Source organism: Barbus barbus, assembly GCF_936440315.1.
Source record: "Barbus barbus genome assembly, chromosome: 13".
NCBI lineage: Eukaryota > Metazoa > Chordata > Actinopteri > Cypriniformes > Cyprinidae > Barbus > Barbus barbus.
In genome coordinates this window covers 22353112-22425200 of record NC_136741.1, presented here as the reverse complement: position 1 = coordinate 22425200, position 72089 = coordinate 22353112, and the positions used below count along the sequence as shown (strand labels likewise).

Sequence of the window (72089 nt, the reverse complement as noted above, 5' to 3'; positions counted from 1 at the left end):
ATATGTAAGGTGGGAGGAGTTGGATCTAGATCCAACCACGCCCCCTGGATCTTGTGTTCTGCAGTGAGGACCATCTCAAATATTCTGAACATTTTCGGTACAACCTCACTGCAAAATTCATTTATCCCTTAGCCTTTTTCAGTATTTATCAAACATTATATTTAATGTGGAAAGTCGTTGGGAAGAAGTTTAACTTATAAATTAAATTTATTTGGCTTCCAGTTGCTGAGGTGAGTAGCTGGCATTGCTATCTGGAATTTCAGTGCTGGTCTGTGGAAACTCATTGGGCTGTACCTCTGCCGTGGTTTTGTATATACAAATATATACCAGAATCGCTAACCCAAAAGCAATTGTGAGAACACCTGCAACAATTGGCACTGGATCTGGAGGATTGTATACTGCAAAAGACAAACACAAATGAACATAAGTTAAGTAAAAAAAAAAAAAAAGGGGGAAAAATTAGGGGCACAGTCTAAGTTCAGTTTTCAACCAGTTTTAAGGACCTTGATCTTTGCAATATGGCGGACATGAGTATTGTATCAATGAGAAAACACTGCTAATGCGGCTTCAACATCTCTTGGTTTACCAAGACAAAGCAAATCGTTTTTCAGCTTGTCCTTTAGTCTTATCATGTCAGTTCTTAAGAGGTGACCTGCTCCATTTAAAATAAACACATTTAATTTGGTAATATGATAGTGGTCTGTTTTTATTTAGGGGTAATTTTTTAATGATGTAAAAATTAAGTCATTAAAAGTGCAAAATGCACTAACGTGTGTCTTAAATACAAAGTAGTAGCTCAGCAATGCCCCCTGGCGTTTTTTCTTGAAAATTCTGCATCAAACATATTAGATAAGAGGCAAAGAGTACTGTATGACTAAATGCAAAAATGTGCTGTAACAGAGTCATTTGTCTTAGCTATAACATATCAAAAATTTAGTTGTTTATAGGCACTCACTGTAAATGAAGACTGAATTGCTGGGCTGAGACTTTGGTTTCATTTTTGAAGACGTAAGTTGGAATACACATTCATACTCTCCTTGAGGAACTGGGGCATACTGTGTGATAGATTCGGTGTTGCCTGGTGTGCTGTAACTTTGACTCAAATAAGCACCGTCCCTTCTAAACTCTAAGTACCCCTAAACAGGAAAAAAAAAAAAAATGTGTTCTAAAAGACACATTTTGTGTTACAAAACAATTCAGTTTAAAAGCAAAAGTGTGAATATGGTAATTTACATAGTCTTTTGATTTTAAATAAGCCGAGTCGATGGAGCAGGAGATTTACACATTTTCTTTGTCCCTGATGTGCAGTTTGGTGGCAGGACCATACATATCCACAGACAGTTTAGGACGGGGCAATGCATCTGTCAAAGAGGAGAGTGAAAGGAAGATATTTATTAGAATGATAAAAAGCATGAGGGAATTAGTCAGGTCCCATGAATTAGAGTTTCCTTTGTGGCTCTAAGGAGTAAAACAGACACATTTAAAAACTGGACAAAATGTTGAGGATTTATTTTGCACTACACTGATTTTTGTCATTTGTCCCCGCCTAATAGTACCTGAAGCTGACTACCAAGTAAACAAACAAATAATGGATAGTTCAAATGCATTAGGTCATTTCATGGGGCCTTTAAAAAATTTTCTGGTAAAATGTCATTGCAATAATTTTGTACAAACCTGAGCAAACTATATAGAGCATGCCTCTCTATTTGCAATCTTCAATTTTCTCCACTGGACAATCTTTGATCTTTTTTTCTTTCCCAATGCATCTGATACCCTCAACTGTCTGTGTGAACAGCCGTCTGTCATCCAAAAGCCTTTCCCACTTCAGCACATGCCCACATCCCAGTTCCCTGCACACTTCAGCTGTGGCAGCAGCAGCAGAAGAATCAGCTTCAGTATCGACTTCCCTCTGACAAACAGGTTCCCACTTGCCTTTGAGAGTGACATCCAGAAATCCTAGACAGCTCTCTCCACGTTCCTGCTCCCAGAGCCGAACCAGAAGCTCTTCTAATGGAGGACAAGGGAAGAATATATACATACACACTTGACTTGTATCACAAATCAGATCCCAACTGTTTCTTCTAGACATCAATGAAATTAAAATTCTCAGATTTTGTACATATACTGTATATAATTTCATTTAATTAATGAAACCATGCACATAAACACTCCTATTTCCACATAAAAGGGAATGCATTGCTCTTCTGTACCTGGGGTGGCTTGCTCACTTTTGACAGAGATGAATGTAAGACTTTTCCATTGTACAACATCTCCATACTGCAGGCAAACTCTATTGGGACAACGACATTCGTCTGTCTTAAAACGATACTAGTGTAATTTGTGAGAAACAGAGAACCAGCGAAGGTCCAGTTGGTGCCAGGGGTGACAGGGAGGGTGCGGTAAAACAGACTCAATGTGAAGTTTGTGGCTAGGTTATAGGCTGATTAACACTGAACAGTGTAATTTTCATCCTTACGAAAAGGATTGGGGTCCACAGTCACTTTGGGATGAGAGAGGGCAGCTGGGAAACAGAGAGAAAGAAACAGAGTGACATTTCAGTAGAAAATGTCTCATACATAATACATTAGGATATAATGATATGCATAATAAAACTTACATACGACTAAGGTAATAGGGCTGCTTAATTCAGAATATGGATTCTTTGAGTCAGTTCGAGTGGATTTGTACCAGCATACAATTTTTCCTTCATACTTGGCCGTCGCAGGGATTCTGAAAACCTCAGATGTCACCCAATCAGATGTTACCCACCCAACCCAACCTTCTGTGGTTTCTGGGGTCGGCGAGGGGCTTTCCAACTTGCCCACAGACACAGTTATGGGATACGGAGCACTCCAAGTGGTGCCACAAGCAACCTCTACTATAGAGTTTAGCTCAATATTACTTTCATTTATTCTGAATCGATAGCTGAATGTAGGGGCTGGAGCATATGCTGGAGGTGAGAGACAGAATAAGATGGAACAGAAAAAGAAAAGGGAGGACAACACTTATTATTAACAGCAATGTTGGATCAGCATTTCTGATGCAGCTTTTCATTTACTATGTGCTTGTTGTAACAGCACGGCCAGGCTACCCCATCACTCAACTCCCAAGATCTGCCTCACCTGACTTCTAATCATGCACACCTGCACCTCGTCATCAACCTCATCACGGACACTTCATAAGCACTCACCCCAGTCACCACAGTTGTCCAATCTCGTTGCTACCTACCGGACTCTACTCGGAAGCTCTCCAGTTGATGAGTGTAATCTCTGATTACTTACCTTGTGTACTAACCTCCTGTTCTCCGTCCCGTCCTCTTCTCTGTCTTCAGACCCGTCTGTGTGTGATCAACAGTCTGAGATCTGACTCCTCTCCGGCCACGTTCCATCCGCCTGCAAAGCAAGAAGACACTATTAGCACTGTCATCTGACACCCGCAAGATTCACTACAAAGAAACTACTCACCTTGTCTCACGATCACCAGCACCCAAGTCCTGTAAATAAAGACACTATTGTTGCACCTACCTTTGAGTCCGTCTGCATCTGTGACACTTGTTCATTTCAAATCGATTATTATAGACAGCAAATCTTATAAGAAACACTAAATAAAAACAATTCATAACAGGCTATTTGCAGTCACACTGTTTCAAACATGAAATCTTGAGTAAACGTTTTTGGCTTAAAACACACAACTTTTCTCAAGTTTGTGCAAGGAAGATTGTTTTTAAATAAATGTATATTTTTAATAAGAAAGGATACATTAAATTGGTACAAAATTGTTCTACAAACAACATGATAGATAAATGTAATATGGCCTGACTGAAGGAAAACAAACTGTGAAGGATTCTTACCCTGAGATGCTGTGTTTCTTACACACATTATCCAGCACACCACAGCTAGTGCTATGAAGAAAGAGTGATTGCGATATTGTGAAAAACAGGATTTTCCCAAATTAAAGTACATGAAATATGCATGTTGCACCTTGCAACATGTAAGACATTAAACTCAAATATATAATTAAAATATGCTTATATTTTACAGAGTTAGTTTTTAGGCTTACTGTTTGCAAATACATTTGAACTTTACAAACATGTATTATTGAGAATCTATGGAAAGCCGTTTCCGAAACTGAATAAAAAATAATAAAAAAGGTTATTGTGATTTTTTTATCTCACAATTCTGACTTTTTTTCACAGAATCGTGAGATATAAACTCGCAATTCTGACTTTTTTTTCCTCAGAATTAAATTGCAACTAACAGTATAAATTAGAAGGTGTGAATCAGGGTACCCAGTTCTTTACAGTGAGAGAGAAAAAAAGTATATCACTATTATTGCTTCGAAACATAGAGTAAGCAGGACTGACGCATATATATTTTTTCTAATATTCACCTATTTTTCTAATTGACCTTCATTTATTTTGACACCTCTGTCCATACATTACAAATCTTATAGAAATATCTTTTAAATTTATATGGTGTGAATTCCTTAATTCTAAAATGTTATGTTGTCTCTATATGGCAACTCAGTTAATTTCAGATCTAGTCTTTATGTTTTGTAATATTGGAAGCACAGACTTTATCTCTCCTTGCTGATATGGATCTTATCACTACAAAAGTGATTCCAGAGCATGTCCTTTAGAAGCCATGGCTCATGATCCCAGACTTAGCCAGAGACTTCTGCTTGACCTGAGTGACCTGGCTAGATCTCTAATCCTGCATGGCTTTACTGCTGCTCTCTACATGGTTGTGTTGCATAACTGTGAGAGAGCAGATTACTGACTGTTCAGCCTCACGTCTGTCCCTGCAGTGCTGTCAGAGATGATACACAGGTGGGAGAGAGGGTAAGAGAAAGCCAATAAGACCATCTTTGTGTACTATGGCATATATAGTTTATTAAATCATATTTACAGTATATTACAATGGATCATACATATTTACAAACATAATACATTATCAAGTCAGTCGTGATAACATTTGTTAGCTTTCACCCTGCACAAAATGCTACAATACAATCAGAAAAAAAGACACAAAACTGTCACTGGAGCAGTACCTTTTCAAAAATAATATGTACATTATAGTTATTAATATGCACTACAAATTACTTTTAAGTGGTTCTCAATTCTAGTCCTGGAGTTCTGTATGTCTTCCTTCTTTAACACCTGATCATCATCTCATTAGGAAAGAATCCATCAACTTAACTGAGTGTGTTAGACAAGAGAGACATACAAAGGATCTCCTCAGGACCAGAGTTGAGAACCACTGACTTTAAAAGTTACTAATATGTAGAGGTAAAGAAGGTACAAGAATGTACCTTATAGCTTTTGTACTCACCCCAGTGAAAGCATTGTACTTTTTCTGAGCAGTTTCTGCAGTTGCTGCCAAAAATGGTTAATTTTATTAGCAGGTGAACAGGGTATATGTTGTCACCTGACCAAACCGCAAAACAGGTCTCATCACATCCGCTTGCCAAGAAAGAATTAATAGCAGTATGAATGGATAGTGATATATGAACTTTAAAGCTAACCAAGTTATGTGTTTTTATTGCTGGTATTTATTCAGTTTTAATATGCAAATGTTAGTGAGAAGAAGAAAAATATACATTTTTAGATAGCAATCTGTGTTTGTTATTGACATTGGTTATGGTTATCTTTGGTATCTGCTTTGAAGGCATCTTGAGTAAAAATGATCCATATTTAATGAAGAACATACAAAAACTCTGACCTGGAAATGATGCAGCCTGATTTACAGAATACAGTTGTTTTTTTGCACATAACCATAATTGCTGTGAGATACAGTCGTTTTGCACGTAAACTGTGGTTAATGTAATAGTTTTGCAAATAAACTTTTCAGTGATAGACTATAAGTAATCAATTAGTTAAATGTAAACTGTAATATTTGTAAGCTTTTTTTAAGGTTAAGCACAATTCACTTCTGATGATGTCTGTGATTATTTAAATGCTTATTCTACATGTAAGTCATCCAATCAGAGACCTTAAAGCATATAAGACTGACTGAAATGTTCATAGATAAATTCCCCCAATAGGAAGTTGGACGTGATTTTCGTGAGACAGTAATACACCACTGAGGTTTCAAAATGCTCTTCCTCTTTTCAAGTCCCATGCGTTCTTCACTGCATTGCTTCACCGATTCTGTCATCAAGCATTTCCCCACACGCAATTACACTGAAGGCATCTACAACCTCATTGAGGGTTCAGAAAGCCCATCCTTCGGATGAGACGTTAAACCGAGGTCCTGACTCTCTGTGGTCGTTAAAAATCCCAGGATGTCCTTCGAAAAAGAGTAGGGGTGTAACCCCGGCATCCTGGCCAAATCCCTGGCCTCTGACCATCATGGCCTCCTAATCATCCCCCTACACTAATTGGCTTCATCTCTGTCTCCTCTCCACCAGTAAGCTGGTGTGTGGTGGGCGTTCTGGCGCAATATGGCTGCCGTCGCATCATCCAGGTGGATGCTGCACACTGGTGGTGGTTGAGGAGATTCCCCCCCTTCTATGTAAAGCGCTTTGAGTACCCAGAAAAGCGCTATATAAATGTAACTAATTAATTATTATTAATTATCATTATTATTTTTATTATCTTAGTCATCATGCTTTTTCCTTTTTCCTTTATCCTTGTCTTTGCTTTTCTTCTCCTTTTCCTTCTCTTCCTTTTCCTTCAACGCTTTCTTCTCTTTCTTCTTCTCATCCTTAGCCTCCTTATACTTCCACTTTGGAGGCTCAAGGTAACCTTTCTGCTTTTTATTCTTCTTCTCTTTTTTTGGGGTGGGCTCAGAGGATTTGGTAACTTTAATCTGTGGGATACAGCCAGAGGGGAAGATGTTATTGCGCCTTGACGCCATGAATGTGCGCATTCCAGAGTGAGAAATGGACAGCACACTGCCTCTTCTCTCTGTATCGGCACAGCAGGACAAAGAGACAGACTCAGCCGAGTGGACAGAAGGTGAAATGGAGGAGACGGAGCTGTTTCGATGGCACAGTGAACTCTCCTCCAGCTGCTTCTGTGAGTGCCTCTGCATCAGCTCAGCCACAGCAAGTCGACTTTTACCCATCTGCGGAGGGCTGCTTGGGCACAGCGGCCGTGTGGCTGTGGCTATTAACGGGCTGCGCAGACTGGTGGTCATTCGCACCATGTGATCCATGACACCATTGTCCTGCAGGTCACGTGGGAAATTGAAACCAAAAGTACTCTTGAGATGATGAGTCAGCTTCTGGCTGGCACTCTTATTGGCTGTTGCTTTGCTGACCAGCACCTTAAGGTTGGGCCACTCTGGGACGTAGGTGTCACAGAACTGTTCAGCTGTGGGATGAAGCGCAAGGTGGCGCAGACGATTCAGCGTGTCAAAGCGACCTGTTTTCAGTGCCCAGTCACGTACACATTTACCACGGTTGGAGTCTACAGCATTTACATCAGCACCTAAAACAGAACAATACAGAGAATTTAATACATTGTATATAAGAAGGATGCTGGAGGAATATACTTCTGAAAATAAAGAATGCTGTGTGCCTTCCACTGATTTTTTGCTTGGCTGCCTAATTACTTGATTAATCTCATGGATGCTACTGAGGCAAACTGATTCAATACCAGCTATGCCATTCTTAATTGGCTATGTGGGTCATTTGGTGACCCTAGTGATGTGATGAATACAAGCAATGCCAAAATAGTGAAGGACCATTTTCAGCATATCAGCATGTGTGTGTTCAACTACTAACCGTGCATTATAAGAGCTGCCACTACATCATTCCTGCCCTGTATGGCAGCTTTAATGAGGGCAGTGAATCCTCTGTTGTCTCTGATCTCTGTCTCTGCTCCAGGGAAGTAATTCATGATGTAGTTACATATGGAGACATGACCTGTGTACAGAAAGATTTAAAGCTTTTTTTACTTTTATTTTTGAACATATACAAAATAAAAAGTACCCAAAATGAGTAAATTCATTAAACTCAAATAGTATTTAACATGAAGTCATTGTCATTCCTTAATTCTATATAAATTAGAGTTATTGCATCATATTCACAAAAATCAACACTATTTTCCTGGAACACTATTATTGCCAGCAGAGTCCAGGCAGCAGTTTATCTAATTTCCATCAAGACAGTGAATTGACATCACACATGCAACAACTAACCAGCTTGAGCTGCGATCATTAGAGCAGTGTTGCCGTCATTGTCTTGGTGGTTAATATCCAGATGTGGACAGCCGTGCAGCTCGTACACAATTGGAAGAAAGCCTTTATATGCAGCCACCATCAGTCCATTCTACAAGAAAGAATCATGGTGTGTTACAAGACCTCTATCAATATAATTGTTAAACAGGTGAAAAGGTAAAGAGATATAGAAAATATATTTTGTAGTACATACTTTACATCATATTTCATAATCAACCAAACCATAATAACCCTGCAGCACTAATAAAATGATCTAAAACTGTTTTGACAGGCGTTTTTTTCGAGGCATTGGTTTCCTCAGGAATTTCCAGTGATGAGTTATGAGTACAATATCTGTTAACATTAGTTAAATTGAATTTCTCATGCTGCTAAGTTACAAGTGCATGTAGTCATGCCTCAAATATGAAAGTTTGAAAGTGTTAACAAGTTGCTACATAAAGACTAGGTAAACACACACCCATATTGCAGTTGTAGTTCACATGGGGGGGGGGGGGGGGGGGGGGGGGGGGGTACAGCACACTGTAACCTCAGACATAATTCTACTTATACATTGAAAAGTATTTAAATTTTTCAAAGGAAACCAAAATAGCAATCCAGGTTGACCTACAAATTTACATAAAACCAAAATTTAAAATGTACTTATTTTTATTGCATTACTGATCTTTCTGCTCTTTGATTAGTCAGTCTGTCTTATGCTATCTAATACTAATCTGTCTTACCCTGCCATTAATGTCAACTTCCATGATATCATCATAGGTCACACCTCGTTCCAACACTCTCTTCAGTGCCTCTGGGTCATTTTGGACGCAAGCCTCATATAGTGTGTTGGCAGTTCCCTTTTTCTTTTCCTCTTGTTCATAATCAGGAAGAACAGAATCATCAGACAGCATACTTCCAGAGTCTGACTCTTCCAACAATGAGATTTCATCCTCGTCCGGGCCTGACCCCAGATTTGGGTCCTCAAATGCAGAGCTTTGGACTGCTGCCATGCCTCCAGAGTTCAATCTTGCCTACATCATCTTTGCTGGCATTTGAGGAAAGTGTTCCAACATGGTTGTAGTGGGTCAGCAACCTGAGATGAAGGAATGCACTCCAAGTGTTTATGGCCCCTGTCTTTAGGTAAACAGACCAGATAAACCACAAGGCTCTCTAACCAAGAGAAAGAACCTTCAAATAGATCAATAAACAAACAAATAAAGCACTGTCAGTGATGGCAAACATTACCATTCAATTGACTGAAAAGCTTCTGATGCAAGAAAGTTAGGAGTTTTCATAGCTCCGGATTTAGGGAGAGCTGTGCTTTAATTGTCAGTGCTAAATCTGGCCTGCTCAGGCTTAAAATACACAGATACCTGTAAACAGGCTTATATACAGTGCACTCTAAAAACACACATTACCTCAATTGACTGTATTATTCGTACATGTATATGTTTATACAACAATTTTAAGTTGTGAAACATTTAGTTTAGTTACAAGACTTGTATTTATATTCATTAATTAAGCATTTCTCTGGTTGTACGTGTTATATAAAATATAGCAAAACACAAAACCAAATGTTACAACAATAAAGCAAAAACATTCTCTTTAGTGCTCTAATGAACAATGAGAAAAGAGCCAGACGCTCTTAAATGCTTACTGGTAGTCTGGCACATACATTTTAAACTTGATTTAAAATAGACATTTCAAAAATATGGAGTATAACTCACCAGTGTTCACACTTTAGAAGAAAAGCGGTGTCTTCAGTGAATGCAGCCAATCCCTTAAAAAACTTTCACAAGTCATAATCAGAAACCTTAGCTTGCAGAAAATACAACCATCAGCTTGACGTCTTCATAGTGTGTGTACAGTAGTATGTGATGTGATCACAGAGAGGTGTATACATGCTCCGTAACACCTCAGATCATTAGACTGGCTGCCTTTCAGGATCAGAAAAGACCCAAGGCTTTCAGAGCATAATCACCTTTCACACACACGTACTCAAAATGGTCTCTGTTTCTTCATCTCCATCTCATACTGACAAACAAACCCAATCATACTCTCACTTGTTCATTAGAGTATAAGTATTAAAAGGATCAGTAATGCTCATGAAGTTTAACATACAGTGGGTGTGTTTCAGGGCTTTGGTTTTTTGTCACAGGGACCCTGATTTTAGCTCAGAGGATTATATGGAATGTGAGGAGAAGTAAAGTACAGTCTTTGATAAGATTTCAAGACAGAATGACGTACTTTCACGACAAAAATGTCCTTACATGACAAGTTGCAATGTTTAATTAATTAGTAAAAAACACTTTTTTCTGCCTCTTCAGACAGTCAAAATAGGACAATCCATCTCCGTAAAGCAGTCCCACAGAAATTTGACTGATTACTGTGTCACAAATAAATACCAATAATCATTATGTAATTAACACCAATGTCAGTAGTACAACAACCTAAAAATATTTTGTGCTTAATAACTAAATAAATAAATAAATAACCTACAATAAAATTGCAAGCAAATTTGCATTTATTCTTGCCATTCTGAAGGAGCTGATAAAAATATTAAATAGAAGCTCCTTTATCGTCAGGTCTTCACAAAACAAGTAACTAATTTAAGTTTATATTAAGTTAATCCTCCTGTATCCCAGCAGCATTTAAGGAGGTGAGTGATTCTTGTTGAATGAACATATGTGACCCAGGACCACAAAACCAAGGGTAAATTTATTGAAATTGAGAGTTATACATCATTTAAAAGCTGAAGCTTTCCATTGATGTATGGTTTGTTAGGATGGGACAACATTTCTCTGAGATACAACTATTTGAAAATCTGGAATCTGAGGATGCAAAAAAAAAAAATCTAAATATTGAGAAAATCGCATGTAAAGTTGTACAAATGAAGTTCTAAGCAACGAATATTACTTAATTATTATTACTTAATAGTAATGAATAGTTACTTAATTATCAAAAATTAAGTTTTGATATATTTACGGTAGGAAATGGAACATGATCTTTAATATCCTAATGTTTTCCGGCATAAAAAGTTTTATATATAATTTTGACCCATACAATGTATTGTTGGCTATTTCTACAAATATACCCGTGCTTATGACTGGTTTTGTGGTCCAGGGTCACATATACAAAATATGTTGTTGTTTTTTGATTTAGAAGTACATTAGACTAACTCTAAGAAAACAACCTGTACATGTCAAATAAGCCTTTATTTAATCCCTTTATTTATGGCTGAGATTGGAGGTTTATAGGATAACATTCTCAAACTTTCTAATTTTTTCTCTCGTTGCACTCTCTCTCTCTGGCCCAGGGAGGTCAAGATGGAGCAAGAGGGAGGGAATGGGTGGTGGACAGCAGAGGGAGAGAAGATAAGAATGTGTGTCTGTGAGTCAAGAAGAGCTGAGTGGGGATTAAGCGGGACAGCACTGAGAAGACACAACAAAACATACAACCAAAAATTTCCTTCATCAATCTGGAGACAGAGAAAGAGAAGATGAAGAGTTTGGCCAAACTTCAGGGAAACACAAAGCAACTGCTGATGTCTTTATCAAACACTCTCCCATCCTTGGCCCTGAGTAATCAGCACTGGGTGAGCAAACACACACATACATGTCAACTTTTAAACTGTTCTATTGATTTTTAATAAAATTCTCATTTTAATTACAACAACAACTAATTGTTGTTGTAATTAAACCACTAACCATGACCATACATTTTTGCAAATTTAAAATGTACAGAGACATATAATAGATTACTATCTATATCGGTAAAAGTTGAAAGTTGAAATGTTTTCGATGTGAGTTCTTGTGATAATGACGTCTTTTATATCAATGTTTATTAAACTCCCTCACAGACACATTTCTATGTAAATTCTGTCTGTATATTACATTTCCCTATATAGATCTCAAAAATATGCATTAGCAAAATGTAATGTTTTAGCTGGAGTACACAGCAGCATATCACACCCCAGGACATGTCAACTACCTTTTTGCTGACTGTTTTAATTAGTACACTACACTATATTATTATTAGCTTTTTACCTTTCTTAATGTATAGTATTTTCTCTGTTGTGTTGGTGTAAATAACTTGGATGCTTTAGCAATACCGTAATAATGTTACAATCATGCCAACAACACTTTGTTAACTCAGACCCACACAGTCTGTGTCTCTTTTCTTATACCTATGCATGTTCTCTGTATACCAGCAACACAATCAGCAAAAATTACATGGACCGCATGAAAATCTGTCTCAAGTATTTGTAGTGAGTCTGTTTAGTTGCTGTCTTTTTGAAAGACTGTTTGGGCTTCTTTGAACTTCTCTAAACAGAAAATGATTACTTCATAGACTTAAAGCCTTCAGTAGAAGTTTGCCAAACTTGTCACAACAAGTTATGAGCTCAATAACTGAGATTGCTCCAACTAGGCCAACCTGCCAAATGTTTACTGCAAACGAAGGAAGAAAGCACAAGAGATAAGGCCTCCAGCACACTGTAATTTGGATGTATTCCTACAATAAATACAGTAGGCATGATACACTTGTTCATTCTAGATTAACATGCATTGTCTGGATTGTCTGTTAATGAAAAGACATGTAAGTACTGTACATCCCATCAAAAAGAAATGCCTTAGGCAATTGCATGATTTTAAACAATTTGGATTGTCAATATATCCATACTTATGTTCTAATAAAAGGCAAATCTCAAGACACCAGGGTCATATTTCTTTTTTTTTTTTTTTTTTTTTTACACATCAGAGAAACTGCAGCAACAACCAACATCTGTATGAATCACAATAAATTCACATAAATGTTAAATGTTATTGAGCAGCACACATAACTAATATTACAAAATAAGTTTTGAAGCAACAGCAGATTAAGACAATGTGAGTCTGTGAGCACCTGTTTTTACACCAATGTAAATACTTGAGTGTACACCTGTGTGTGTGTGAGCACGCTTGTGTTCATAAGGTTCCTCCATGTAAATGTTTAATAGTGGGTCATATTTCTCCCAAAATCCAAAATGTTTTCTTGAGACTTACAGTGTCATGTTGGTCTAGTTTGAGGAGATATGCGGTTTTTAAGGGTCATATGAATTGCTCAGGTATGGACATGTACTGTATTTCATAGCTGTTGTGAAAATAGCTGGTTACAACTCTGCCCTTTCAGAGCTTGGATATAACACTAAATTTATGACCTGTTTCAGATGCAAGAACACACCGAAGGGAGTCTTTTACTGCAAGACAGGCAGGGTTGTTCAAAGAAGAGTACAGAATGGGAAAATGGAGAACAAAGCTGGAGCTCAAGACCCAAACACATACCTGAGGGCAAAGGTGAGGGGTCGAACATACCCTTTCATAATGATCAGGAGAGGTCTTTTTTTCCCACTGAACACGAATTCTTTACACATACACTCAAAACATGTAAACACACTCTTTCTCAGTCTCTAACAAATTACATGGAGATGTCCAAAAACAAGAACCCTTGGTTTATCTTCAGGTGAATATTTCACTCTGTACAGATACACATTATTCCAAAAAGTCAAAATAAGTGTTTTAGTAGCCTATCATGAACGAGAAAGAGTAACTCTTTATAGAACGTGTTTCCTGATGTTTCACCATAAGATGGCAATATTGGGTCGTTTTTAAACTATGGCGTGAGAAGAGAGATATAAAGCCTGTGGTGTGGTAGCTATTTATTCGTTTCGCACGGACGCGTTCAACTCACATGCAATACAACTTATAGTGCCTCACCTGACCTGCAGATGACAACACGAAGTCTCTTTAAACTTTTTTCAAATCGATTTGTACAAACACGGATTCTTCCTGAGCATCTCGCAGTACCACTTTTGTTGCTTTCACCGTCATCTTCTGTTGCTTTTATTAGCGTTTTCCTCTTGGACAGGTTTCAGGCAGTGCAGAGGGGAGTGCGGTGGGTGCTTGAAAGTGACCTTTTGTCAAAGCAATTTTTTTTTTTTTTTGGAATTAAACGCCCTTTTGTGAAGGCCTGCCTAATCTAACTATTAGTAAAATTAATTAATAATAGTTTAGCCGTAAATTAAATTATCCACATGACGACCTTTGTGAAGTGACATTCAGCCAACTATGGTGACCCATACTCGAATTCGTGCTCTGCATTTAACCCATCCAACGTGCACACACACAGCAGTAAACACACACACACCGTGAACATACACCCGGAGCAGTGGGCAGCCATTGCTGTTTCATTGGGAAAAGTTTAAAGCGCGTCGAGGTGTCTATGTCTTTTAATAAAAAATTATCACAACACTGGTAAAACAGGCTTATACTGAGTTTCTCCTCCTCCGAATTCTACTTATCAATCCTGTTTTTATAAACATTATCATTCAAAAAATGAATAAATTCAAAACAGGATTAGAAAAGAATTCTATTTTAAATAAGACAGGAATATTTTTTTCTACATCAGCAACAGTAGTGTTTACAACAGCAAAACCACCAAACCCTGTAAACTCAATAACAACAACAACAATAATAATAATAATATTAATATCATTCCAGAGTAATTAAGAGGTGCAAAAAATGTCTTTAACATTTAAACTTAAAATGATCTTTTCTGTTCTGTTTCTTTTTCAAACCTGCGTCATGGCATTTGCTGCTGTATCAATACAGAAGCCCTATTAAAAGCAGTGTTCCATGTGCCCCTTTTATACTTTGAGCACCTGCCCCTCCAAAGGTATCTGCACGTCCCTGACTGGTTTGTATTGAGCAGGGATGCTGTTAGTGAGAAGCGCATGCGCAGTCGACGAGATCAGATGCTTGCATGCGATCGAGATTGGCAAAATTACCGGGAAATGTAAACACTAAGGATTTATGGCACATTTTAAAATGTTTTTATGGCCGGTAAAGAGTGTTGAAAGTCACCATGAAATCAAAATCGGCAACTCTTATTCTTATGTATTAATGCATTGTTTATTATAGGCTAAATGATTAACTGTACACATCATTTATTGTTTTCTTTTCTTTGTCTCATCTTTACTTAAAAACATTAACTTTCAACCTGTCACATTTGAGCAATTAGCAAATGACAATGATGGAAAAATCTCAAGTCACTTTCAAGTCCCTTCCCTATCTCCTTATTTCACTCTGACCCTCGTCATTGCCTCCTGAAGGTGAAGAGGCAGACTACAGAAAGAACATCTTTTGAACCCAGGCATGATGTGATGTGGGTCTATGTGGATAAGAGCAGAGGGATTATACAGATGTTGTGTGTAAATTCAGAGCTCAGGATTACCTCTGAACTGAGAGTAGGAGAGTAGGAGTTAACATCGTCACAGTGCCATGCTGCAGGGTGGAACAGCAGTGTTTACTCGGCTGGAATGAAGGGGCGTCATGGCCCAGGGGTGTGTGGCTGTGCTCGCTTCTGTCAGAAAGTTTTGGTCAGGTGTGAGTGCTGCTTCAGACAGCAAGGTAAGAGATCCATTAGTTGCTTTGTCACTTTTGACATTTGTACCTTCAATGTACTTGCATATTGGTAGGTTTACTGTTTTTACAGGATTAACATTCTGTTCCCAGAAAACTTGATTAGACCAAAAAGATTAATTAACAATAAGATCTTAATTTATATGCTACACATTTTAGAGCTTGAAAAAGATTGCTTGCATATAAACTGAGTGTAATTATTACCATTGTTCTGTTGCTTCATAATAATACCTGCATTCGACCTGGAGTTTGTAGAAATCTCTTCCATGTGCTGCCAGTTATATTTATAGTCCACCTTTCATGACTATGTGGAAAATTCAGCAAAAATAACTTCAAGATGAATATTAGTGATGGAGCTGGAAATTCCCTTGCGATATATCAACCTTATAACTCTCTGTCTTTCCTCATTCTCTCCTTATTAAATCACTGCACAACATACATGCCCATTTCACCTAACACACACTACCACTGTATTAGTCGATTGATTGACTGAAAGAAATTAATACTTTTATTCAGCAAGGATATGCGTTAAATTGATCAAAAGAAGTGACAGTAAAGACTTTTACATTGTTGCAAAAATATTATATTTCAAATAAATGCTGTTCTTTTGTAACTTTCTGTTCATCATGATTGACAAAAATATTAAGCAGCACAACCATTTTTAAATATGAAAATATGATTTTAACAAGAAATGCACAAAAACAATTTTTTTTCTGTAAAGTACTTCAAACTATTTTTTAATTTATAATTTATGATGAAAATATTTTATAGTAAAATATTTTTAAACCATAATATTTTGATATGTTAATAGACAAAAGATTAACTTTAATGGTAAAATATTGTTAAAATTATTAATAAATAAAGAATAATAAATAAAAAACATGAAAAAAATTATTTATCACTTATTTAAGGCTGGCCAGAGTTAATGGAAAGTAAAGGTAATTTCTAATGAACTTAAAGACTTTTATTCCCTGTTTTATTGTGGTGGTTTTCTGTACATAATAAGGAAAGGAAAGGACATGTGGCCAAGTATGGTGTCCCATACTTGGAATTTGTGCTCTACATTTAACCCACACACAGTGAGAAGTGAACAAACATATCACACACACACGCACGCACCCAATGGCAGTGGGCAGCCAATGCTGCGGCGCCTGGGGAGCAGTTGGGGGTTCGGTGCCTTGCTCAAGGGTCTGTCTCACCTCAGTCGTGGTATCGAGGGTGGAGAGAGTGCTGGACATTCACTTCCCCCACCTACAATTCCTGCCGGCCTGAGACTTGAACCCGCAACCTTCGGGTTACAAGTCCTCACTCTCTAACCATTAGTCCATGACTGCCCCCCATATCAGTGCATATTCACAGTATATAATTTAATTCTGCATATAGATATAGTCTGTAATGTTTGTAGTCAACTGAAAATGCCATCCATTAATTTGTCAAATGTTGCAACAATATATTTTAAGCAGAGTTCTAATAATCACATCTGCCATTTTTTTTCTTCAGTGTAAATATGAATGCTGTTTTTTCTTTTGTTTTTTTGGAAATGTTGTTTTAAAGATATTCTACTACACCCCCCGCCCCATATCTCTCTCTGTCTATTGTAGAGTTATACACATTGACAGGGCTCAGCGATGTCTCCTTGCCTCCTGATACACCTTCAACCTCCATCTCCATTGATGACCTTTCTCCAATCTCACCCAGCAACCATCAGCCTCTTTCCACTAGACAACCATCTACCACACCCCAATGCTCAATCAAAGCCCTCAAGAGATGGTTGAGCAGCCCAGTTCGAAGGTTTAGTCTGGGCGGAGGTGGCAAAAGTCAGAGCTCAAAGGCCATTCAGAGCCCAGAAGGGTCATCCTATGTGTTTCTCCCTCTCTCACCTGCTCAAAGCCGATTGAGTCCAACGGAGAAGTCCAACAAACTGCCCCATTCCTACAGATCTCTGGTATGGACATCATTTACACTATACTGTTCAAACGTTTGTGGTCAGTATGATTTTTTTTTTTAAGTAATACTTTTCTTCAGCAAGTATGCTTTAAATTAAACAAAAATGACAGTACAGACTTTTACTTTGTTACAAATTCATCAAAGGATCCTGAAAAATGATCACCATTTCCACACAAAAAATTAAACAGCGCAACTGTTTTCAAAATCTGCATATTATAGTTATTTCTTAAAGGTCATGTGAACATTTTAAAATATTTTAGAATATTTTTAAAATATGGTAGAAAACAGTTATTTTAAATTGTAATAATATATCACAATATTACTCTTTTTAACAAACAAATACAGCCTTGTTGTTTTTCTTTCAAAAACATAAAAAAATCTTACCAACCCCAAACTTTTGAATGGTACTGTTTATTACAGAGACACGGGGAATTTTCTGTTATTTTGATATATTGTACTAAAACTGTACTCACTTTGTCTGTGGCATACAGGACTGTGCTGAACTTTCAAGGCCAACATCTCCTGACAGTCCCTATTACCCAAGATACCTAAATGATCTCTTGCAGGTACACAACACTTAGTCCTGGACCATAATGAGTATGTTTATACATGATTGCTGATTTGTGCTTGTGATGGCTAATGAATCCAATTTCAGAGGCATCAGTCTTGCGATGTGCATTCTGGGGAGAGATATCTCGACTTGACTGACGAGACACAGGTACAATCGCAAAGTCTAGAGGATGATGAGCAGGAGAGAAAAACTGCCTTAGAGAAAAGCATGTAGGTATTTGATTGATGGTGACCCAAACCCATGGTTTCTGGAATAATATATTGTTAATAATCCTTCTCCGAATCTGGCATACCTTATGTCTCACTCATAGATATGTGCTGACAGAGCTGGTAGAGACAGAGAAGCTGTATGTGGAGGATCTGGGGCTTGTGGTGGAGGTAACATATAAATGCATTCAGTCAGTAGATCTTACTCATTCTTTTTTTTTTTTTGTACTCTAATTTCCTCCCTTTTCCAGGGTTATATGGCTACAATGAATAATTTCCTCCCTTTTCCAGGGTTATATGGCTACAATGAATAGTGTTGGGGTGCCTGAGTATTTGGCGGGAAAGGATAAAATTGTGTTTGGGAACATTCATCAGATCTATGACTGGCACAAAGAGTAAGTCACCTATTGATAGGATCTGTGCCTATTGAGGCGTCTAAACCTGACCTTCTTACAGCTGCTACCCTTATTTTTCTTTTGTCTCAGCTATTTTCTTGGAGAGTTGGAGAAATGTGTTTGTGAACCTGACCTGCTGGCACAACTGTTTATCAAACATGTACGTCTATATTTTATTTCCAGTTAAACTGCTGGTGATATAGTCAACATTATATGCTGTTATCCATCTTGAATAAATGGAAACAGATGTTAAGAAATTAATATCTCTGTGTGTTTTCCAGGAGAGGCGGCTCAACATGTATGTGGTTTATTGTCAGAACAAGCCAAAGTCAGAGCACATTGTCTCAGAGTACATTGAAACCTATTTTGAGGTAAAATCTGTATATAATTATAAGGCAATGTTTGCTTGGTGGTCAAGGTCTATGACTGTCCTGTGCTCTCCATGTAGGAACTGAGGCAACAGCTGGGTCACAGACTGCAGTTAAATGACCTGCTCATCAAACCTGTTCAGAGAATCATGAAATATCAGCTGCTGCTGAAGGTGTGTTTGTGTAAGCTTAGCTGCTGCTGAAGGTGTGTTTGTGTAAGCTTGTGCAAAAGTACATGCTCTTTATTTTTTTTTCAAATGATTTAAAAACAAATTATGTATTAAAATTAGTTTCTTTTCATTCTCTATTTCCCTCCTCTGTCAGCCTAACTTTTAGACTCCAAAGGGGGAGCTTCTGGGTGTTTTTACCCAAATATTCTTTTACTTATTCAAATGTTACAGAAAAATGTTTTTAAAAAAATTAGCAGCTTTGGGGTCGGTAATATTTTTCGTGTTGTTTTGACAATTTATTTTTAAGGTTTTCTGACCCTGAGACGCGACTATTTTCTGCAATTCTCCAGCTGTGGTCCTTGGAGAATCTTTAGCCACTCAAACTTTCCTCCTCACAGTGCATTAGGATGATATAGACACACGTCCTATTCCAGGCAGTTTCGTAACATTTTATGTTGATTGGAAATTCTTAATTATTGCCCTGATGGTGGAAATGGGAATTTTCACTGCTCTAGCTCTTTTCTTAAAGCCACTTCACTAATTTGTGAAGCTCAATTATCTTTTGCTGCACATATGAAATACATTCTTTGGTTTTTATCATTGTGATGGATGATTAAGGGAATTTGGACTTTGTTTTCCCTCTATTTATATTTCTGTGAAACAGGAAGCCATGGCTGGATAATTTAATGTTCATAATCACCCTGGAGTGCTCAAAATTGTAAATATTAATGAGAATATACTTCAGAGATATTTTACTTATAAGAATTTCTAGGGGTACCAATAATTGTGTCCAACGTGTATTTGAGAAAAACATTTATTTCATAATGATATTTTCCCCCATTCAATGAAAGTTTAGATTCTTGTGATTTTTTTAAATAAAAGATCAAAAGGATTAATAATGCAGGTTTATTTTCAAAGCCTTCTTTGATCCTATTTACCAAGGGTACCAACAATTCTGACCACGTGTGTATGAGGTTCTTCAGTATTATCAGCAGTTTTCGCATTGCTCAATTGCTACTTACCCTTCTCCATCCCCTCCTCTGTCAGTCAGGATTCAGCCTTCTGAGTCTCCTTTGAATCAGGCTAATTCTAAAATATGTACATATATTACTGAACGTTAACAATATCTGCAATATCGTTGTTGGTTCTGTTCTGTTTACCCTGGGGGTTATCGCTGCTCTCCGAACCCCCAATTGCTCCCCGGGCGCCGCAGCATGGCTGCCCACTGCTCCGGGTGTGTGTTCACGGTGTGTGTGTGTGTGTGTGTGTGTGTGCATTTGTTCACTACTCACTGCTGTGTGTGTGCACTTGGATGGGTTAAACGCAGAGCACCAATTTCGAGTATGGGTCACCATACTTGACAATACGTCACGACTTTACTTTTTTTACTTTACTTTACTTTATTATATAAATAAAACTGGATCTGATTGAGTAAAAAAAACAAGACAAAAAAATCCATGGAATTTTTAAGCATCACCTCAATTTTCCATATATATTCTTGTCCTTCTTTATAAATGAACGAGCTGAGCTAAAATCCATATGCCTGTTCATCTAATATCCTCCCTATATTCTGTGTTTATTTACAGGACTTCTTGAAGTACTACACTAAAGCAGGCAGACAAACAGAAGATCTTGAGGTAAGTACAGTCTGTACTAGCTAATAAGACTGAGCAAAAGAGAGTAAACTCATTATTAGGTGACACTGAATTATTATTCTGTCCTCTTTTTGTGTCCTTATCTCAGAGGGCAGTGGAGGTGATGTGTTTTGTTCCAAAGCGATGTAATGACATGATGAATATTGGAAGACTACAGGGTTTTGAGGTAAGATGACACACAAATACACTGCAGAAATGGAAATGGTTTACTTCACCTTGGACTGCTCCAGTATCCAAAATGAGCACAGCTCAAGTTCATTATTTATAAAATAATTATATATTTATATAATTGATAGTTCCTTTATAGTTTTATTAGCACTCCTACCTATATTTGAGACTAAAAATTCACACGGATCACCCATGATTGATTGGGTTCATAGGGTCAGCTGAGAGCACAAGGGAAACTCTTGCAACAGGACACCTTCACATTCACTGAGAATGAGAACAGCATCCTCTCCCGTCCCAAAGAGAGACGGGTGTTCCTCTTCGAACAACTTGTCATCCTCAGTGAGCCAATCGACCGCAAGAAAGGCTTTTCCCTGCCAGGATACATCTATAAAAACAGCATCAAGGTGAGGAGCAGCGGAGAAAGTGGAAGATTGTAGGCCAAACAAATATGAGGACAAATGTTTATTTCTATATTTGTATCTTTCATAGATTAGTTGTTTGGGCATTGAGGATCATTGCCCAGATGATCCATGTCGGATGGTGTTGACATCTCGTAATATCGATGGAAGCATGCACCGTTTCATTCTTCGTGCATCATCTCCAGAAATCAGAATGACCTGGGAAAATGATATTATACAGATGCTGGAGACACAGCGCAACTTCTTAAATGGTATTATCATCATACCTTCCATGATCTTTCTGTGACCTTGCCTTAGAGCAGAATTCTTAATGGACACTGTTCTGTTTCTTCTCCTCTATCTCACCTGTCATAGCCCTGCAGTCTCCTATTGAATTCCATAGAAAAGAAATTCAATCTCTCAGCCTGGGAAAGAGCTTGCCAACTTCACCCTCACTGAACTCTGGCCTGCAACCTGTAGACCGCCAGGGTTTGCCCTGTCTGCGCTCCTGGAATTCTTCACAACCTTCTATGCCTCATTGAAAGGCTAGTGTTTGCTGGATTGTGAAGTTGCATTATGATTTTCATTATGACTAACATGATTTCATTCTTCTCCTATACTTTTCAGCATTCTGTCAGTCCTTAAAAGGCATTTTCTCATCTTCCTCTGCCATAAATTCATAAAATGCCTGTCTGTTACCCTCAGGAGAACATTATAAAGAGATAAAGAAAAACTTAGTCCATTTTCGAGTTAATTATGTCAGATAAAAAGACTGAATTGATTTAATCATTCATTAGAGCCTATTTATTCTTCTGCCTGGCATTTCAGTATGATTATGCACACAACCTGAAAATCTATCACAACCTGCAATATTTGACAATGGTAACAATCTGAGTATTTTGAACCTACAAGATTCAATTTTTTGCTACCATAACAAATTGAAGGTATTGGACTGTATAAGCTAAACTTTATGGCACTGACAGGGTATATATAATTCATGAAATATTAAATATGATCACAAAGGTTATATTTGTAGCTACTGCTAATTCTAGATTACTGAAATTGTGAATGAGGAGGTGATATATATAATGTGACACAAATAATGATTTTAGGCAGTTGTCATGTCAGGTACTGTAAATATCAGGTGTATACTGGATCCTTTTTGTAAAAAGACATAATATCAGGCTATATCCAATGTGTTCGCTTTTTATTATTTCAATTTAGACATTTTCATTAGCAGTGTATATTCACTGAATGACTCTGAGTTTCATTTAAAAAGCTGTGAATTAAAAGATTTTCAAGTTATCCCAGATATCTCTTGTCTATTTTCTATAACCAGATTTACTTAGTTTTTTCAGGAAAACAGAAGACATGCTACAAAATGTTATCACCAAAGCCTTTATCTCATTCCATTCGACAACAAATGCATTTTCTTACATTTACAAAAAAAGAAAAAACATTATTTTGTTTTGTTTTTTCTTTTCCCCTTTTATATTTAAGCGACGTTTGCATACTACATTGTTCTTTTAAAAAATGATCAATAAGCAGCCACACTTTTTTGGGGGGGGGTCAGAGAATAAGCTACCTAAAACACCAACAAAAATTAGGAGTCATGCAGACACAGTGAGAAATCCAGAGATGAGGAGACAGAATCATTGAAGTGAAGTGAGGAGGAAGCAGGGAGGTTTTTGAGAAATAGTATCATCAAAAAATCAATCTCATCATTTAATACGCAGCCAGAAAATCAGATATTCAGCTTCCTATATCTGTTCAAGCCCCCATCACCTTAAGCTCATCTGAAACTAACCATAAGAGTCAAGTAGACTTACACCAATGCTTTTACATGCTCCTTTTTGACCTTGTGCTCATGCTTACACCTGAATATGCAGGGCAGATAAATGGATGCATTCTCCAAACAGAATCATAGCAGCTCTATACTTACTATTGCAGGACTGCATCCTTCACTTGTTTTTTCAGGATTGAAACAAGCTCAGTGACTGGTAGAGGGCGATAAAGAACAATTTAAAAGGATTTTTATACATTTTTTTTCTGTTTTGAGGGGCATCATATGGCATTCAAGATACAAAACAAGTGCACAAGAGTTAGTTTTCAATTCCATTTTACACCATTGCTTGCTATATTTAACCTGTGATTTTTATACTGAAACTCTTGTTTTTTTCACACTGTGTTCTTTTACTTCCTTAACCTCTTTTAAGGCTTGCTGGACAGTCTTGCACTTATCTACTCCTGTATGGCACTGTTTTTAGACAGGATATAACAGAAAAGTTGGGGGAAACTATCACATACTCTCACACACTCTCACAAGGCCATAATGTTGAACATTATTTGAAGAATTTGTGGTTCAATGTATAATGCAGCAAACAGTCATTAGGGCCTCGTGTTGTTCATGAGCGATAATGTAAGCCCATTGATGTAGTTTAAAAAACACTTATCTCTCTCTCACACATACACACATAAAACAAATAATATGCAGACAAACATAACTAAAATTATGCATGAGGATGCTGTACTGTACATTGGATTAGACAGCAATTACATTGGCTTCTTACTTGTTTTTACTCTACAGAAGGTGGCTGCATACAGTACAGGTAATTTTTTTTATTATTATTTCTATCAAATATAGAGTACAAATCAAGGTTTTAACACATTTAAATTGTTTATCATTAACTTTTGATCTTAAAGGTTCATTTTTGTTGAGAAATATATAGTGTCTGTTTATGAATGTCTTTAAAAACCTAATTTTTTACTTAAAAAAAAAAAGTTTTTAATGGATTCCTGGGCAGAGTTTGACTACTTTAAAGAAGCTAGAATATACAATTTAATTTCGATTTTTTTCTTTTCATCACAAAATTTATTATAATATGTGAGAAATAATTAGAATTAATAAAGTATCAGGTGTGTCCATATTTTTAACTGATGCTGTAAATATAGCCTAACATTTCATTAACCATTTTATTTGATACATTTTTTGTTATATGCACATCTGTGCCATCTACTCTGAAAAGTCTATTAATGTTGCTTTTTTTTAAATTTATTTAGTAAGGTTAGTTATCTCAGCCATTCTGCATAGCAAAAGCCACTGACTGTACTTTTCCCCCCAAAACTGGCTTTGAATGAAATCCAGCTCAAATAAATAAATAAAGCCTTTACAGTAACTGCCTTTGGAATATATGTTTATGATGTGTGATTGCTAACTAAATTTATATGAGGCAGCATTGGGCATTGCTGCTTCACATCTGGCTGCAATTGAAACCAGGCTGCATGCTTCAGTGCAATAGGACACAATCTTAGAAAGACCCCAGAATAAAGGAAATAAAAAAGTACAACTAACAATAAACAAGTCATACCAGGAAAGTGATTAAGCCTTTGGCACAGTCACTCTTTAGAACAGAAAAAATATCAAATTCAGATTTTACTGATGTACAATGAATCACCCCTTCATCTCTCACTGAGAAATCTGTCAGAGTGTATATGTGAGAGGGAGAGAGAATGAAAGTGATATGTTGGATTGTCTGTAGTTTTAGCTTGCTAATGATGTCCAGTCTGTTCCTTCTTTTAGTGACGCTGAGGGTCGGATCTCTCCAATTGGAGTCCATTTGTTTTAGTGCAAACGTACTGAGAGATGACCCTCAATAAAACGCACACAGACAAACATACACAAGTACACACACGATTAATGCCAGGCAGGGAGCTGATGTGACATTCCATGTGAATGTCCCAAAGAAAGTGTCTCCCTTTAACTGGATTTAAAAATTCCCGCAGTCTTCTCTTTGTTCTTCAGTTTCAAAAGAAACTTATTTTGTATTCTCATCAGTTAAAGGACTAGTTCACTCAAAAATTAAAATTCTGGCATAATTTAAGGAGCTTGAACATCTCCTTAAGTCTGAAACAACATCGGTGTGGGTAAATGAAGACAGAATCCATTTTTGGTCTCACTATCCCTTTAAATGTGATACTGAAACATGATTGGCTGAGGAGAAAAAGACGGCTGTGCATAATTTACGGAATGGTTTGATCTTTATCTAAAGAATTCTTCTGAACATAAATAAAGCTAAAGAAAGGAGACACAAAAATACGACATCTTCAGGTATAAAAAAAATCTTCACTGCGCATCTCATCCGTCAGTCATGTTTGATCACATTATAACCCTTTCCAAAAGAAGAGGCCTATTTGAACTCCCCCATACTCACATGGGACCTTATGCAGTACATCCACAGCACACTTCCAGTGTCTTCACAGGCCCATTTAGCTACTCAGGGAGAAAGTGTTCGTTTGAGGGAGGATGAGAGAAAGGGAAGAAGGCATAGTCAGGGAGTGTTCAGTTGTGTGTTAGACACTGGAAACGGTTTTTGAAGTACAGGAGGCCATTTTTGGTGTGTGTCGCATCGGATGAAGCAGGAGGGTAACGGAACTTCGCATAAATTTTGTCGCTTTCCGACTGGCCCCACGGCAGCTTGATTTTGGTGGCGTGGTTCACAATGACATCATCACAAGACCCAACATGCAGGGAGCCGAGCCCATCGATAAAAAACTCTGTAAAACAAAATAATTGTTTGCCTAAATTTAGATAAAATAGTATAGTTTTAATACAGGCCATAACATAATTAGCAGCATAACACAAAATAATTATCAGCATATCGGTATATGGCCTCGGTATAATGTAAATGGGAAAATTTGCTGGTAAATACACCACAATCCAATAATCACCTACTTTTGTGTTTGGACATTGAAACTCACCCAAATGCGCAACACGGGCTAGTCTGGGGTCAAAGCCCACCTGCTGCACTTTATCTGTCCTGGCAAGAAAGAAATTGATGACTCCATCAGTCACAACACAGTGAGGAAAGCCCTGGATGATGTGATGGAAGCCTCTCCGCATGTGCAGACAGTCCCCGTCTTCCTCGCCAGCTTCAATTGAGATCGTCTGCCTGTAGGTGGCAGTGTAACCTGTGGCTTCACGTACTGCTCCTCCAACCTAAACACACAGAGCCAAACACTAAGAACAACGCAGGAAAGATAAATTGCACTGGAGGTATCCCTTCCTATAAAAAAAAAAAAAAAACACCTTTCATCAATTTTTGTCTCTTTCTCTTTATAAAAGCAGATGTGCTTGTCTCCGTCTCTAAGGCATGACTCCAGCTGGGTGACTGTGCGCAGAGCCATAGAGAAAGAGAGTTGCGACAACTCCGTTGATTCCAAATGGAATTTTTTTTACAGCAATTGCGGATCGTGGAGCGAAGTTCGTGCTCATACTATCAGCGTCATAGAGACGCAGCAGAAGAGACCGCTGTGATGAACTTTTAAAAGGTAAGACATTTATAGAAACAAATTGTATATTATCAGCACAGCTAATCAAATTACCTTGTGCATTAAAACGGGTCATTATTAGATTATTCCTCACTTAATTAGTAGATTTACGGATTTCCTTCTCTATCTTGCTCAGAACAAGAACCACCTGAAGACTCCCTGTAATCAGTGGCGCAAAAACGGGGTATGCAGTATATGCAGTGCATAGGAGCGCCGCACATAGGGGGGCGACATTTTTCCGAAATTATCATGTGAAAATCTTCTTTAATAAAACGTTATAAATAATCAAATGCTTAGTTGTTTAAATAATATAATGAAACCTTTTTATTTAACGGGTTTTTTTTTAGCATTTTTAATGAGTTAAAAAATGTATTTATTATAAACTTATTAAGACGCGGATCCGCCTTATCTCTTTACGACCACAACAAACGAAACACTTGACGTGCACTTCTTCAGCTTGCCAGGACGCCAGCCGCGAGTCAAACAAGCGTGAAAAATGTACAGGGGCCAAATGAGCTTAAGTACAGTGAACTGCGGTCTGATGAGATGTTGTTATACGTCAGTAAAACAAACTTTCTTGTTCTGTCAGACGTTTCCCGCCCAGCACCAGACGTCATTTGGACGTCGTTTTTGGGGCTAAATCAAGTCGGCCCGTCATGGCCTTATTTTAGACCTAAAATCGACGTTGAAATTTGGTCTTTGTTTGGTCCGTCGGATTTGGTCCAAATTTAGCCCAAAAATCGACGTTGAAATTTGGTCTTTGTTTGGTCCGTCGGATTTGGTCCAAATTTTGCCCAAAAATCGACGTTGAAAATTGGTCTTTATTTTGTACGTCGGATTTGGTCCAAATTTAGCCCAAAAGTCGACGTTTAAAATTAGGTTTTGTTGGTCTGTCTAATTTAGTCCAAATTTAGGAGAAGCACGTTTATTTCGGACTGTATAGCCCTAAAATAGCCATGCACATGTAGCAAGTGAAGAATGATCTGACATATATCTGAAGCAGTGTTAAATATATTGAAATATATTTTGAAAATATATTTTAAAAGTACAAACAAAGCTTAAAAATTGTTCCTCTGGATACATGTGTAAATTGGCTATGTGTACGAATTCATGCACTTTTAATCCATGTTTAATTTTTCAGTGTTATTTCTACACCAAGTTTACCTTTTCTAAAGCTATTATATAATATAATGTATTATATTATATTATATTTACGTACATTCTGCGTGACTTCTACGTGCTTTAATGTGCGCGCGCTGAGTTGGAGCTGAGGAAGTCACCATGGAAACGAGGCGGCAGCTCAACTGTCAAACAGCTAAACGCCGTCTCTCACTGTTGTTTTCACTAATTTCAGGTAAGTTTAGTCTCTAAAATTACACAAATAGTACATGCCATTGTTCCTGACACTTTCTTTCATGTAAATGATATGTTTTACTTCATAGAAATGGTTTAGTGCCTTCGGAAAAAGTCCGTTAGCATCAGGCTAACTATAAGAGCTAACTATAGACGAGCAATTTGTCAACTGATGAATGGAAGTAAGCTAATTAATTTAACCTAAAAGTGTGCACTGTACAGTTAATTGGATAAATCACTCACACAGAGCGTGAAAATGGGCTGAAACTTAAAACAGGTTTTGATCTTTAAACACATATTGATACCACTTGTTCTGTGATTTCAGAAGTGTCAGAAAAAACCCTCTACGACACAGAAGTTCCTGATTTAAACATTTCTGAAGGGAGCTGCTGACAGAGAAATAGAAAACACAGGTGATCTGAGAAAGATTATTAAATAACTTTATATGCATCTTTCACAATATATTTCGCCTATATCACAATGGATCTGTAATTTTATTTTGCAAGATTTATGTGTTTGTTTGTGTGTGTATATGTGCGTGTGTGTGTAATAATATATATATATATATATATATATATATATATATATATATATATATATTACACACACACGCACATATATATATATTAGGGCTGCACGATATTGGAAAAAAATTACATTGCGATATTTTTTTCCCAACGATATATTGCGATATTGAGAGCCATCAATCCAGGCTAAAGTCAATAAGTACCATTCCATGATATTAATAATTTCACTAATAAGCAAGCTTCATTACAAGTGACAAAAAGGTCACTTAATATTTTATTCCAAAATTAGAACATTTCTGTAAACACAAAAGCAGAACACATTTTTAAATAAAACAGCAGCTTTACACCAACCCCCCTGATTGGTTTACAACAATATGACTTAAAATAAATATATTTTTTATAAAACAACTTATAAGCATTTTGGTTCACAATCTTTATGTGAAAAATATGTGCGGGATGTTATAACATACCGCCTGTCAAGCGTTCGGATCATTTTCTTAAATCCCTATTTGGCGACTGTATTTAATGGCAACATATCTTTTAGCGATATGAAACGTTATTGCGTCTGTTATTTCTTTCTGTCGTTGAGAGCCTTTCTGGTAAGGTGTCACACTGGCAAAGGCATCACAAATATTTGTTTGTTTTGGTTGACATCCAGATTTGACTTTGTATTCGTCGTAAAGAGCTTTGTGGTGCCGTTTTAAGTGATCAGACAAATTGGTGGTGTTTCTTTGTTTTGTGGCCACAACTTTATGACACTCCATGCAAAGTACCTCATTTTGGTCAACATCCTCCTTTTTGTAGCCGAAATAGTCCCAAATAGATGATTTCGACTTTCTTTTTGGTACGAAATCATTTTTTTTTGCGGCGGATCCTCTTCGTCGCGCATTTTTAGCAGTGAATGTTGGCTGTGCGCGTGAGCGGTGGCACAGCGAACCAATCACTGTGCAGGCACGGGGAACGTGCATGTCACCCCAGCAACAAGCCATACAACAAACTCGTGTTTACTGTGTGCTACCCTGGTGCTACCGTTCTCTTAATACACCATGGGCTTCTACCCTTCACATCGCATGTTCCGGCGATGTGACTATCGCTCACGCGCACATCGCGATGTCGATGTCAAACCAGAATATCGTTCAGCCCTAATATATATATATATATATATATATATATATGTGTGTTTGTTTGTTTGCTTGTTAGTTATTTCAATGTCCAAACATAAGTAACGGCATTACTAAATAAGTAAATGTAAAAATGTACATTGTTGTTTATTTTTTATTTTTATATTGTATATTCTGTAAATTATTCTTGTTCTTTTCTGCATGTCACCTCTGCTATAGTTTATATATAATAAACCTGGCATTGTATAATAAATATTGTTGGCTCTGTGACAGATTGTTTATGTTCCTAGATTCTTCCACGCTGACGGCCGTGCTCTAGAGTATCTCCTGTCGAAGAGCATCTCTAGACATTATGAAGCATATGACTTGTAAGTAATACCTCAAACATACACTGCCTAAAGTTTAAGGGCCAGATTTGTCATGCATTTGAAAGAAGTATTTTATGCTCACTACTGCTGCATTTATTTGATTAAAATACAGTAAAACAGTAATATTGTGAAATTACCATTTTTTTAATAACTATTTCTTATTTCAGTATGTTTTAAAAAGTGATCAAAGCTGAATTTTCAGCATCATTATGCCTGTCTTCAGTGTCACATGATCCTTCAGAAATCATGCTTAGCGAAAACAAGAATAAATTACAGTTTACGTTATATTCACATAGAAAAGTTATTTTAAATTGTAATAATATTTCACAACATTACTGTTTTTATTTATGATCAAATAAATGCAGTTTTCTTGGTGAACATGTGAGACTTATTTCAAAAACATAAACAACTGACCACAAACTTTAATAACACGAGATTCGAATTTTAGTCCTTTTATTTGAATAAAGTGCAAGAAGCTCTTAAAAATATTAACATAAATAGTAATTTTTTCCTCTGGTGATTTGTATTGTATACCCAGAATGCAATGCACAATGACGTAGATTCCCATTCTCTATACCCAAGCTACACACTCTCAAACCGTGTCTACACTGGACGCGACAAAGCAACCATTGAAAATTATTTGAACTTTGTGCAGAGGTGGCAAGAGTACGAAAATATTCTACTCAAGTAAAAGTACCATTACATTAATGAAATTTTACTTAAGTACAAGTAAAAGTACCAGTCTAAAAATCTACTCTAGTAAAAAGTAGCTCATTTAAAATGTACTCAGAATAAAAATTACTTTTTAACAGTGGGAGGGAGGCAAAACTGGGATAGGCCAGGGGTGTCAAACTCAGTTCCTGGAGGGCCACAGCCCCGCACAGTTTAGATATAACTAATTAAACACATCTGATTCAGCTAATCTAATCATTTAGGCTTATTTGAAAACTACATGGTATATGTGTTGGAGCAGGGTTGGAACTAAACTCGGCAGGGCTGCTCATCAATCTAGAAGTCATCCTGCCATTGTCATGTTCAGAATATATTGCAGGAGATCTCAACATTGTCTCTCAAGGTCCACTTACATGCGGAGTTTTGCTCCAACCTAGTGTAGTGCACATGAACAAACTAAATCCCAAAGTATACTTCGTTTTTGTACGCTTACGCTAGCATATGTGTACAGTCGAACGCATAGCCTTTCAAAGTATACTCCATTTGATGTTGTGCGCGAACGCGGGGGTCGACACATGTGCTCTAGAAAGCTTCATCCATGTCTAGTGTCTGCTCAAGTTATGACCGATAACAAATATTTTTGAACTCTTTTAAACGCCTGTAAGTGTTCATCTGCTGCCATCTACTGTGTTAGTTTGATGCCCCTTTTTTTAATTTTACAAAAGCGCTTGTTTACCACAAAGTATATTTTGGTCATCCCTTTGAAAGTAACTTTTAAATTATATCCTTTATAGAGTTTTAAAGTGCTGTAAATAATTGTGAAATACTTTAAAGTGCAAGAATTTCTCTCTCAAAAGGTTGTATAAACCCTGAAATGCATAATGTAATGAAATTCAACTATTTCTGCCACAACTATTGTAATGAAATGTAATGAAATTCAACTATTTCTGCCACAGTACCACAGGGCTGTGTGCTGAGCCCATTCCTCTACTCCCTCTACACCCATGACTGCAGGCCTGTGCATGGATCCAACTCCATCATCAAGTTTGCTGACGACACCACAGTGATTGGCCTCATCAGAGACAACGATGAGACTGCCTACAGGGAGGAGGTACAGCACCTGGCTGCATGGTGCGCTGACAATAACCTGCTCCTCAACACCAGCAAGACAAAGGAACTTATTGTGGACTTCAGGAAGAAGAAAAGTGGAACGCATGACCCCATCCACATTAACGGGATGGTTGTTGAACGTGTCTCCAGCTTCAAGTTCCTGGGAACCCACATCTCGGAGGACCTGACCTGGACCACCAACACATCCAGCCTAGTCAAGAAGGCTCACCAACGCCTCTTCTTCCTTAGGACACTGAAGAAGAACCACCTGTCTCCAATCATCCAGCGGAACTTCTACCGGTGTGCAATTGAAAGCATCCTGACCAACTGCATCACAGTCTGGTATGGGAACTGCACAGTTGCTGACCGCAAGGCACTGCAGAGGGTGGTGAAAACCGCCCAACGCATCACAGGGACACCACTTCCTGCCATTGAGGACGTCCAGAGAAAACGCTGTTTACGTCGAGCTCGCGGCATTCTTAAGGACTCCTCTCACCCTGACCATAGACTGTTTAAATTACTGCCTTCTGGGAGGCGCTTCAGGAGCCTCCGATCAAGGACAAGCAGATTCAGGAACAGCTTTTTCCCTACAGCTGTCTCCCTACTGAACTCTGCCCGATGATACCCCCCTCACACACCACCACAAACTCTTCACCCCTCCCCATCATTAAAATCGGTTAAAAAACAAAAAAAACATCCACACACTGAGTACTATGCACTGGAAATTTTATTTCTATGCACTTTCAATGTTCATTGCACTAGTGTTTATATATCTTAATGTATAGCTTATTCATATCCATTTGTAATTATATTCATAGTTTTTGCTCATAGTGTACATACATTTACTGTACAATCCATCTGTATAGTATGTTCATATCACCCATCTGTATATCATACTGATAGTATTTAAAAATTTGTAAATTATGTCCATAGTACTACTGCCTTATCTGTATATTCTGTACATATGTAACTATTGTAGACACTGTATATCCTGTACCTCTGCTTATTGCACTTCTGGTTAGATGCTAACTGCATTTCGTTGCCTGTACCTTACATGTGCAATGACAATAAAGTTGAATCTAATCTAATCTAATCACAACAACATGGTTATAGTTAGTGTAACTACTTCTGGTTATATGTCAGCACTGTTTGACTTGTTTATAACAGATTTCTGTGCAGAATTCGAATGCTTCTCACTAGAGCTCACAGCAACATTATTCATTCTGCAGCGAATTCAAGAGCTTCTCACTGGATCTCGCAGCACTGTTCAGTAACCGTGTCACGAAATCAACACTGCTTCTTTAGTAAACCTGTTCTGAGCTCAGATAAGTTTGTTTGTGCTGCGTTGATCCGAACTGATAAACGGTCCTCGCTGCACAGCTCAAACGAGTAGCGAGGTTTCACTAGCTTTTGTTTCGCTTGCTGTTTAATGATTCTCATATGCAACAGAAATAGCAGTGCTTATGAGGTGGGGCAATGTGGTGGTCGTGCTAGTGCGATCGCCCACAAAATTTACACGCACTGGCAGAACATTTTTTCACAAAACGGTCTGGAGCTCTGTATAGGAAGTGACAAAAAAACTGTGCTGAAAATTCTAGAAAATTGTTCTCATGCTGCAAGTCAGTTCCCACTTTTGTGCCCTGAGGTGGAAATGCCCTTACAGTAGGGAACACTCAAGTGTATACTTTACATTTTGGACAACCATTGCTTTTTATTATTATTTATTTATTATTGTTTTTATTGTTACATTTATATTTTGGTTATTGTTTTCTTTCTCACTTCAGATGCTGGAGAAAAAACAGCCAGGCTGTAGCATTCAAAGTGGAAACTTCTGTCGTGGCTCAATAATCCAGGATTGGGATGGTGGAAGGAGCAGAAGAACTAGAAGATCAGAGATCAGGCAGAGATCTACTGGTGCCACTGTTTTGGGTTTTCTGTTTGTTCTATTGTATTATCACAGTATGCATTTTGGGCTGGTATTTTTTTAAATGGGCCCCACTGCGCAATGTGACGTCGTAGTGACGTCTTTTCCATGTCATTTTGGACGTCCAATTTCCGTCCATTGATGGGGTTGTTTTGTAACGCCAGGCGACGTCTTTTTTCGACGTCTACCGCACGTCTAATGTGTATATCACAACTGCCATAGACGTCCAAATGACGTCCAAAAAAAATAAGCCAGATTAGGTCAAATGTTGAACGTCAAAATGACGTCCAAGTTGGGTCATGGTTGGACGTCCAAATAGTGGACCTAGTTTGGACGTCGAATAGATGTCCAGAATTGGTCATGGACCGACGGACCCAATATAGACATGATCTGCACGTCTATCCGACGTCCAATGTTTAGTTTAGTTTAGCCATTTCTGGCCAGGCCAGTACGCACGTCCATGATGCTGGAGAGTAGCGGTAGTCCCATGCGATTTCTTGTGTCATCTTTCAAAAGTGAGACCAGGGAAAATGCTCGCTCGACATGGGCATTGGAAACAGGCAGAACCAGAAGTCTCATGGCACCTTGTGCTAATTCCTGGAATTATTTGTTTCCTCCTGCATCTTTAAATGCCTCGACCTCCAGCCAAAACTTGTCAATGTCCTGATCATCAGAGAAGCCTGTTGATGCCACATTCCTCCACAGCAATTCTAATATATCAGTCGAACATGAGAAAAGATCAGCTGGCAAGTCCTTTACTCCAGGCCTATTTAAAGTGGACATAACGGATTTTGGGCACAGGAGCTCCAGTTTGCGCAATATTTCCATTGAAACAGGTAAGCGCAATTGGTACTGCTTTACAAGTTCTTTCAGAAAATCCATACAGCGCGATGCAATTCTCTCCTTCATGTCGGGGGCTAACCTGCTTTCCTTCAGTTGGTCCATAAATGTAGTAGCCAGGTCTGCATCCAGAGGGGAGAGGAATAGGCCAGACTGTGTGAGGTCAAGTTCCCGGAGCTGCTTGTCATTATTCATGCGCAAGATGCTTGGTTTGAGAACGCATCTAGCAGTTGCCATGTACAGTCTTTCCAAGTCTTTAAACACACTGAGGGTGTTTCCGGTTTCCAACTGAAAACATTTATTCACAGCTTTGATTTCCATCAGAACAGGCTGAAGAAAGTACATGTAAAGGAGATTAGTTTTGTCATCGTACATCTCCTTTAATAGCCAAGCAGTATAACAATGCTCTGAACTTGAAGCAATGTTAAAGTGCAGTGTGAGGGCATCTTTTTGTCCTACAATATGGTCAATGCAGTCAGCCATCACAAGCCAATGGGTACAGCTTGGACTTATTAATTTCAGAGGGCAGCCCCCGTTATTAATAGTCTCGTATATATTCTTGTAGTCATACTGCCGCTTTGCTGAATGAGCAAACCAGTTGTAGGTTTCTCTAAACATGTATTCTATGTTGCTCGGAAGAAGCTGCATTGCTTTATTTGCAACAATGTCAAGTGAATGGCACACACAACGAATAAGCTGTAGGTTTGGCTGCATTTGTTTAAGTAGGGTGAATACGGAATGGTGTTTTCCAACCATTACGCTGGCACCATCTGTGGCAATGCCCATCATGTTTTTGATCTGCAGGCCGTTCTGGGATATAAAGGCAGCAACAGTGTCTGATATGCCTTTAGCATCAGCATCTCTCAGCTCCACAAGTCCAAGATATATACTTACAAACTTGTTTTTTTGAGTGGTATTTCACACAAATACAGAGAAGTTTTGTTCACAGATATGTCAGTGCTTTCATCAAGATACAGGGAATATGGAGACTCACCGATATCCTACACAAGTTCTTCTCTGAAGTGCGGCGCGAGGACAGATTTAATAACGGCTGTGCACTTTGTCCGGTGCATTTTGAATGTTCCCATCTCATCTTTCAAAATGTCTGACAAATCGTCCACTGCATTTATTGAAGTGTGACAAGCAATGTAGGCAGCGATTCTAATTTCACTGCGCTTTTGGTCATCCTTGATCAGACACTGCCCTGCTGCTCCCGCTGACACAGTAAAAGCTTTAACACTAGGAGCACAGCGCAATTTTTTCTTTTTTTTTGTGTTAGCATGTTCCTTTAAATCGTTTAACTGTGCTCTGATTTCTGATTGACAGTATTTACAAAATGCCTTTGACTCGTCACCTACCACCAGAGATGCTCACAAGTCTCTGAGCTAGAGTCCAAGTCAAGTCTCAAGTCTCTGAGCTAGAGTCCAAGTCAAGTCTCAAGTCTCTGAGCTAGAGTCCAAGTCAAGTCTCAAGTCTCTTCATTATATTAAGTCTCTGGTTATAATAAGTGTTGCATCACGTACAGCGACCCATCCAACACTGCATAGCTATATATAAGGAATTGAAAGCATGTAATATGTTATTATGACTCCTTTATCTATTAGCATACAGTATCAGCTTTGATTTTTATATATAATCAGTGTAAACAGGCTATTGCAACATGACAAAAACACCAAGAATGCATTACTTTTAAGTTAATATTATCTGTATTTTAACTTGTAGCATGAACACACAGTACAGTACAGACCAAAAATTAAGAAAGACTTAATATGGTCAAACATCACATTGTAGCTAAATGCAAAACACTATTGCAACAAACCAAACGATGTGAAATATGAGGAGTTCAGATGCAAAAGCCATCTGAAATTTTCTTTAGAATGATCATTTTTATCAAGCTTGTATATTTAAGTTCAATAATTTCACTTAAATGGCAATGAAAATGCAACTAATCATAGTTTATAAACTACTGTAAGTCAACACATCCCAAACTCTCAAACCAGTGTAATGTTACATGATCAACAATAATCCTGTAACCTGTTTGCAGACAACGTTAATTAACGTGATGGAAGCCAGCAGCACGTAAATGATTACGTTAATCGACCACCACAAGTTTGGCAATTAACCCTTGTATGGTGTTCGGATCTGTAGGACCCGTTTTCATTTTTTAATCAAGAGAAAAATTATACGATTAATTATTTTTTCAAACGCAGACTCATTGGCCTTGGCTCATTTTCTGTGAAGAATATATATCTGAACAAATTTTCAATGACCACACTGGTCACACACTCTCTCACACGCAAGCACACGCACACACACACACACACACACACTCACTTGGATATGTGGTTTACGTGACTCTCCATAGGCGTAATGGTTTTACTAATGTACCAACTGTATAATCTATCCTTAAATCCAAAGCTAACGATGAATGGCACAGCAGTCGACATGTTTGTTCGTTGTCCTCTAATGTATGGCGGCCGCGCCTAAAATAAAAAAAATTGCGCAGCAGATACGTAGTACGTCACGTGTTACATGGGCAGGTTATAGGTAACGGAGGGAGGGGAATAACAGCGAGCTCATCAGTTGTTTCCTAAAAATAAACATTGTTCACGAGTCCCGCAGCTCGAGTCCGAGTCGAGTCTGAAGTCTTTCAAGGTCGAGTCTCAAGTCGAGTCTGAAGTCACTGTGTGTGCGACTTAAGTCGCACTCGAGTCCGAGTCTCAAACTCGAGTCCCCATCTCTGCCTACCACAGGTGAAATCCATGTTTTCAGAGATGGGTCGCTCTCCCATTCTTTTCTGTAGGACTTTCTATATTTACCCCACTTTGGCATGATGAGGATAAAAACACTTGGGCTTAACGAGTACAAGGATTAGCCTACAACAACTGCCAATCAAGATTGAAATCTGATTGGACAGGACTGAGAACTCTCCTGAACCTTATTGGTTAAACTGAACCATATAATTAAAACGTCAACATTACTTCACTGTAAAGTTCATTTGAATGGAAAATTTATAAAATATCATGTTTATAGTAAAAAATAAAAACCCGCCAGTTGCATCAAAAACTAGCCCAATTTTTATCAACCTGCCCAATGCATTTTTTCCCATTTAGACATGACCAAAAGGAGCCCAATTGGGCGGGAACCCGCCCAATCTGGCAACACTGATGGGAACTCCTTCCCTCCAACCTTTCCTGAAGTCCTATTGGCTCGCGCCAGTCCAAATGACTGGCCAATTGTCGCGACGCATGCAAATACTGACAAGCTCGAGAGGCAGTATAAAATGCGGTGACCGCGACAATTACGTCAGAATCTGATACTGAACGCCGCTTAGCTGGTCGAGCAGCGAGCACGGCGACCACCGTGATGTCTCGTTCCCACTCTCAGGGAACCGAGGTTACGATAGTAACCGGAGACGTTCCCTCTTGAGCTTTCAAATTTCTCTGTTATGGGAATGCTATTCAATCCCGCCGAGAGAGAGGCTATGAGCAGCCTGTACCAGTTACACACTAAGCAAAGATAGAACACACACACAATTCCCACCAATATCACTTGTTAGGCGGGCTCGCAGCTGATAGGTGGAGATGAGCCAATGAGCGTCTAAACCCCAGGTATACGAAATTTGCATATCTGGTTAGTAATAAATGTGGGCTGCGCTGAAAGCAGGGCAGAACAGAAGTAATAACAGCATTGTAAGGGGCTGCACAGAGAAAACTGTGTTTAAGCAGCATAAAACATAGCATGATAATGGTAGCACGTAGTGAGTCAGAAATGAATACCTGGAAGCTGCACTGAGTACAGGGCAGACAACAACAACAAACTCACAGAGGGCTGCGCAGAGTAATTACTGTGGGAGGCAGCAACACACATGAATAGAGGTAGCAAAACATGAATCAGTCACTCACCGACAGCACTTGGGAGGCTAAGGACTGAACGTCCAGCTTGTAAAACCTGGCGAAGGTATTCTGAGAAGACCAGCTGGCTGCAATGCATATATCCTGAATAGACATACCTCTCAACCATGTCCAGGAGGAGGCGATAGCCCTTTTTTAGTGGGCCCTAATGTGCAAAGGGCATTCCAAACCTCGGCTCGTATAAGCAGCCGTGATATCGTCCACAATCAAGTGTGAAAGTCTCTGTTTTGACACGGCCCGGCCCTTCGCACAACCACTGTAGCACACGAAAAGCTGGTCAGATTGCCGAAAGCTGGCCGAACAGTCAATGTAAATCCTTAAAGCCCTAACAGGGCACACCAAAGCATGAGTGTTCACGTCACGCGAGGACGATGATTCAGAAGACAGGGCAAACAACGAAACAGTTTGCGTTCTGAAGGGGGTAGATAGTGATTTAGGCACATAGCCCGGTCTCGGCCGGAGAGTGACACTGCAGTCACCGGGTCCGAAGCGAATACAGTTGCTGTCCACAGAAAACGCATGTAAATCCACTATACGCTTAGCCGAAGCGAGGGCCAGAAAAAGCGCAGTTTTGAGAGATAGCTCCTTCAAATCAATGGATGTTAAAGGTTCGAATGGTGGCTGTGAATGAGCTCTTAACACCACCTCTAGGTCCCAGGGTGGGACTGAAGGAGGACGCGGGGGATGCAATCTCCTCACTCCCTTAAGAAAACTCACTACCAGCAGGGAACGAAACGATGCAATAGCTGCCACATAGACTTTCAGTGTTGATGGTAGAGATCCACTATCCAGTCTGTACTGTAGAAAACTCAGAAAATCCGACACAGTGGAAGTAGCTGGGTCGATATGAACATCACAGCACTATTTCACAAATACTCCCCATTTTAGGGCATACAAACGCCTCGTAGAGGGTGCCCGCGCCTCCGAGAGCATGTCGAGCACACAAGAATGCAGGGCGCTCAGCTCCTCTGATATCCCCGGAGCAGCCACACATGAAGGCTCCACAACTTCGGGTTCGGGTGCGCTCTGACTGTGAGCACAGAAGACTCGTTAACTGGAAAGGTCACAAAGCTGACTCATTCCAGAGCAATAATCTGCCCTAGATCTGCTGCTGCCTAAAGCAAAATGTAATGCAAACTGCATATATCGTTCTCTTTCATATTTTGATTCAAACAGAATCCAACTAAATAACCTTTACCATTCAAAACGCTTTCTCTGTAATCAGGGTTCTAAAAATTCAACAAAATTTAAACAAAAAAAATTTCTAAAAATTTCCCACTTTTGAACAATATTGACCTCAGCAGATTTGAACAATTGTTTTTTCTGTTTGAATTCCACAGCAATCAGTGCCAGAGACAGAGAGTAGGAAGGTCTCCCAAAGCCTGTTTCAGTAGTAAATACTGCTCAATCCAAAGGCCAGAGGGCACTGAAACTCATATGCCCCGCAGAAGATAGGTAATGCACGTCATTCCTGATCTGGAAATAACTATCACTGTAGCTGAATAAACAGAAGCTTGAATTTCTTTCATTGATTCACCGTGACTAATAAACACACAACTACGACAATATATAGTTTATCTGAGTTCTTCAAGCCTTCTCATGTATTTTCATGATAACAAAGTATATTTATAATGTAATGTATAATGTTTGGAAAGATGTTTGAGGCGTATTGCTTTTTCAAATGCACGTTATAAGCGACTCAATCATTTACTACTCAAGCATTTACTACTGATCACCGAGCCGTACTTCACTGACAATCTGCACACAACAGCTTTCACAGTTTCATAATTGCACTAAACCAAACGATTTTGATTAATTGTGCAGCCCTAGTCTGTTTAGCTCTGATTTTAAGCTCTCAAAAGGAGACAAATTAATAATGAACACTTTCTGAGATTCAGAGATTTGCCAAAACTTTGGTTCTGATTCTCAATAGAAATAATGTGTTCCCTTTCAGTCGGTCACTCCGAATCATGTCGGGTGACCGACGAATTGGGATCTCGCTTAGAGAGACCAATCCACTTCGAGACATATGCTTATGACTCGCCTGTGTTTTGTAATGTGTTACAATTTTTCCTATAGTTTAAAATAGCAATAGGCACGCTTGCTATCTACAGGTGTTATAATTTTTCCTTTTGAACTTTTGACACAGTCTTGTGAAGCCTCTGTGAATCTGTGACAAAGGTCGCGTTTCCTGCCTGAATGGGAGGAGGGGGCAGACACAGACGTGGGCAGAAGATGGAAGAATTATGGGAGGTTTTTAATAAGATGAAGTGAAGTGAAGAGAAGTGGCATACTGCCAAGTATGGTGACCCATACTCGGAATTCGTGCTCTGCATTTAACCCATCCAATGTGCACACACACAGCAGTGAACACACAACCGGAGCAGTGGGCAGCCATTTATGGGGAGCAGTTGGGGGTTCGGTGCCTTGCTCAAGGGCACCTCAGTCGTAGTATTGAGGGTGGAGAGAGCGCTGGACATTCACTCCCCCCACCTACAATCCCTGCCGGCCCGAGACTCGAACCCGCAACCTTTGGATTACGAGTCCGACTCTCTAACCATTAGGCCACGACTTCCCCACAGATTAATGCAAATGATGATATGCAAGGCTATAAAATGCTTATGAATCTGATGTTAGAGGCCGACATTCGTGGTGAAGACTTTTACTCGCTGTTACTTTTGTTTTTGCTTATGAGTTATTGTTTTTAATAAAACAAAACCATTGTATTGGTGATTCGTTGAACTTTTAAAACAAGTCTCTGAGTGATTAATCGATAGTAACCAGTTATCAGAACCTGAATGAAACCTTGTTTTGAGCTTCAAGTGGTCTGAACTCGACTGAGCCAGGACAAACACCGTGAGAAAGGACTTGAAACTTTTGCCAACATCTATTCGACCAAGAGGTAATCATATATCTGTTGATTATGAACTATTCATGGGTGTTATAGATGTGAATCATAGGTTTTAGCCCTTTAATCCGGTATAGAAATACAACACCTTTTAAAGATGCCTTTCCACCCGTGCGTTTCTGGATGAGGTTGTTACCTGGCGCCGGGTGATGGTCACGATCGCTGCCTCTCGTGTCTGGGCGTTAAGCACGCTGAGGTGGCTTTCATGGACGCTAGTAGCCGGACTGGTCTTATGGTGACGGTGAGGAATTCCCCTCCGAGGAACCAACCTCTAAGGGCTTCTCCTTCCACCGGCACTTCGCAGCCTGTGGAGCTGCTGAAGGAACAGGCTGGACCCTCTCGTGGGGTACCACTTGTATCCTTTGGTGCTCCCCCGACGATCGGATGTTGATTGCTGCATCGGAGGGTGAACCAGACCTTTCTGGAGATGATGATTCAGCACCGTGTCCTAAATCCTCAAGGTTGGACGATTGGTTTCTCGGGGGACGATTGGTTTCTCGCGCTGGTTCTCAGGGCCCCACCCTTTCTTCCCGGAGGTGCATGATGTGCTCACTGGGTCGTGGACGGCACCTTTCACTGCCGAAACCATCCCGGTGGCTCGTCCTTATTCACCACCCTCGACGGTGGGGCAGCAAGGGGGTATACGGAGATCCTGCCGGTGGAGCGGTCAGTTGTGACGCAATTGTGTCTAAATACCGCTGCCACCTGGCGTGGGAATCCGTCGCTCCTGACCGGCATGTGGGGAAGCTGCTTCCGCCCTACACGCTATGGCGTTGTTGCAGGTTCATCAGGCCAAGGCACTGAAGGACCTGCACGAGGGTGGGCACGACCCATATGTTCTCAGAGAGCTTCGTAACGCTACTGACCTCGCGCTACGAGTGACGAAGATCACTACATGGTCTCTGGGCCGTGCGATGTCCACTATGGTGGTCCAGGAACGCCATCTCTGGCTGTGTCTGGCCGACATGAGGGAGTCTGAAAAGATGCAGTTCTTGAATGCCCCTGTGTCCCAGACTGGCCTTTTCGGTGACACAGTGGAGAACTTCTCCCAGCAGTTCTCCATTGCACAGAAGCAGACTGAGGCCATCAGGCACATCCTGCCCCGGCGTGCTGCTGCCTCCACTCGGCGGCAGCGCCTCAGTCGTCAGTCGTTGCCGAGGGCGGCCCCCTGCTTCCGCCCCCGCGCTGCAAGCACAGCAGCCTCCAGCAAAGCAGCGCCGTGGAGCCGGTCGCAGGACAGCCGCCCCTCCAGGCCCCCGCCAAATCTGGTGGCAAGCGGAAGAGCAAGAGGCCCTGAGACGGGCAACCCGGAGATGGAGGAGGATGCTCTTCGGGAGATGATGAAAGCACCACTCCCTCCCCCGGAGGAGGGCCAGGCGGTGAATCCTTTTTTTTTTTTTTTTTTTTTGCCACTGGCCTCACGGTTAGTGGTACCCAAATCCTTGACAAAAGAGCAATTTCCTCTATCTCTGGATCCCCAGAGGGGACGGGGAGTTGTGGACGAGACAGTCTTGATTCACACAAGGGGGAAGCACGCAGTCTGTGATCGCATGCAGTTGCTGACACTCACTAAAGCGCGCAATTGCTTTCGTATGTGCGCTGTTTTATCGGTTTCACTTTCTCTTTCGAAATCGATAACGTTCAGCAAGGAGGGGAGAGGATGGAAAGTGGGGGGCACAGTAACTCGTTTGGGGGGGCACGGCCCGCGTATGCCCCCCCCTTGGCCCCGGCCCTGCTCCTGGCGAAGGATGCAATATAGCCGGTCCCGCCGGCCGATATGAGGATGGGGTTTTACATCCCTTACTTCATTGTACCCAAGAAAGACGGTGGGTTGAGACCAATCTTGGATCTGCGCATCTTGAACCGGGCCCTTCACAAGCTTCCATTCAAGAAACGCATCTTCGGGTGCATCCGTCCCCGAGATTGGTTTGCAGCGATCGACCTGAAGGATGCGTACTTCCATGTGTCGATCCTTCCGCACCACAGGCCATTCCTGCGGTTTGCGTTCGAAGGACGGGCATATCAGTACAAGGTCCTGCCCTTCGGGCTGTACCGGTCACCCTGTGTCTTCACGAAAGTTGTGGTGGCAGCTCTTGTTCCCCTGAGAGAACAGGGTCGTTCGCATTCTCAACTACCTCGACGACTGGCTCATACTGGCTCAGTCTCAGGACCAGTTGTGCGAACAACACTGGCTTCAACACTGGCTCCATGGCCGAGTCCCTAGGTGGGCGTGGAAACGCGGCACTCACTGGGTCCGAGTCACACCGGCCTGCCACCAAACCTTCACCCCGTGGTCAGACCTCTCGTTTCTCCGGGCAGGAGTGCCCCTGGAACAGGTCTCCAGGCATGCTGTGGTTTACATGGATGCCTCCACCACCGGCTGGGGGGGCCACATTCGATGGGCTTTCAGTGTCGGGGGTTTGGACGGGCCCCCAACTGCACTGGCACATCAATTGCCTAGAGTTGCTGGCAGTACGCCTGGCCTTGATACGTCTCAAGAGATGTTTACACTGCGATTGTTGCGTACATCAACCGACTAGGTGGTCTACGCTCCCGTTGCATGTCGCAACTCGCCCGCCTCTGGAGTCAGAAGCATCTGAGGTCGCTTCGTGCCATTCACATTCCAGGTTTGCTCAACCGGGCAGCCGACAAGCTGTCACGAGCTGCGCTCCCCGGAGAGTGGAGACTCCATCCCCAGACGGTCCAGCTGATTTGGAGACATTTCGGACCCGCTCAGGTAGATCTGTTTGCGTCTCTAGAGACCTCTCATTGGCAGTTGTCTTACTCCCTGATCGAGGGAATACTCGGCACGGACGCACTGGCACACAGCTGGCCACGGGGCCTTCGCAAGTATGCGTTTCCCCCAGTGAGCCTTCTCGCACAGACACTGTGCAAGATCAGGGAAGACGAGGAGCAGGTCCTGCTCGTGGCGCCGTACTGGCCCACTTGGACTTGGTTCCCAAAACCGATGCTCCTCGTAACAGCCCCTCCTTGGCAGATTCCTCTGAAGAAGGATCTACTGACTCAGAGACAGGGCACCTTATGGCACCCGCGTCCAGACCTCTGGAAACGTCATGTCTGGTCCCTGGACGGGATGCGGAGGTTCTAGGTGACCTACCCCAAGAGGTAGTTGACACCATCACTTCGGTGAGAGCGCCATCTATGAGACATGCTTATGCCTTGAAGTGGAACCTGTTCGTCGAATGGTGTTCTTCTCATCGAGAATACCCCGGAAGTGCCAGATCAGAGTCGTGCTGTCCTTCTTGCAGTAGGGGTTGGAGCGAAGGCTGTCTCCCTCCCCCCTTAAAGTCTATGTGGCTGCAATTGCTGCCAACCACGACCCGGTGGAAGGGAAGTCAGTGGGGAAGCATGACTTGGTCATCAGGTTCCTTAGGGGGACGAGAAGGTTAAATCCTCCACGGCCCCCCTCTATACCCTCTTGGGACCTGTCTCTAGTGCTCAGAGCACTACAGCAGGGCCCATTTGAGCCTTTGCAGACAGTCGAGCTGAAGTTTCTTTCAATGAAGACTGCTCCTGCTGGCATTTCAGTCGACGATTCGTGCCTAGAGTTTGGGCCGGCTGACTCTCAGGTAATCCTGAGGCCCCAGCCTGGCTATGTGCCCAAGGTTCCCACTACTCCCTTCAGGGACCAGGCGGTGAGCCTGAAAGCGTTGCCCCCGGAGGAGGCAGACCCAGCCCTAGCTTTGCTTTGTCCCGTCCGAGCATTGAGATGCTACATTGACAGGAGGCAAAGCTTCAGGACCTCAGACCAGCTGGACACCATCATCCTGGCTTATCAGGCACAGGGTGTGCCCTGCCCATTCAGGTTGAGAGCCCACTCTACTAGAAGTGTTGCATCCTCCTCCGGCACCAGGCCCTCACTCGATGAATCCGTGAGAACTCGATGAATCCAGAGAGGGCTGGGTTCCATATGTAGAGACCTAATTGGATTCCATATGTGTAAGTCCACGGTATAGCCTCCGAGCCCGTATTTCCCCGGCAGACGTTCTGCCATTATCCAAGAGGCTACAATCACCTCTAATCTTCCATATGCACCTAAGCGGTTGTTCATATGCGTATGTGCTTCTGAACCTCCTTTGGTAAGGTTGGGCTTCCGCAGCGTTCCGCAAGTAGAACGGGTACGTTTTCCCAGTGTTATCCAATCTTACTGAGTGGGTAGTGCCATAGCACAGTAGCTGGTCTTCTTGTTGTAAGCCCTGACCTGCGCCAAAAAGTAGGGGCGCAGGAGGCTTCCACAGGACACTGGAAGGGGCAGTATCCGTGGCCCTTTGGTAGGGATCCCAATTCGTCGGTCACCCGACGTGACTCGGAATGACCGACTGAAAGGGAACGGCTCGGTTACGTATGTAACCCTCGTTCCCTGAAGGAGAGAATGGAGACGTCATGTCCCGTCGTCATGGCTGCTGTACCACCGCTGAGCGGCCGGGTCACTGGCTCGGCTCCTCAGCGAAAACCTGAATATGCGCTGCACCTGCCTACTTATACTCACGCTGTGATCAGCGGCAGCTGGATGCAATAATCGCATGCCAATGTACATTGGCTCGTTTAGTTACACTCGAAGTGGATTGGTCTCTCTAAGCGAGAATTCGCAATTAAATCGCCATCTAGTGGCACAAGATGGCCGAGCAATCAAAGATAATCTGCACAAATTTCCATCATGATCCGACAAAGATAAGGAACAGATATCGGCATCACGAACAGCTGAAAATGAAAATATAGTCAATTCGCGAATCGGATTTATGAGTAGCAGAAAAGAAAGTGAAAGACTTCGCAGAAGGGTTTAATAAACGCCAACTGTCCAACAACGAGGATGAGATTACACATTGCCGAAATTTGTCAGAACACAAAGCTTGAGAGTGTGATTCCTTTGGTCCAGATTTTTGGTCCTTTGGTCCAGATTTTGGTCCATATCGTGATCTGCAACAACTTTCTTTTGTTCTCTCATCTCCCCTGTAAGAAGATCCAGTTTAGAGCATAGCGACTGAACAACTGACATGTGAGAAGCGAACTCGTTCCGCATCGCCATCAACTCGGTTCTTAGAATGTTCTCAAAGTATGTAACAGTGTTCGCCATCTTGTCCGTCATATCGCTCGCGGTCGGTGGCTTGGATTTCTTCTTAATCGAAGAAGCCGATGAAGACAACTCCTGCTGTTTACGACTGCATGCCATCAGGTAAAGCACCACCAATTAATAAAAATTAAAACAAAACAAAAAAATCAGCAAAAAGAGGCCAAACATACGGAGCTCTACTCGAGTGCGACTAGGTTCATGAGCACATCACATGACTCGTCATGGAGCTTTTATTTTGACGGAAACCCGCAGGAAGTTGGTTGACAGTAGCAGATTTATTAATTATTCTCATTACTAATTTGGGAAGATGCAAATATCACATTGTCACACGCCTTGTAAAAATTCATAAAAGTGTTACTGAGCAACTGACGAGTAACAGTTTCAGCGCAGATTTCCCTCGCGGTTTGGACCCTGGCCAGTGGCTAAGGAGAAAGCGTCGCGAGCTCCTGCAGCTCTGTTTGAATGCATGCACTTCATGCGTGTATTAGAAAACAATGTTCTGCAGTCTATTTAATTGTTTAAGGCCATTTCGTGATTTTAATCATCATACAGTAACCAGCAACAACCACCCCTTCCACTTCTCATCGGAGACATGAGATGCAGTAGTAAACTGCATGTCTCGCTGTCGGCGCTTGTAATGATTTTTGTGTCTTTCGCTGACTGTTTTAAATTCTTCCACACTGCCGTCATATTTGCTGCATTAGTGCGCGCCTCTATTTGGTAGTTTCACATCATTGTTTGGCACAATTCATTTGGTCTTTTTGCTTATTTTCGGCCGAATAATTGCGGCTGCCGAACAATCAGTGCATCCCTAGTAAATACGTCATTGCGTCGCTATATCATTGATATCACGATATAACACTTTTTTGATCATGTAAAAATGTATACCGGTATTATCGTGGACTGTATGATATGGCACACCCCTACATGATAGTAATATATTTGTCATCATTTCTTCAAATTAAACTGCACTTTCATTTTTGGTAGGTCGAGAAGTTCTTTGAGTGTCAGTTTGTATTTGACAGTAGTTTTTCTCAAGTGAAACGGTAAAGAGCTTGTGAGGTGACTCTCGGAACAGTTCTGGAAATGAAGTTCATGTGTTTATGTCCTCATATACCGAGGTATCAGATGCTGAAACACTGCTAGTGTCGCGTATTTGAGTTTGTGCAGCAGACAAAACTACACCATTCATTCATGCAGACTTATTAGCAACATGAACTGACTGGCTGTAGTCGGGTTTCATTTTGCTGTGTGATAGGCTGTTAGATTAATCTATATCAAGTAAACAGTCCACAGTTCATAATCATTATCAACATCAAATTTATTTTGATCTCAATATGATCTTGTTTATTGCCCAGCCATAGAACTAACATTTTAAATTATTTTTAACCAACTAGTGATTTTAGCAGGTGTTTGAAGTCAGTTCCCTTTTAAAAAAGTGATGTAACATGTGGCCAAGAATGGTAGCCCATCCTTTTTTTATTATTAATGCTCTGCATTTAACCCATCCTAAGTGCACACACTCAGCAGTGAACACACACACACACACACACACACACACACACAGTGAACACACACCCGGAGCAGTGGGCAGCCAATGCTGCGGCGCCCGGGGAGCAGTTGGGGGTTCGGTGCCTTGCTCAAGGGCACCTCAGTCGTGGTATTGAGGGTGGAAGAGAGCACTGTACATTCACTACCCTTTAGAGCCTCCCTGTGGTGTCATTTATATTCACACAAGTGACCTAGAAATATAACCATGTATTTCTGATGAAAATAATCCACAAACAACCAGAAAGTGTTCCAAATATATTTTGCTATATATTATATATGCTTCTTTATATAAATGCCACTTAGTTGATATTTTGTTACATGATACAGTATCATTCATATAATTTAAGTGTGACATACATGCACAATTATATTTTGGTGCCACTGGATATATAGTAAAAAGAGACAGAAGGTCATTTTTCTAAAAGCATTGTTAAAGAATAACATGATGTTTAACTTATCTACCACTTGAGATTTTTAATTAACAGAGACTGAGCTTGTTGTTGTGGATATTGTGAGGTGGGACGGCGCCTTCTTGATTAAAGATTTAATTAGGGACTGGTGAAGGTTTCAAAGGTGTAAGTTCCTTACCACAAGAGGGACCTGAAGAAACACCTTGCTTTCTGTGCAATGGAAAAAGTCCTCAAGGGGTTTTTAAGTGTTTGACATGCACCTGCTTCACTAACGCATTCAATGTCTCTGCAATGTCTCTTCAATACATAAGACTGAATTATAAGTGTATTTATCTTTATTTGATGGACAATATTCACAGTGCTTAAGAAAACCCTTGCATTAATGAGAGTTGTCACATCCTCTACATATGCTACATTTATTTTCTCACCAGGTCAAGTGTGGTTTTCTCCAGCACATCCACCAGCTTCTCCAGCTTTGTGTTGGCAGTAAAGATAAAGTCATCATCCACCCACAACACATACTTGGTAGTGACCTGTGACACGGCCAGGTTACGACCAGCAAACCAGCCCTGAGACACAGATATACATATTCAGATCCCATCATACTGCCTGCAAACACATAATCATAATCTCAATGAAGTGACCCACCTTTCCGAAGGGCATGATGTAATGTTCAATATAAGGGCCTGATACTGTTTTTGGGTGCTCACTGTCATCTGCTATCACTATTGTAACTGTTGGATAGTACTGTCGTATGCTGTTAATTAAATCTTGGAGCTTGTCATAGCGCAGGAAGGTTTTAGTTGCTATGGTCACGAGAGCGCTGATGTTGTACTCTGAAATTGGACAAACAGAAAGGCAAATGTAAATGGAAACATGTGGCTTTAGTTTCCTTACTATATAAATAACAAACAACACTAAAATCACAGAGTGAAAAATTGCTTGAGCAGGTGTAAATCTGCTGACACATCTAATATACAAAGAATAAATGAAACTGTAGCAGCAAACAATAGCTTACTACATTATTAAGTGTTAGACAGCAGTACCGGAACCACTTTCTGTAATCTGATTATAACTGGTGACTGATAGTGAAATATGTAATTCTCTTGGCTTGCATTATAAGTACATTAGTGTAGAATATTCTTTAGTATCATTTTGCTTCATACTGAGAAAACAAACACATACAAATCACACTTATCCCTGCATATGTCCACTACTTAGAAATTCCCAGGCCGATAGGCTGCCAGATAGTCAGAAATGGAAGGGAATGAAAGCATGCTCTCCTGACAGTGTTTCGTGGATGAGAAATAAAAAAAAAACATGCTGTGCTACATCTGGAAACTTCACTTTTTTTTTTTTTTTTTTTTTAGATATTTTTAAAAAACAAATTTAGAAATATAATTTTTTCCACAACAATATAAATGTCTTTACTGTCACTTTCAATGAATTTATTGCCTCCTAGCTAAATGAAAATATTAATTTAAAGGGGTGGTCTAATGGATTTTTTTGAAGGCATGATTGTGTTTATGGGGTGCACAGCAACATGTGTTTATGCTTCGTTTTTAAAAAATCACATTTTTCACATATTTTACCTGTATTGTATACTGCTTTTCAGCTAGCATAAAAAGGCAGTTGATTTCCTGGTTCTGTGAAGGCCCACCCTCAGAAATACACAATGGACTCTGACTGGTTAGCTGGTCCGGTGTGTTGTGATTGGCTAAACCGCCTCTAGTGTGCGTCTAAACATCACGCCCCTCACCTCAGCGGCATGTGCTCCGGTTGTATTGTAAACAATGGCGTCGTCTATATTGCTTATCAGTTCAGCGAGCCCGACTGAGACCCAGAGATTATTAGTAAAGAGGATTGCGCAGAACCTGTGCAAGCACGGCCTTTAATGGCAGGCCTATATTTTTTGTTTGTTTTTGTCTCATACTTTTAGATACGCTGTTATTATGCTACTGCTTTAGCTTTTAATATGCGGTTTTATCATGAAAGCTTTAATACAGTACGGCAACCGCATGTGCGTCTATGATTAACGGTTGTCATAGCTATGTGAAAATAAGTGTATAAATGGAACAGTTCATTGTTGGAGCTGAACTGATCTGAATAAGAGAGAGAGAGAGACATGCAGAGCAGAGCGTGTGCAGAGTTGGGCGACGCGAGGAACAGGATTAAGAACCACTGCTTTAGAACATTAGTTTTGAAACTTGTGAATCCATTAGAATCGTTAGAAGACAGAATCACGATTCATACAGTATATGAATAGATTTTTCCGTGCACCCCTAGTTTTCTTCCTCTTCTCTAAAGCAGCGCAGCATGGCCTCGCCCCCTTTGTTGCATGTTCCCGGGGGCGGGGTTTATCTGGGTTTATGCTGTCACTAACCCGGAATGATTTTGTTGTAGTCCCTTACCAGCCGTTCGCTGTAGGCGATGCTATGCTAATTCTGTAAAAGATAATTTCTCCCTTTGCATTGAACTTTGAGCTTCTTAACTTTGCTGATGTTTTTTTATGCTCACACAGCTACATTACACACTAACAAAAGTTAAAAAGGTGAAATCGTATTATATGACCCCTTTAAAATCTTACTGTAGCTTAAATGATTAACCAAGTTTGAACTGGGGAGTATAATTTTGCATCTCAAATAGGGCTGGGTATCGAGTTCGATACTTTTTAGGCACCGACCGAATTGCCTCGATACCATCGAGTATCGAAAAACGTTCTGTTGTTCGGTACCAAAATTCGATACCTAAGGGATTAATCTCGTTAACGTCAGTGAGCCAATAAGCCTGCAGCACTAGGTGTGTTCGACTAGAAGCAGCGCCGTGCAGATCGATCAGTGTTTGACATCCATGAGAGCGATTCGAATCGAAAGCATACGGAGCAGTCTGCTCTCTGTACAGTGCAGTGCCGCGTCAAGTTGAACACACCTACTAGTTTACACCGGTTACACTCAAAGCAGTGGCTCACACCGCTGTAGTGTGAAAGTGTTCCAACCCCCTTGCTACGTTTACACTGGTGCGTTTTTGTTTTAAATATGAAAGCAATCCCCGTCCATACTGACATTTCCAATGCGTTTCAGAAAAGATCTCCATCCATACTACACAACCGAAAGCACGTTACGTGACCATTCATGCACACTGTAGCATCATGTTACATAAGACAATAAATAAGATTTATACTTTTACTCAAAACTCACTTTAAACCACCATCGCGTGTTTGTAATAACTTCCGTTTGCTGTCTAATGTGTGTTTTGGCCATGTAATTTTGCTGAATTATGTTATTTCTTCATAGACAGAACAGCCATTTTAGAAGAGAGAAGCCATAAAACGTTAGGCCTATATATAGCCAAACAATGCTGGAAGTGCTAATGCTCATCAGTAAATCAGTGGAAAATGAAATGATGATTCTGTCTGAGCTATGCGTTTAAAAACGAACATGCACTAGTGTAAACATTATTAAAACTATTTGCACTGATTTATTGTGTTCAATATATTTTGTTGCTTTGTGCAGTGGCTCAGGAGATTAATCTTTTTATATGTCAGCAAGCTGAAAAAAAAATAAAACCAAAGTTTTTTGAGATAATGTAATCTTCATAAAAATTTCATATATTTGGTATCGAAAAAAGTATCGTTCAGGAACCAGTATCGAAGTCAAGGTATCTGTATCGAAAATTGTTGAACGATACCCAGCCCTAATCTCAAAGCATATTCGCACATGTTATTTTAGTATTATTTATATACTATTATATATTAATGTTTGGAATAAGCTTTTCTTTTTAAATGGGCTTTTTTATTTTTGTTTTTATTTTTTATTTCAGTTTTTGTTTAAAAAAATGTTGTACTTCAAATTAAACTTATTTATTTAGCATTTATCATTTTAATTTTTATATTTTATTTCAGCTCTATTTAAATTAACAATAGCTATTTTTAATATAGTTTTAGTTAATAATAACAGCAATGATGTATTTACCTTTATCTGCATCAGCTCCTGTGTTGTAGAGCTTGGGTGTTACTCCATGACGGATCTTGATGGTAAAAAGAGCTTGATGTCCTTCTGTGTCTAACTGCACTGAATCACAAGTACATAAAAACTACATATCAAAATAAAGATTATCCAGTGTATTTACATGTACATTTGGGATAAGTATTTTTTTACAAGAATTAGCCAGAAGCTACATACCTGTGTCAGCTGTGCTGGGGTGGAACAGCGTGTTAGTATATGTGATAAATTGGAGCTGTCGATTCAGACTGGACAAAAGGGTGCTGCTCAGGGTCATGTGCATCTCGCCATCACCCCTGACCTTTACTCCCTCCACTTCTGCTGCCACATTAAATGTGCCCAGCGATGCTGAAAAGTTCAGCTACAGAGAAAGAAGAAAAACATAGTGTTCAGGAAGCATCCACAGGAAATAGACATAAATTATTCACAATATCACTTACCGTATATACATCTCGGGGCAGCTCTTTTAAGGCCAAACCTGAAACACATTACAGCCATGTATTCAGGGTCAGATTTACCTCTTATTGTGACAGGCAAAATAAATTTTGGGGCTCCCCTTCCCTATTAATATATAATATTAATACCCCAAAACAGCAAACAAAAATACAATGTAATCCAAGGAAACCATTGCAGTGTTCACAAGAAGTACAAAGTCATTCTGCTTGCATTCAGTTATTTCAGATCAAATGTAGTTCTTCACTCATTTGAGAAAAGAGAAAGACTGTTTAATTAAGTTAGCAATAACTGACTCCAGCGTTGTCACTGTATTACCATTATGCACTAATTTTCTAATAATTGAACGGCCCAGAGTCAATTATGATATACTACGGTTGCCACACCTCAAAGAGATTTTTTTTTGTCCTTGAAACACTCTTTTGTGTAAGGCTAATTTATCTAATCCTAAGCCTCCTGTTGCTAAATATAAAACATTATTTTAGAGCTAATAACAGAGGCTTGAGCAATTGATATGCAGAATAGGCTAATGCAGTTATTAGAAATGTGTTTAGTATTAGTATTTTTTAGTTATTAGAATGTATTGAATGAATTACCTGAGCCTGTGCTTCTTTCACCAGTGTTCGGCTATTGCGTCTCTACCAATAACAAAACTGAAAGTTTAACTGCTTCAAAAACAGCTACATTAAAAATAGCATGTAGCTTTTCAGCTGCGAAAATGTTTTGATAAAGTTGCAGGGCAACAAGTTTCTGTGCGTGTGTGTCAGCACTGTAATAATTCGTCAATAATTGATATTCCTTTGATAATAAAATGTAATATAATTGGGTAAATGTTTTACATTTTTATTCTTTTGTTTTTTATATTTATTGTTCCATGTCTTTTGGAGTTTTGGTTCTTTTGATAGACACGTGCCTAGAATCCGGACCTGCATGTATTGTTACTGTCCAGCCTCTATAACTAAATTAAATGCACTCAAATTCCTTCTATTACAGTCACGGCCCATTCAGTAATTCAATAATGTGCTCTCAGTTCTCAGTTGTGAGCTTCACATTATTCTGCACAAACATACAGTATATCACACTATCACAATGCATATATTACTACAATCTGAAAAAAGCAATACAGGCTCATTGGAAGTAATTACTGTGGCTACATTTCTGCCAAAACGTACACACAATTCACTGCAGTTTCCAGGAAAAATGAACACTAAAACACCAACAACCTTTTTCCCTTTTCACTCAAATTATGATTATGGGGGCAGACAATCAATAAAGACTTATGTTTGTGCAGTTCCTTGTACAATGCCATGTTATTATTATGTAAACATTTTTACCATAGTGCATGATTTATAAACAATAAACTGTTGAATAAACCTGCATCTGCAATGGAGAAAACTCATATAGCTTATAGTGCCTCTTGTTGACGTGTTTTCTGAAAAAGACGGCGAAATGGACCCAGTGCAACGTATTTCAGGTTTTGCAGAAATGTAGCCACAGTAATGTATTTTCAATTAGCCTGGGTTATGAAAAAAAAGTGTAGTATCTAGGGATGTAACGGTATTATCAATATCATGGTATTGTGATAGCAAATATATCATCGTGGTCAAATGAAGATATGAAACAATTGGTCTTCTGGGCAAAAAGTGTAGTTAAACATTTAAAATATATTTAAACTTCTTATTCTAACATAAAAAGTCTTTAAAGTTGTGTTTTGGGCCATTATGCTTTGGCACAATATCTGTCAAATGAAATAAAACTGAAAGCACAATATGGCTTAATCCCTTCATCAATTGAAGTGTTTTCAGAGCATGTTTCAAAGTGAAATGCGCAATTCATTCAGATGATCAACTCGTGATGCGGTGTTTTCTGCGCCTCAGAATGGCACGTTCACAGTGAATAAATGCAGTGTACTCGTTTATTGCATATGCTGTGAGATTAGCACATATTTGGGAACACAAAAGATGATTACAGATTTAATTACAGACTAAATTTGTAGTGAGACGCATTACTGTTTTCACTGAAGCTAGAGTTTTCCTTCAAAATTAAAGCTCTACTGCCATTTCCGGCAAAATAAAAGCTTAAAAGTACAGTATGAATTGCTGAAAGCTAGCGGTTTAAATGCAGTCCAACTTCAAAATATCTCTTTCAAGAGTAGAAATTAGGAAAGAAGTAATTTCCCTACCGTAGCGTAAAGCAAAAATAATATACCTATGAAATATTCATTTTCATTTATTTTACAATGCAATTATTTTACAATATTTGGCTATTACTGTCATAGAAATAATAATATAAAATTGTTGTTATTATTATTTTTATATTCTAGTGCTGTCAAATTATTAATCGCGATTAATCGGATCCAAAATAAAGGTTTTCTTTACATAATTTATGTGTATGTACTGTGTATATTTATTATGTATATATAAATACACACACATACTGTCAGGGTTTGGCCCTGACACTGTTTGTCTTGGGGTTGTTTTTGTGTTTGTTGTCTTGTGTTAGCACATGGATTTGTTTTCGTCAGCCATGTGCTTCTCTAGCCCCTCCTCCTTGTTTCATCTTTACCACACCCTCTTGTTAGCCCTTGTTGAGTCTTTGAATCTTTGCTTTCCTCCCTATTTATAGGGCCCCTTGCCCTATTGTCTTTGCTGGTTCGTTGTCATTCTCACCCCTTCTGTCACTGTCTTTGTCTCTGCCTGCAGATGTGGCGGAGTATGTATTTGTCTCCCTGGTTGGTCTTGTGTCCTTATCTTGTTTAGTCCTTTGTAGTTCCTTGTTCTTGTCTTGCTCCATGTTTTGCATTTTTGTCTTTTTTTGCCTTTGCTTTTATTTTAATAATTTCAGTTTTTCTGATCTTTTGTTTTGCATTTTTGTTTAATATTCTTTAAGTTAGTCGTGTTGGTTAAATTGGTAATTAGTTCTTGTTTTATTTATCCCCCTGCCTGCTTTGGAGTAACTGTGTTCCTGTGGAGCCTTATCCTGTCTTGTCTTTTTGTGTTAGAGTTCCTGTCCTGACCTGTTCCTGTGAGTCCTGCCACTGGTTCTCCCTGCCTGGCACTTGGTCTGCTTCAGAGTTGGCAGCCAACAAGTATCTGAGCTTAGCTCTATGGTGCCTTGTTTGGTCCTCTCTATCTGCCTGGTTTTGCCGCTCCTTTTGCTGCTATTGTAATCTGCCAGTTGCTGTCCGAGACTGTTCCAGTGGCCTTCCCTAGCTGTCTCTTGGTTTACGGTGTTCCTGATGTTGTATAACATGTGCACCTCACTACCCTCCTGTATCAGTCTGTTTTGTCAAACCTTTGTCACTCACTCTGTAACTGGGTCCTCCTTCCAGATCCCTGACACATACAGAATATATTTTGAAAATATTTACGCGTGTGTGTGTGTGTTTATTTGTATAATTTATATAAAATATATTTAATATAGAAATAACATTTCTTAAATATATAAATGTGTGTGTATTTATGTATACATAATAAATATACACAGTACATTATGTAAAGAAATATTTTACTTTGGATGCGATGAATCATGATTAATTTTTTGACAGCACTAGTATATTCTAATTTGTTTGGTTTCCTAAAACAGCAGTGTGAATGTAATTTAGGCTGAGACAGTAAATTACCACAAAAATAAAAAGAGGGTTGAGTCCCCTTTAAAGTTCAGGTACAAGTCAATTCACTCCTTTTTCTGACTTAAGTTTCCTTAGTCAAGAACATGGGTTGGAACTGTTCATTTTAAAGTGTGTTAGACAGAATAATTTAACTTTAAAATGTACAAAAATTTTCTTTTTTTCCCCCCAAGTCTTCATTTGTCTTTTTTTTTTTAAATATCACAAATATTGTACCGTTGACTTCATATCGAGATATTATCGTATTGTGAGATTTTGATATCATTACATCCCTAGTAGTATCTAATATTGACCGTAATATTCATTACGTTAAATTAAAGATTTATTATACTGCTTAGTCTCATCACAGTTCTTCAGTCACATGGCAATACATTAATCTTACTAGGAACAAAAAGTGTAATACCTGGTATAAGGATAGTTTTAAGTGGCCGAACCTCCACACCCTGTGTTGGGTACTGCAGAGGGTTGTTAGCTTCAGCTACAATCAGCAGATCAGCAGGGGTCTGCGACCTATACACACCAGGGTTACTATCGTTAACTAAAACTAAAACCATAAAAAGACTGTTTTCAAGATCATACATTCTCTGTAAAATTAATTTCATAACTTTTATCCCAATGGAAAAAAACAGCATATGCTGGTTAGGTATGTTTTGAAGCATGGTAGCTGGTTTAAGCTGGTTCTTAGTTGGTCATGAGCTGGTTTAAGCTGTTTTTGTGCAGGGATGGATACCGAGAACCAGTATTTTTGGGACTGGTATGTAATTGGATCAATACCGGACTACTGATAAGCTTCAGGTCAAACTATACTGTTATCAATACTTGCATTGTTTTATCTCTGTATACTTAGGTGTTAATGGCGAATTAGAAGCTGATCTCATAAACCAATCTCAAACTGACGACGCGGCTGCTGTGAGAGGTTTGGCATGACACACAGCAGCACCGGCTCAATCTCTGTCAAGCACAGGTAAAATAATTACAGGTCCTTTACAAAAAATTAGCATATTGTGATAAAGTTCATTATTTTCTGTAATGTACTGATAAACATTAGACTTTCATATATTTTAGATTCATTACAACACAACTGAAGTAGTTCAAGCCTTTTATTGTTTTAATATTGATGATTTTGGCATACAGCTCATGAAAACCCAAAATTCCTATCTCAAAAAATTAGCATATCATGAAAAGGTTCTCTAAACGAGCTATTAACCTAATCATCTGAATCAACTAATTAACTCAAACACCTGCAAAAGATTCCTGAGGCTTTTAAAAACTCCCAGCCTGGTTCATTACTCAAAACCGCAATCATGGGTAAGACTGCCGACCTGACTGCTGTCCAGAAGGCCATCATTGACACCCTCAAGCAAGAGGGTAAGACACAGAAAGAAATTTCTGAACGAATAGGCTGTTCCCAGAGTGCTGTATCAAGGCACCTCAGTGGGAAGTCTGTGGGAAGGAAAAAGTGTGGCAGAAAACGCAGCACAACGAGAAGAGGTGACCGGACCCTGAGGAAGATTGTGGAGAAGGACCGATTCCAGACCTTGGGGGACCTGCGGAAGCAGTGGACTGAGTCTGGAGTAGAAACATCCAGAGCCACCGTGTACAGGCGTGTGCAGGAAATGGGCTACAGGTGCCGCATTCCCCAGGTCAAGCCACTTTTGAACCAGAAACAGCGGCAGAAGCGCCTGACCTGGGCTACAGAGAAGCAGCACTGGACTGTTGCTCAGTGGTCCAAAGTACTTTTTTCGGATGAAAGCAAATTTTGCATGTCATTCGGAAATCAAGGTGCCAGAGTCTGGAGGAAGACTGGGGAGAGGGAAATGCCAAAATGCCTGAAGTCCAGTGTCAAGTACCCACAGTCAGTGATGCTGGTGTTGGTCCACTGTGTTTTATCAAGGGCAGGGTCAATGCAGCTAGCTATCAGGAGATTTTGGAGCACTTCATGCTTCCATCTGCTTAAAAGCTTTATGGAGATGAAGATTTCATTTTTCAGCACGACCTGGCACCTGCTCACAGTGCCAAAACCACTGGTAAATGGTTTACTGACCATGGTATTACTGTGCTCAATTGGCCTGCCAACTCTCCTGACCTGAACCCCATAGAGAATCTGTGGGATATGGTGAAGAGAAAGTTGAGAGACGCAAGACCCACCACTCTGGATGAGCTTAAGGCCGCTATCGAAGCATCCTGGGCCTCCATAACACCTCAGCAGTGCCACAGGCTGATTGCCTCCATGCCACGCCGCATTGAAGCAGTCATTTCTGCAAAAGGATTCCTGACCAAGTATTGAGTGCATAACTGAACATAATTATTTGAAGGTTGACTTTTTTTTTTTTGTATTAAACACTTTTCTTTTATTGGTCGGATGAAATATGCTAATTTTTTAAGATAGGAATTTTGGGTTTTCATGAGCTGTATGCCAAAATCATCAATATTAAAACAATAAAAGGCTTGAACTACTTCAGTTGTGTTGTAATGAATCTAAAATATATGAAAGTCTAATGTTTATCAGTACATTACAGAAAATAATGAACTTTATCACAATATGCAAATTTTTTGAAAAGGACCTGTATAATGCTAAAGGTGAGGTATGTAAGATATCAGAGACTGAATCAGATAAATTTAAGATTCGATCAGAACATTGAAACATGATGAGCCGAAATTCCAAAGAGGCCCAAAGGCAACAGGACGTCGTAAATCAGATCCCTAGCTCCCACTAGTTTGAAGCAAGCAAGTCCAACTAGCAGCTCACAGCATTAAGGCAAAAGAATACTTATTGATAAGTCCAACTCCGGAAGGAGATCGTCAAATTTGGGGGCAAGTAATCAAGATTAATGGTCAAAGAGATGCACCGTGTGACCAGCACACGTAGATCTGTGACAGAAATCACGAGCTACAGACATTCTTGGATTGGTTTCAACCAACCACAAGACAAAGACTGTGACTGAAATTCCTTAGGAGACCTTTTAACCTCTCTGGTCTTTGCAGAACATGTCTTTTTGTTCTACACAGAACTACACAAAGAGACTGTTTTTTTCCATATGCACCTAAAATCAACCTAAAAGGACTTATGAGCAACTAATAATTTCTATGCATAACTCCGTATCATGTAACCCACACAATTGATGATCATGTTTTAATCACATATTGTGTATGTCTTTTTAATAACTACTGAATAGCTTAAAGGTTAATATTCATGTTTGGTATGTATGAGTTTAGAAATTCATGCTTTAAATGTTTCTTCCAATCAATTCTTTGTCAAATGTATCATAGTCTTGTTATAGAAATCATGTCCAAAAGTATACTTTACAAGAGCGGGAAAATTCGGGCCATGTGACTGATACAGGATTTATGATGGGGAAGAAACAGAGCAACACCCCTAGCTAAGATGATTTCTAATTGGTCAAGACATCCATTGGGACGGGTCCGAAAGCAGAGTTTAAAAACTCAGCACACCATCAAATCTCTCTCTCTCTTCTCTGGTTTCTTCAACTTTTGCCACCGCGTTTTGACGCTGTTTTTTTTAGCGCTCTTTGAGCATGCTCTGGCCTACATGCCAGCTACTACTTAACACCACGATGAGAAGAAAAACCACCTAGTCTCGTTACCTCATTTTATTCTTTTACTTTAGTTTCTTTTCTGTCGTTGAGTTTCGTGTTCAAAAGTTAAGTTTGCCGCAAAGTCCAGTTCGACTGCACCCGCTTCAAACTTCAACTAGCAACTGAAACCATCTCCAACCAACGCCCAACGATTGGTTTCCCAATACATCACTACAAATGACCACTGAACTGCCAGCCAATCAGCAACCTCGGGAAACCCCCTTTCTACGACGACGACAAAAGGGAATCCCTTAACTCCCAGGGCAACGCAAGCAAGTAACTTCCAGATTTTTGCTGAGCTGGAGCATTTAATATAAATTTTAGCCTCATTGAGAGACTCAATGCGAGGGTTAATTAAGTGATTGATGGTTGTTCAGGTCTATGCAATAGCACATATTGCTGTAAACTTGGGATTTCACATTTTCATTCTCTTAAACTCATCCTTTCCTCACTTTCTCTTTTTCTGTAATGTGTGAATGTGTTACATGTTTACATGTCTTAGATTTATCAAATAAAGCCTCATTTATATTGAAAAGAGAAGTATCTTGTGTTTTGTGCTTACAAGTTAATGTCTTAAACTGCCAATCTTTGTTACTGTGCTATTTAATAGTGTTTTCACTATATTTTGGATTCTAATATCCCGTGCAGAGTTAATGTTGTACATGAATCGCTGCCGTGAAACAGTCAGTCTGTTCAAATTCCATATAAAATCATAAATTATTAATTTTGAGCTAAATTAAACTGTTTCCCTTTACAGGTACAATTCATATTTCTTTATTAAAAAGCTTAAAAAGTAATTTGAAAACTTTCTGTGAGATGTAATTTCACAAACAGCGTGAGTGAATTTAAGCACACTCTGTCCATACTTTGACTTAATATTGGAATAATCCTCCAGACCACCATAAACCGTACAAATAAGGTGTTACAGTGAGACAAAGGAACCTCTCCCGCTCAAAATTCACACCTCTACATTGGTCAATATGCCAAAGATGGGTGTGACCAGGGACCGTTAAAAGGTCCTAACCCAAACCCATCATTGCTCTTTCCCTTTCAGACACACTTTCCAAGACTCATCACCCTTGAGTTGGACCTTCTGGCAGTTTTTATCCTTAAGTAACTTTGTCAATTCGCTGTGGACTCTCCGATCTTCAGAAGAACCTGACGAAAGCCTCCAACTCGCTCCTACTGAACTCAAGATCCTCTGTTGTCTACCACATCTGGACTGACTCTTGTTCAGCAATAAAGCCATTGCAAGTAACAGTTTCCAACTAGTTAGATGCAGGTCTAAGTTTGGGCCCCTTTGTTAAGGTGATTTTTGATTCTCTGATGATTCTCACTAGGTTGTGGTTGATTGATGCTAAATACTGCCATTCATTGTTTCTTCTCTCTCTCTCTTTCCTTACTTTCCTTCATTCTGTAGATATGTGTTTTGCTTAGTCTAGTTGTATGTTAGCTGTAGTTTCATTTATTCAATTCATTATATTCACAATTGATTGCCTTTGTGTGCTGCTCACAATTCGGAGTCACTGAATGTTGATCTTGCTACATGCTAAGTTAATGGTAGTACTGTATGAAGTAGGAAAGTTATTCTTTCTTCGCCAGGAAAATAATCTTTCCTAGAATTGATAAATGATTATACTGTCGGTGGATGAACAGATTAAATCATTGTAATATTGATTCTGCAACAGTTAATTCTAGTATCTGATCTAAATATTCATAATTAATTATAACCAGTTATTATTAATTATGAATATTTCCCTTTTGAGCTAATTTGCTATACTGCACAGTTGACACAGGAAATGTCAGAGTTGTCACCCATCATTTAACAATTCAGCACTCGCGTGCTCTCCTAGAGACGTTGTGCTCATAAGCGAACACACATAAGACCGCCTCAAATACAGCTCATGAAATCAGGCTTGTGCTTTTTGTAAGAAGCTATTGTGCAACAATTGCCCTATTGCAAAAAACAAAAATGCACTGCACGATCAAACTGTCACAGATCTGCCAGGCTCTGTCACTAACCAATCACAGTGCACTCCCTCACCTGAGTACTGATCACACGCACCTGCACATCATTGAGCCACTCATTAGTTCGCTAGCACTTGAAATGCAACCTCAATTGTACCCCAATGAAAAAGTGAAGATCGCTTTTATCATTTCTCTTCTGAAGGGCAAGGCGTTATAATGGGCAGAAACTATCTGGGCACAAGAAGGTACAGTCACTCAATCCCTACAAAATTTTATACTTCACTTCCGAGAAGTTTTTGGCAAACCTGCACATGACAATTCAGTAAGTGACAAATTATATAATTTACGTCAAGATACCATGTCCATTAATGATTATGCCCTCAGTTCCGCACCCTTGCAACAGCCAGTGGATGGAACGAACGTGCCCTATTAACTGCCTACCATCAAGGGTTGGAGCTGCCTACAATGATTCCCATAGATTGGAAAGTCTCATCCAACATTACATTCGATGCGCTACACAAATTATATCTTGTCTTGCAGAACTAACTCCCATTTCAGGTTGCAATTCACTCCTCCGCCACCAACCAGACCAGGACCCTCCAGAACCAGTCAACGAACCTATGCAAATAGACAATTCATGACTATCTAATCAGGAACGACAAAGAAGATTTTCTCTTGGTTTATGTCTGTATTGTGGAGAGAAGGGGCATCTTCGAGCGGCATGCCCCGTGCGACCCCCTCGCCTCTTGGTGAGTACTATTCACCTGATTATACACAACTTAAAACCACTGGCGATAGAAGTTCTGCTTACTGCCTCCGAATTCTCTCTTCCAGTCTATGCCCTCCTCGATTCTAGGTCAGCCAGGAACTTCATCTCAGGAAGCCTCTGTTGTCAGCTCAACCTCTCAACCACAGCCACACAGAAGAATTACCAAATTCAATCGGTAACTGGCACCCCACTCAGTCGTAAATGTGTTAATCACAGTGCTGGGCCTGTACATCTGAAAATTGGTTTGCTACACGAGGAGAACATCCATTTACTTGTTCTGGAGGGTTCCACTGCAGATATTATCCTCGGACGGCCTTGGTTTGTTCAACATGAGCCCAATATTTCATGGCATACTGGTGAGGTCCTGAAATTGGGTAACCAATGCTTTTCCAACTATTCTCCCAATGCACCTAAACCTGTCTCTCCTTCAGTCGATTCCATCGCCTTCAACTCCACGTCCATTGAAAGCCCTCCAGAGAAGTTATCAGTAGACGTTCCTGCCTGTTACTCCCATTTCGGTGATATGTTCTGCCTCCCAGTTGCCTCCACACCGGCCATGGGACTGTGCAATAGACCTCTTACCGGGTGAGCCAGTGCCCCATGGGAAAATCTACCCACTCTCCATACCCGAGCAGAAGGCCATGGAGGAGTATATTAAGGAGACACTCAAGCAAGGTTATATCCGTCCCTCCACATCCCCTGCTTCGTCGAGCTTCTTTTTTGTGGCCAAGAAAGATGGAGGACTATGACCTTGCATCGATTATCGAGCCCTGAACAAGACAACGGTCAAGTTCCGTTATCCCCTTCCTCTCATCCCAGCGGCATTATAGAAGTGCTCTTTCCATCAGTCCTCAGTGCAGTTTCTTGGATATATCATCGACAGCGGTGGCATCCAGATGCACGAGGGGAAGGTGGACGCCATCCGTAAATGGCCCACTCCTGACATCATTAAGGAGCTTCAGCGTTTCCAGGGGTTCGCCAACTTTTACCACCACTTCATCCATAATTACAGCTCCATCACCAGCCCACTGACCAACCTGCTCCGCAGCATACCCAAAGCTCTCTCCTGGACTCCAGCAGCCACCGAAGCCTTTGAAGGCTCAAGGAAGTGTTTACTAACGCCCCAGTCCTTGTACACCCAGACCCCAGGAAACCATTCATTGTGGAGGTCGATGCATCCACCTCAGGAGTTGGTGCCATACTCTCCCAGCAGCAGGGTCACCAGCTAAACTCCATCCATGTGCCTTCTTCTCTCGCAAGCTCAGCCCGGCGGAAAGAAACTACGACATAGGTAACAGAGAACTTTTCGCCATTAAATTGGCCCTAGAAGAGTGGAGGCATTGGTTGGAGGGTGCACAACATCCCTTCACAGTTCTCACCGATCACAAGAACCTGCAGTACCTGAGAGAGGCCAAGAGACTGAACCCTCGTCAAGCCCGATGGGCCCTCTTTTTCACACACTTTAACTTCACGATTTCTTACCGTCCAGGTCCCAAGAATGTCAAAGCCGACGCCCTGTCTCGCCTCTATGACTCCAAGGAAGAAACTAGAGAAGAACCTGAATCCATCATCCCCGAGAAGATCATCGTAAGTCTCATTCAGTGGAATTCAAGTCAGTTCACCCCCACCAATGCTTCCACAGCCACTCCGCCGGGCTGTCCACCCGGCTTGCAATATGTTCCCAGGGCTCAACGCACACCCCTCATTCAGTCTGTACATTCATCTCTGGGCACTGGCCACCCAGGGGCCAACAACACCCTCTCGCTGCTAAGAGATCGCTTCTGGTGGCCCAATATGGCCGGAGATGTTAGAAGGTTCGTCCAAGGCTGTGAAGACTGTGCCATGTCCAAGAGTCCACGCCGCTTACCAGCAGGCAAGCTGCTTCCTCTGCCTATTCCCAATCGGCCCTGGTCACACCTAGGAGTCGACTTCGTTACGGGCCTTCCTGCCTCCGATGGTAACACATGCATTCTGGTGGTGGTTGATCGATTTTGTAAGTCATGTCGTTTCCTTCCTCTCAAAGGCTTACCCACAGCAATGGAGACTGCCGAGTTGATGTTCAATCACGTCTTCCGATACTTTGGTATCCCTGAGGATATCGTCTCTGACCGTGGACCCCAATTCATATCAAGGGTATGGAAAGCCTTCTTCAAGCTCCTAGGTGTGATAATCAGTCTGTCCTCCGGATACCATCCCCAGACGAACGGGCAGACCGAAAGAAAGATCCAGGTAGTAGCACGATTCCTTCGAACCTTCTGCCATGGCCACCAGGACTCTTGGAACCAGTTCATTGGCTGGGCCGAGTATGCCCAGAATTCTCTGCGCCAACCAGCCACAGGTATGACTCCGTTCCAGTGCGTACTCGGTTACCAGCCACCCATGTTCCCCTGGTCTAGGGAACCGGCGGATGTACAATCAGTAGACTACTGGTTCAGAGAGAGCGAGAGGGTCTGGGACGCTGCTCACCACCATCTTCAGCGAGCAGTGCGTAGGCGCAAAATGACAGCTGACCTTCGAAGATCCAAAGCTCCCAAGTACCAACCTGGACAGAAGGTCTGGCTGGATGCGCCTACCCTGCAAGAAATTAAGTCCCGGATTTGTTGGCTCCTTCACCATAATCAAGCAAGTCAACCTGGTCACTTACCAGTTTCAGCTTCCCCTCAGTACAGGATTCACCCCACATTCCATGTTTCACTGCTCAAACCTTACCACTCTCCTGTTTCTCCCCCCACAGAGCCTGGCCCGACGGAGGAACCCCCTCTCCCATTGATCCTGGAAGACGGTGCCATCTACCAAGTTAAGCAGATCTTGGACTCCCGGCGCCGTGGTGGTCGGCTGGAGTATCTTGTAGACTGGGAGGTCTACGGCCCAGAACAGAGATCATGGGTTCCCAGAGATGATGTTCTTGATCCTGTCTTACTTGAATAGTTCCATGCCAGCCATCCGGAACGTCCAGCACCCAGAGGGAGGGGTAGACCACCACAACGTCGGGGTCCTCGGCCCTCGGGAGCGGGCCATGGAGAGGGGGGTAGTGTCACAGATCTGCCAGGCTCTGTCACCAACCAATCACAGCGCACTCCCTCATCTGAGTACTGATCACACGCACCAGCACATCATTGATCCTCTCATTAGCCATGCCATAAATACACACACCTCACAGCACCCCAGTGTCCGGTCTCGTTCATGCGAAGAGGACTGCCATAGCTATCACAGCTCTATGCCTACTACTTACCTCCTTGTCTACTTACCTGCAGTGTTTCCTCCCGAGTGTGTTCTCCAGCGATCCCCAGTAAGTCTGCTCCTGCGTTCTGTCCAAGTCTGCCATCCAGGTGAGGTGTGTGTTCAGTTCGTGTTCCAAGTTCCCTGTCAAAAGAAGATAGTCAAGTTAACCTTTCTCCAGATTACCGAAGACCTTCAGGATTGCCACTTACCTGTCACACTCCTTGCTGCTCAGCTGATTGCCAATAAATACCTGTTCATTCATCCATCTATCTGTCCGAGTCCTACACAAACATTTGTAACACAAACATTTAGGTAAGATAATGTCTAAAAAATAAACTCCCCTCAAATTATGATGAGGGGAGTTTATTTTTTTCTCTCTTTCTCTCTCTCTCTTTGAAGGGCCTTTTTATTTAAAAAAAAATGTTTTATGTGCCTTTTTCTGTTTGCTTAGAGGCATTTGTAAACGGCAGTACTGAAGTTCAGCAGTAATAAAATAACTTGAAATGTTCAACATCTTTTCACATCCTTTTTTTTTTTTTTTACACCAAATTAGGACCATCTTAAACCAGCTCATGACCAACTAAGGACCAGCTTAAACCAGTTCAAACCAGCTGCCATTCTTCAAAACATACCTAACCAGAATATGCTGATTTTATTCAACAGGGATATGGATTTATAAACCAAACAACTGAACATTGGCACTGGCATAAATTGATTAAATGCACCTCATTTGGAAGCTCTGATACTCTTTGGCACGCCGTTTCTTCATCTCATGGAGCTGGGAGGCCTGGAAGGCAGTGTCCAGGGGATGGGCAGACACTCTAGGGAACAATAGCTGAGCAAAGGGTAGGTTGACCCCTCTGCTCTCTCCTTCACAAACACACCCGTTGCGAGCCAAAAGCCTTGTGGAAGAGGAGGAGAGTTATCACATGATCAACCTCCGGAAGGAAAATGTTTACATCCTTCTGAGCTGACAGTAGACAGTCTCTATGTACAAATGTACACTGAACAAAATTATAAACGCAACACTTTTGTTTTTGCCCCCATTGAGCTGAACTCAAAGATCTAAGACTTTACACAAAAGGCCTATTTCTCTCAAATATTGTTCACAAATCTGTCTAAATCTGTGTTAGTGAGCACTTCTCCTTTGCCGAGATAATCCATCCACCTCACAGGTGTGGCATATCAAGATGCTGATTAGAAAGCATGATTGCACAGGTGTGCCTTAGGCTGGCCACAATAAAAGGCCACTCTAAAATGTGCAGTTGTAGTGTATTGGGGGGGGGGTCCGGGGGGGGGGGGTCTGAAAACCAGGCAGTATCTGGTGTGACCACCATTTTCCTCACGCAGTGCAACACATCTCCTTTGCATAGAGTTGATCAGGTTGTCCACTCCTCTTCAATGGCTGTGCGAAGTTGTTGGATATTGGCAGGAACTGAAACATGCTGTCGTATATGCCGATCCAGAGTATCCCAAACATGCTCAATGAGTGACATGTCCGGTGAGTATGCTGGCCATGCAAGAACTGGGATGTTTTCAACTTCCAGGAATTGTGTACAGATCCTTGCAACATGGGGCCGTGCATTATCATGCTGCAACATGAGCTGATGGTCGTGGATGAATGGCACAACAATGGGCCTCAGGATCTCGTCACAGTATCTCTGTGCATTCAAAATGCCATCAATAAAATGCAGCTGTGTTCGTTGTCCATAACATACGCCTGACCATACCATAACCCCACCGTCACCATGGGCCATTTGATCGACAAGGTTGACATCAGCAAACCGCTCACCCACACGACGCCATACACACTGTCTGCCATCTGCCCTGTACAGTGAAAACCGGGATTCATCCGTGAAGAGAGCAACTCTCCAAAGAGATAGATGCCATCGAATGTGAGCATTTGCCATCTCAAGTCGGTTACGACGATAAACTGCAGTCAGGTCGAGACCCCGATGAGGACGACGAGCTTCCCTGAGACGGTTTCTGACAGTTTGTGCAGAAATTCTTTCGATTGTTGCAGCAACTGTCCTGGTGGCTGGTCTCAGACGATCTTGGAGATGAAGATTCTGAATGCGGAGGTCCTGGGCTGGCGTGGTTACACGTGGTCTGCGGTTGTGAGGCCGGTTGGATGTACTGCCAAATTCTCTGAAACTGCTTTGGAGATGGCTTATGGTAGAGAAATGAACATTCAATTCACGGGCAACAGCTCTAGTGGACACTCCTGCAGTCAGCATGCCAATTGCATGCTCCCTCAAAACTTGCGACATCTGTGGCATTGTGCTGTGTGTGTCACAAATTCAGCCTCTGTGGCTCTCTCCGATCACCACCAGAGGGAACTATCGCCAGAGTACTAACTGTTCCATTCGGACTTCATTTCCCATATACCCTGTGCCTGAGACTGATTACCTGCACAGGTGTTTCTCATTGCCCAGTATATTTAAGCTGTGCTGCCCTTGCTCTCTTTGCGAAGTCTTGTTTTTCCATGCAGACATTTCTGAGCATTCTTCCCGTGTTTGAGTTCCTGTTGATAACCTGGACTGTTTACCCGTTTATGATTTTCTGCTGCCTGCCTATTCTGACCCTGCCTGCCTCATTGAGTGATTCTACTGTTTGTCTGCCGCCTGCCTCGACCCTCATTACGAACTCTGTTTATGAATCTGCCTTGCCTTCCTTGTGTCTAACGCCTGCAATTTATCTATGCCCGTCTGATTTGTTTTGTGGATCAATAAAGCTGCACATGGATCCTGACGCCGCTGACTCATCATTACAGTGTGATAAAACTACACATTTTAGAGTGGCCTTTTATTGTGGCCAGCCTAAGGCACACCTCTGCAATAATCATGCTGTCTAATCAGCATCTTGATATGCCACACCTGTGAGGTGGATGGATTATTTTGGCAAAGGAGAAGTGCTCACTAACACAGATTTAGACAGATTTGTGAACAATATTTGAGAGAAATAGGCCTTTTGTGTACATAGAAAAAGTCTTAGATCTTTGAGTTCAGCTCATGAAATATGGGGGCAAAAACAAAAGTGTTGCGTTTATAATTTTGTTCAGCATCTATATATATATATATATATATATATATATATATATATATAAATACATAAAAGATTTACAGAACATCAACATGTCAATTCTGAGTTAACAAAATAAATGAATGTACAGAATTTAAAGTGATATTTAGAGATAAGCAGTAGATTTCTGAACAACTTTAAAAGTTTATGGTCGTTAAAATTTGTTTTTGAAGAGAAATTAATTATTGTATGCAGCAAGGATTACATTAAATCGATCAAAAATTACAGTAAAAACATTTATAATGTTATGAAATGTTTCTATTTCAAATAAAATAAATAAATACAAATAAAATTATTTTCAACTTTATATTCATCAAAAGAATCCTGAAAAAAATTTATTGGGCTTGCACAAAAACATTAAGATATTAATGTTTATCAATAGAATAATAATGTTTCCGAAGGACCTAATGACACTGAAAACTGGAGTAATGGCTGCTGAAAATTCAGCTTTGCCATCACAAAAATAAACTACATTTTAAAATATATTAAAATAGAATAGTTATATCAAATGTAATAATATTATATCTGTTTTACTATATATTTGATCAAATAAATGCAGCTTTGGTGAGCATAAGAAATGTTTTTAAAAACATTTTTCAAAAATGTCCCAAAACTTTTGAACAGTAAAAATTACATGAAAGTTTGAGATAAGTAGTTCTTAAAAGTTGCAGGCGTTCTACAACCTTTGTGGTGGCTTCTGCCAGTGCTATGAGGAATCATTCTCAGAGTCTTGGGGTTTTGATGCCAGAATTTAGATTTTATTATCAGTGACAATAAAACCGAGAGACCCTGCAGTGAATCTCCCGAATTTGTGTTCGTACACTCTTAAATACATTTTTTTCCCCTAAGGCATGTTCAATACATTTACTATATCGTTATTGTTTCTAGGAAACAGTCTCCATCTGTTTCCTAGAGCAGACAATATGCCCCAATTTATGTTACGTTAAAGGAAGAGACCCTATCATGTCAAAACAGGATGTGCAGCTTTACCTTAAACCATACGTCTGCACATTCCATTCTTCTGCAGGCCTCTACACATGCAGGTAGATACAATTTTATAATAGTAGCATAACTTGATACATAAATGCTTATATTCACATTGATTACATATGATTAATTTTGATTTTGATTAATAAAACTCTTCTACACCATCTCCCTCTACTTGAATCAATGTTTAATAGAAAAACATCAAACATCAGCTTGTGAAGACTAACTGACCTGGCCACACTTTCCTTCACTCTGTAAGGGATAGTGCTAGTGCTGGGATCCGGTTCAGGAAGTCTCTCCTCCAGCAGCCGCTCAGCTCCAGGACCCGGTCTGTACCGGACATCCACAGTGCTGTAGACCCGAGTGGGCCAGGAATGTAGCACTGCCAAAACCAGCACCACTGATGCTACCAGAGCTAACAGCACAGTCTTACGTAGGGAACGCATGCTACAAGCTACAACACAAATAGAAACACAACACTGTTGAAACTTTATTCAGTGTAATTAAATTCATTTGTACAAAAATGGTAGGGGTTCTTCATGTGAAACTTCACAAATTAGCATTGTCTTAAATCAAATAATGAAGCATTAACTTCAATTAAATTTTTAATTATTTCTAATTAGCCTTCATTTGATTTCCCTTCACTTTATAACAACGTGGAGGGAAGCACTTTAGTAATTCCACAAAAACTTCATAATAAACTCACTCTATCCAATCAGAGCGAGAGGTACAGCAAGTTGCCATTACTGCTACTAAAGGTCCATGGTACTGATTGGCTCAATCTTGATGTGACTGACAGTAGCTGATAAGGCTGATGGAGGGCTCTCTCCATCTGCTGAGATGAAAAAAAAAAAAACCTTAGTCATGTCAGTTGTAGCGCATTCATTTACTGTATTCATTACTGTACATAAAACAGTCCAATGTACACTCTTACTTAAAAAAAAAAAAAAAAAAGGTTATTTATTGGGAATTGTGGTTCCAGGATGAACCAAATTTTTTTTTTTTTAAGTGGAAAATTTATTTATACTATTAAAATGTTCTTCTCACAAAGAAAAAAAAAATCTTTCTTTTATTACCTATTAACTGGAAGCCAAATGTATCTACTATGGCATCGTTGCGTAAAAAAACCCTTTTGCAACGTTTATTTCCAAGAATGTACTCATTCACTATATTCATAAGACTTCTGAATGCAATACACATTTTATGAGGAAAAGGACCAAATGCCAGGTTTTATCATTTGAAAATGTTGACACAGTAGAAGCCATTTCAAAAATAATTTACATAAGATAAACTATTCAGCTAATATTAAACATAGACCATTCCTTGATTAGTTAGTTACATCATCATCAAGGCTTGTGAAGCTCTAAGCTCTAACCAGTGAAGAGGAAGTAGGGGTGGATTGGAAATATGAACATATGTGTGCACTGGTTCGGGTGGTGTATGGGGACACAAATTTGTATAATGACATGGGTATGACAGAGGTATTACAATGTGAAGATGGTTTATGAGGACACTGCCTATGTATATACATATAAACTTGATCCATGCATATACACCTATAAACACTCGCACATGCATATAAACTCGATGCGTGCACACATCCATAAAACACTCGCGCAAACATACAAAATAAAATTCACAAACGTATACAATTCTGATAAAAAAAGACGTATGGTTTAGTTGTGTATATACATATATGCAAGTGATTTCATATGTGGATGTGCGTGAACTTTTCAGTGCAAATGGAAGGCATTTCACTGTAAAAGGAG

The 72089-nt window shown here is 40.2% G+C and overlaps 3 protein-coding genes across 3 annotated transcripts; 1 reads left to right on the top strand and 2 right to left on the bottom strand.

Annotated features, from left to right (window-relative positions):
- Positions 1–6596: 6596 nt before the first annotated feature.
- Positions 6597–10057, bottom strand: ankrd33ab (ankyrin repeat domain 33Ab; the record flags this gene model as incomplete). The annotated part of the gene is made up of 5 exons (XM_079432826.1): positions 9890–10057; positions 8903–9350; positions 8145–8274; positions 7729–7869; positions 6597–7432 (listed from the first exon to the last, which is right to left on the bottom strand). Exons 2-5 carry the CDS (start codon positions 9170–9172, stop codon positions 6597–6599), a joined length of 1377 nt encoding a protein of 458 aa, XP_079288952.1. The 5' UTR covers positions 9173–9350; positions 9890–10057.
- Positions 10058–15516: 5459 nt separating this feature from the next.
- arhgef25b (Rho guanine nucleotide exchange factor (GEF) 25b) lies at positions 15517–22801 on the top strand (the record flags this gene model as incomplete). The annotated part of the gene is made up of 14 exons (XM_079432825.1): positions 15517–15607; positions 17221–17564; positions 18058–18132; positions 18222–18346; positions 18448–18514; positions 18635–18738; positions 18829–18898; positions 19020–19109; positions 19187–19279; positions 20863–20913; positions 21020–21097; positions 21312–21503; positions 21589–21769; positions 21873–22801. The coding sequence occupies 14 exons, from the start codon at positions 15517–15519 to the stop codon at positions 22037–22039; spliced, it is 1728 nt and encodes a 575-aa protein (XP_079288951.1). The 3' UTR covers positions 22040–22801.
- A 2063-nt stretch (positions 22802–24864) lies between these two features.
- b4galnt1b (beta-1,4-N-acetyl-galactosaminyl transferase 1b) lies at positions 24865–70766 on the bottom strand (the record flags this gene model as incomplete). The annotated part of the gene is given in 11 exon segments (XM_079432519.1): positions 24865–26051; positions 26256–26493; positions 49044–49184; positions 49264–49451; positions 52587–52685; positions 52797–52977; positions 52983–53036; positions 53039–53094; positions 57101–57207; positions 66978–67154; positions 70552–70766. Coding segments are annotated over 11 exon segments (1671 nt in total). The 3' UTR covers positions 24865–25836.
- Positions 70767–72089: the final 1323 nt, after the last annotated feature.